At 41.5% G+C, this 60,948-nt stretch overlaps 7 protein-coding genes across 7 annotated transcripts; 4 read left to right on the top strand and 3 right to left on the bottom strand.

Moving 5' to 3' along the window:
- The first annotated feature begins 444 nt into the window (after window positions 1-444).
- On the top strand, window positions 445-4,400 carry atg4db (autophagy related 4D, cysteine peptidase b). The gene is made up of 10 exons (XM_079564956.1): window positions 445-929; window positions 1,015-1,104; window positions 1,392-1,565; window positions 1,946-2,237; window positions 2,376-2,440; window positions 2,578-2,714; window positions 3,392-3,470; window positions 3,539-3,615; window positions 3,704-3,823; window positions 4,033-4,400. The coding sequence occupies exons 1-10, from the start codon at window positions 737-739 to the stop codon at window positions 4,198-4,200; spliced, it is 1,395 nt and encodes a 464-aa protein (XP_079421082.1). The 5' UTR covers window positions 445-736; the 3' UTR covers window positions 4,201-4,400.
- A 1,135-nt stretch (window positions 4,401-5,535) lies between these two features.
- Window positions 5,536-6,687, bottom strand: LOC306969552 (galactosylceramide sulfotransferase). The gene is made up of 2 exons (XM_079565191.1): window positions 6,519-6,687; window positions 5,536-6,437 (listed from the first exon to the last, which is right to left on the bottom strand). The coding sequence occupies exons 1-2, from the start codon at window positions 6,584-6,586 to the stop codon at window positions 5,546-5,548; spliced, it is 960 nt and encodes a 319-aa protein (XP_079421317.1). The 5' UTR covers window positions 6,587-6,687; the 3' UTR covers window positions 5,536-5,545.
- Window positions 6,688-8,452: 1,765 nt separating this feature from the next.
- Window positions 8,453-23,892, top strand: smarca4a (SWI/SNF related BAF chromatin remodeling complex subunit ATPase 4a). Its single transcript, XM_079563832.1, has 34 exons — window positions 8,453-8,577; window positions 10,017-10,242; window positions 10,436-10,568; window positions 12,015-12,449; window positions 12,711-12,809; window positions 12,877-13,126; window positions 13,288-13,414; window positions 13,496-13,669; window positions 13,749-13,922; window positions 14,059-14,226; window positions 14,319-14,369; window positions 14,549-14,679; window positions 15,165-15,222; window positions 15,384-15,496; window positions 15,677-15,824; window positions 16,095-16,258; window positions 17,175-17,241; window positions 17,494-17,604; window positions 17,683-17,925; window positions 18,190-18,303; window positions 18,401-18,511; window positions 18,593-18,679; window positions 18,917-18,963; window positions 19,100-19,266; window positions 19,717-19,880; window positions 20,200-20,427; window positions 20,538-20,615; window positions 20,699-20,917; window positions 22,044-22,297; window positions 22,416-22,521; window positions 22,643-22,744; window positions 22,821-22,953; window positions 23,042-23,181; window positions 23,317-23,892. Exons 2-34 carry the CDS (start codon window positions 10,060-10,062, stop codon window positions 23,347-23,349), a joined length of 4,812 nt encoding a protein of 1,603 aa, XP_079419958.1. The 5' UTR covers window positions 8,453-8,577; window positions 10,017-10,059; the 3' UTR covers window positions 23,350-23,892.
- Window positions 23,893-26,927: 3,035 nt separating this feature from the next.
- ldlra (low density lipoprotein receptor a) lies at window positions 26,928-35,936 on the bottom strand. The gene is made up of 18 exons (XM_079563838.1): window positions 35,682-35,936; window positions 33,098-33,223; window positions 32,757-32,879; window positions 32,277-32,651; window positions 31,948-32,070; window positions 31,736-31,858; window positions 31,492-31,611; window positions 31,222-31,347; window positions 30,957-31,128; window positions 30,309-30,536; window positions 30,081-30,199; window positions 29,866-30,005; window positions 29,266-29,407; window positions 28,939-29,082; window positions 28,490-28,807; window positions 28,089-28,166; window positions 27,201-27,367; window positions 26,928-27,116 (listed from the first exon to the last, which is right to left on the bottom strand). The coding sequence occupies exons 1-18, from the start codon at window positions 35,737-35,739 to the stop codon at window positions 27,060-27,062; spliced, it is 2,739 nt and encodes a 912-aa protein (XP_079419964.1). The 5' UTR covers window positions 35,740-35,936; the 3' UTR covers window positions 26,928-27,059.
- An 8,084-nt stretch (window positions 35,937-44,020) lies between these two features.
- kri1 (KRI1 homolog) lies at window positions 44,021-49,324 on the top strand. The gene is made up of 18 exons (XM_079565159.1): window positions 44,021-44,208; window positions 44,328-44,401; window positions 44,614-44,716; window positions 44,810-44,909; window positions 44,976-45,030; window positions 45,187-45,236; window positions 45,312-45,420; window positions 45,487-45,564; window positions 45,661-45,770; window positions 45,950-46,178; window positions 46,266-46,436; window positions 46,536-46,608; window positions 46,694-46,803; window positions 46,874-47,033; window positions 47,106-47,236; window positions 47,969-48,033; window positions 48,357-48,452; window positions 48,534-49,324. Exons 1-18 carry the CDS (start codon window positions 44,124-44,126, stop codon window positions 48,991-48,993), a joined length of 2,259 nt encoding a protein of 752 aa, XP_079421285.1. The 5' UTR covers window positions 44,021-44,123; the 3' UTR covers window positions 48,994-49,324.
- A 410-nt stretch (window positions 49,325-49,734) lies between these two features.
- spc24 (SPC24 component of NDC80 kinetochore complex) lies at window positions 49,735-53,301 on the top strand. Its single transcript, XM_079565189.1, has 6 exons — window positions 49,735-49,788; window positions 50,542-50,720; window positions 51,464-51,608; window positions 52,000-52,104; window positions 52,988-53,064; window positions 53,137-53,301. The coding sequence occupies exons 2-6, from the start codon at window positions 50,555-50,557 to the stop codon at window positions 53,241-53,243; spliced, it is 600 nt and encodes a 199-aa protein (XP_079421315.1). The 5' UTR covers window positions 49,735-49,788; window positions 50,542-50,554; the 3' UTR covers window positions 53,244-53,301.
- A 1,496-nt stretch (window positions 53,302-54,797) lies between these two features.
- Window positions 54,798-57,856, bottom strand: s1pr5a (sphingosine-1-phosphate receptor 5a). Its single transcript, XM_079563956.1, has 2 exons — window positions 57,697-57,856; window positions 54,798-57,027 (listed from the first exon to the last, which is right to left on the bottom strand). Exon 2 carries the CDS (start codon window positions 56,813-56,815, stop codon window positions 55,610-55,612), a length of 1,206 nt encoding a protein of 401 aa, XP_079420082.1. The 5' UTR covers window positions 56,816-57,027; window positions 57,697-57,856; the 3' UTR covers window positions 54,798-55,609.
- Between the last annotated feature and the right edge of the window lie 3,092 nt (window positions 57,857-60,948).

Below are 60,948 nucleotides of genomic sequence, written 5' to 3'. Positions count from 1 at the left end.
AGGAAGATGAGACGACGAAGGAACCAATAACGTCCGTCCCTGAGGAAATGAGGAGCGACTATTCGGGAATACAACATGAAGGTATTAACTCTGTCACCAAGCTTTGCTTCCTTTTGTGAGCACAGGGTAACCCGTTTGACAGAAAGGATTACTTATTATATGGTGGCCTCTTGCAAAATCTCAAATATTTGTCAATTGTCATGCATTATTCATGAACTGAAGCTGGGAAAGAAAGATAAATAAAGTGCATTGTTTTTCCTCCCTGTTGATTTAGGTATCTTTCATATATACGAATACTTTTAGATTCATGGATGGTTTTTCAGTATTGGTGCTAGTTGTTGTGGTTAGACAGCTGCGTTGTGGTTTTGACCTCGTGACTATTTGGTTACAGAGGTGTTACGTGTTTTTTCAAATATTAATCTTTTCTCAAGGGGTGGTTTATGTGGTGCTGTAGTAAGCGTTCACCGTCATAAGATCAGTGTGTGTGACCCCCTTCTTTTTTCCAGAGACAGGATCAAATCAGCCATGACTGTGGTAGAACTAGACTCGCATGGTTTCTCTATTTGTCCACAGTCATGCTTACTTCACTGTGTTTAATTTCATCTGTCACTCTTTGAGCAATAGCCCTCCCCACGAGGATGTACTTCAGTCCACAAATTCAACAAAAGAAGAAGTTTCTATTTGTTTGTAGGCTCGGGCACTATGGGAACACAGATCCAGCTTTTAAGCACTAAACATGGATAAGAGTATGTCCGCTGCAGCGGAGTTTGAAGGACAGTCGCTGACAGAGGACCCTATGGAGGACTGGCTCTTCCTCTCCTCAGAGTCTGCTTCACCCCCCAGCCTGAACGAGAGCCCAGCAGAGGAGCGAGAGGACACCGGAAAACTCAAGTCCAAACTGCTCTCGGCGTGGAACAGCCTCAGATATGGTTTGCTCTATTTTGATGTCTATATTTGTGCTTCCTAGTTTCATAAGCGTTACAAAAATAATTGCCATACTGTTTTGTTCCTAAGTTTCAGCATGGTCACTGAAGCAGAAATCCAAATTCAGCAAAAGTTCACCGCTGATTATGCTCGGCAAAACATATGAGCTGACAGATCCAAGTGAGTCTGATTCTTTTTTATCAAAGCCCAAATTGGAGGACTATTGTTGTCTTGGCTCAAAAGGGTTATTTTATTTAGCTGGTTTAGTGGATTGGATTTGCTTCACATGTGAACTGTGTATATTTATTCAATATTTAACATTAAAATGAATCCTACATGCATAAGAAATGACTACTGTTTGTAAACAGTATTTTTTACAGTATAAGCTCATTGAATAAAATATAGTCCAAAGCAACTTCTTTAAAGTATTTAATAATATTGTGTTCTTGTTGATGTGTGTGTCCAAGGTGACAGAGAGCTATTTCGCCGCTCGTTCTCCTCTCTGCTGTGGCTCACCTACAGAAGGGGCTTCTCTCCTCTCTCCGGCTGCGCTCTCTCCACTGACAGTGGCTGGGGCTGTATGCTCAGGACTGGACAAATGTTACTGGCACAGGGTCTGCTGCTTCACCTCATGCCTCCAGGTCAAATATTAACAATAACAAGAGAACACACTTCATTAACATTAAGATCCGATACTAGTTAAGAGACCGTACTAGTTACAGACTATTATTAACCTGCAACCTGCTATCTTAGGGTAAAGGTTAGAGTTTGGGTTAGCAATTATGCATATCCAAGTCTCAAAGTGTATTGACAGGTGAGCTTTCATCACATTTGCTGTTCCTAACCCTAATGGTAACCGCTGACCCTAAACCTAACCCTAACCCTACACCCCGATCAGGGGGGCGGCCCTAGAATGGTCTCGAGTATAGAACAAGAACATAGAATTTAATAATTTACTAAGAATGTACAAAAAAATAACCTTGATTTGTATGATATATAAAAGATTGTTTTTAATTTGCAGACTGGTCTTGGACTCCCAACCTCCACTCTGTCAAAGACGACATTGACCTTCAGGACAGTCACACCTCTGCCAGCTCAGACCCCAGGCAGAGGAACCCTAAACTGGGTAGACATTTGAGCTTGGGGTCCCTGCTGGACAGACCCATGGGGGCCACTCACAGGAGGGTGGTATCGTGGTTTTTAGACCACCCCTCAGCTCCATTCGGGATACACAAACTAGTGGATCTGGGGAAGAGCTCGGGGAAGAGGGCAGGGGACTGGTACGGACCGTCCATAGTGGCACATATTCTCAGGTGAGAGAGTAATATAAAAGACTGAAGAAAACACAACAGTGCGTGATGTTACAAAAATCCCTTGTCACACCTTACTCATAATCTATTTTATTATATTGTAGTGGTTGATAATGTTTTTTATATTAATTTCTGTTACAGGAAAGCTGTGAATGAATCCCCTGATCTTCCCAGGCTCTCTGTGTATGTTGCACAAGATTGCACTGGTGAGTAATGTCCTGAATTGCCATGTACTCATCTTTTTTTAACCAAAGTCCTAATTTAAAAGAAGAGTGTGTACTTTCACTTCACGAGAGCTAGTTATGTGAGAGAAAATAATGTGTTTTGTCATTTTGTTGGTTAGTGTACAAAGATGACGTGAGCAGTTTGTGTAAGTGGCCTGACTGTGACAGCGCCACCTTCTGGACATCTGTCATCGTCCTCGTTCCTGTGCGACTGGGTGGACAAGAGCTCAACCCCAACTACATCCCCTATGTCAAAGTATGCACTTAACAATATATTCAGGATGTTTTTTGCGATATTGTGAGTTGCAGAGAATAAAACAGGCTACTCATAATTGACACCACCAGAGAAATGTCATGACATCAAGAGTAAATGTAAATTACAGTTAAAGATATATGATATTAAACCACACAGCATGTGGCACAGCAGAATCAGAAAATTACATAGATTTTTCTGTAGGTGGACTTTCCTATCTCTATTCCATGAGGCACATGGTTTTTACTCTCTGTAGTGTTAAACCAACCCTAAGGCAGGTTACAACCAGCCTCAGCCAATGGGCCGGTTTCAACCATTTTTTTGGGTCACATTTTTTGTCAAGTGAACTTGCGTATCAAATAATAAAAGTGCCTGTATATTAGCTCTCATAAATTGTCACCAACACGCACTAGTTTGTAAGCACAGCTGCTGCAAAATATATGCACAAATTCAAATGATGTTACAAACAACCCCAGTCTCCCCCTTATTGTGGCCCGAGGGGTAAAACATTTACCTGATTAAGCAAATGCCAATGTGATTTTTGGATTCAGCACTTTGATACTGTCCTTAATCAGTTCACAAAACAGAGAGAAATTTGTTGGTACCCAGTGTTATTTATAGACTAATTTGGGAATTGAATAAATGCTTAATAATGAGTGTATTTTTTTTTCCATGAATAGAAACTGCTTGGCTTGAATTGCTGCATTGGAATCATTGGAGGAAAACCAAAGCATTCGCTGTTTTTTGTTGGCTATCAAGGTATCATTGTCATTATTCAGTGTCACTGATATAAATTCTATACTATCTAATCTTTTGATAATTGATAGACAATAATTTGCTGTATCTGGATCCTCACTACTGCCAGCCCACTGTGAATGTGAGAAAGGGGAACTTCCCCTTGGAGGTATGAGGAAGTCACTTTATGCTTTCTAGCGAGACTGTAGTTTTACTTGTTTAGCTTTTTAAAATAATATTGTTTTCCTTGTTTTCAGTCTTTTCACTGTAAACACCCAAAGAAGATGCCGTTCTCTCGGATGGACCCCAGCTGTACAGTAGGATTCTACGCCAAAAATCCTAATGACTTTGAAACTCTTTGTACAGTTGTCACTGAGGTAAATGATTAAAGTGTTACACAATGAACCTCTGACACAAAGCAAATGAATCAAGGCTGGATCAACAGCAAATATTGTGAATCAAGAAAAACAGCGGCATTTTTGTTTATTACAAAATCACATATCTCCATAGTCGTATAAAATAAATGTACATTCAATTCAATAATAATTATTCATATGTGATCATTCTTGTTACTGTCCTTCCACAGGCTCTGTCCACGTCCACAGACAATTACCCCATGTTTATTTTTGAGGAGGGCTCCAGTCCCCTGGAGGAGCTGAGCAGCATGTCCACAAACCTCACTTACATCCAGAGGAAGAGCCAGAGGAAGAGACTGGTCACCTCCAGCAGCATGGACGAGTTCGTTCTGTTGTGACTTTTTTTGCTAAACCAAAGACACTACTATTTTTAAGCTTTTTTCTGTTTTATTTATAGTTTTATAAGGCTTATTTAATTTTAAACAGCAGAGCAACACTACAGGTAGGGCAAAGCACATGTAGCAACAGAAAACGCAATTATGGCCAATAATGTTCAGACTTGCCAAAATGCTGTAGTGCGTTTAGTTTATTTAGGTGTAATGCAGGAATCAGAAAAGTGGCATATATTTTTGCAACTGTGACATTAAATTTAAAGTGTGGTATGCACCAATAGTTCCATATAAACATTTGGACAATTTGTAAAAATAACAAGAACTAGCAAATAAGTGTGAAACAATAACTATTATTTCACTATTTTTGCCAGTTATTCTAAATTTTAACTTGTGTTTTTGGTGCAATTTGCTCTTAATTCATCCATTTTGTATATATCTAGTGCAGCCACAGTATGTTAAAGTTATTTATTGTACATTCATGTTTTAGATTCAATGTATTTTAAGGCATTTTTTCCCCCCGTCATTGCCTAGTATTATTGGCCATTATTCCATTATCAGTCGCTACGGTCCCAGATGCACACTGCAGTCATGTGACACAATGTGCTCTCACATGAGCTTAATCTGTAAATGGATTAGAAGATTGGATTTCTGTAACATGTGACTTACTCTTGGGAAAACACTGGAACACATTTTGAAACAGCTACAGCAAAAACCGTTTCATACCTCCTGGTTGTCCAATGTTTAGTTTAGTGAAACTTTAACATATCTGTTCTGCCTGGAAATCAAGTGGCTTTGGGAAATGATTTAATGTTTTAACTGAATGAAGGGTTTTCAGGGACCAGCCTGTACACAACGTTATTATTCTGTTCAAGATTTTGAATGTATTGTATCTTATTTTAATACACCAGTAAAAAGCATCAATTATAGTCATGTCATTTAAATCCAGATAGGGCTCATCAAAGCAACACCATGGTTTTGATTTTTACTCAATCCCACAAAGCCTCTGGTGGATATTTTTTTAATGTTTTTTAGAACACCCAAATACTGTTGTGAAAAATGTGTAGCATTCGGAAGAGCCTGTTACCATTGTTAAATAAATGAATACTTGCTATGTTTGGCAGAAAATAAAAAGATTCTGTCATTGTTGGCCTCGGGGTCTAGTTCTTAAATCTGTGGTTTATGTTTCAAGACCTGCATCTTCCAATACACATCTTCAAATTGAATGTTTCAATTATATTCTATAATTGAAGGGCCTATTTCATTTAAGCCATTGTTTTTTGGGACCATGGTTTCAACATTCTGTGAGTATTACGAGCCCATATTTGAATCCTCAAACCTAGTCCTGCTCTTTCTAGCCAGCTTTCATATCTCGTCCATACTGCTGGTAGTATAAATGAGTGTGATACTGATGTTCAGGCAGCACCATTCTTAAACAGAATCCCTGCTCTTGTTTTGTCAGGTTTTTGTGCAGCTCATATCCCAAAATAGTGAGTGACTTGGTTTGCCAAGGCCTCACCAAATCCTCCAGCTCTTCAGGCGGCACCCCTTTTCTGGCTAAGCATTTTTGTCTAATTCTTTCTGTAGATGCTCTTAGCAATTTCACTTCCCTCTGCAACCTCACACGCCCATACTGTTTTACTCTTTCCAAAAATATCTCTTTGAAATACTCGTACATCAAAACATCCAAGTTATTCCATGCTTTTATCTTTGCTTTGGTTGCATTGTGAAGAGGATGGACATCTTTAATTGCCCGACTATTTAAGCGGACATAGGCAAGCTCCTCCAATTCTAAGTTTAAAAGCGCCCCCAAAAGAATTAGCGATTCATCGAAATGTTCTGCTATCATGACCAAGTTAAAAGTTTCCTCAAGCAACACGAGGTCCGCGGGCCAGGAGGAGGTCCAAACATGGTTATTAAGGCCCAGGTCAAAGGTCATTGGATTCTTTGCAAAACCATTTTGAGGGATTTTGGGATCCCAAAATGTTTCGGGGGAATCCAGGAAAACAGTCAAGGCAGTTTTGTTGCTCGGTGTGATTTTGGCTGCAGTGAAGGCAGGAATGGAAGAGGAGTGATAGGCAAACACGGACTCAAAAGTTTGGACCGGATCTCTCAGGATGGTGATGAAGATGGGGTCAGCGGGCATGACCTTTTTCAGCTCAGACAGGTCAAAACGCAGGGAAGAGGAAAGAATGTCAAAATGATCAGAGCCACTGGGCATCTCATCCACCAATTCAGACTGGAATCTGAAACAAAGGTCCTTTTAATGCCTTTTCTTACACAAATTCTATTGGTGTAGAAACATGCTGTGGATCTTAATCACATACTTGCCAGGGTAGTTGAAGTTGTAACCCTGATGAGGAAAAGCAAAGGTAGCAGCATCCCTCTCTCCCATGCGGAATAGTAGATTTTGCACCGTGCTGGCCCCGGTTCTGTGGGTTTTGAGGAAAACTACTGGGGGAGAGTAGGTATGTAGCAGATCCAAGGACAGAGCTTCTGATGGAATTCTCCTCTGGTCTGACCTCTGCTTAACAGGTGTCTTCAAACTGTAAGGACTACACAACAGCAGAACTGTGTGAAGTAGAAACCCAGAATTATCAGTTGTGTTAAGTGCCAACAATAGGTTCAATACTGACTTGATCCTTGGGCCCAGGAGGATCTCTGTACCAATGGAGTAAATTGTTACTTCCACAGGAATTATCCCAATAAGTATAATAAAACCTGAAAACCCATCATGCACTTAAACTGCAAAGAGAATTTCAGAACGTTTTGAGACAGCCCTCCCTTATAGCAGTGAAAGTTTATTGGGCTATATGAGTTTTTATTATAGTCTATGCACATGATAAATGGTCTCAACTTATATAGCGCTTCAACCTACAGTGCTTTACATCAAGGAACCACTTACCCATTCACACTCATTTCATACACCAGTGTACGCAGACACTAGATGCAAGGTGGGTGAAGTGTCTTGCCCAAGGACACAATGAGAGTGTGCACTTGCAGGAGCCGGGATTCGGACTCCTGGCCTTATGACAATGAGACTACCATCTGCCCCACAAAAGCATATAAACTGAATTTGTTCTAGAGCTTTAAGACTGAAGACTTTCAGTATCTAACCTGAAACTTCTGATCTCCCATTAGAAACAACCTTAAACAGCAACAGTAGTTATTATTTAATTTATCTGAAATCATTTTTATAAGACATCCTCTGAAGTTACAGTGTACCTAGAAGAAATGCATTAAAGAAAAACTCACCCGGTCTGCTGTAACAGATGAGTTCCTATGAGAATTAGGAGAAATAAGACCCCCAAAGTAACAAGGCCTATCACACGGTATCTCCAAACACGGATGCCAAATCTGAAGGTCATACTGCTGTATCTTACTGCCTCACATTTAATGTTTTATAGCGTGCAGTGCTTGCTTGTTGAGCTCTCTGGACGTGAGACAACAGTCACACTGTGGCTTAAGACAGCTTCCCAACCTCACCTTAAGAAGATAAGCACGTCTAGCACAGGGCAATTAACTATGCCTATGTTCCTACATGAAGATAAGCTATTTAATGTGTTGGTTTCTTTTGTAAAACAGGGCTCGGTCAGGTTTGCACACATAACTGGACTCAATTCACAAAGGCTAAATTTCAAGTAGGAATTGAGGAATAGTGTTTAAATGCAGTCTGATACATTATCACATTGCAAAACATTGGAAAATGAGTGATTCTAATATTGAACCCACAGAGGAGTGAGTGCACGTGATCTCCTGAAACACATAGGCCAAATTTAACCTACAAGATACAATAATGACCCAAGCCTTCATGTGTTGTTAATTCTTATTCAAGAAATACAATTTTAAAATGCCATGAGTTTATCAGATTTCCCAGCCTGTCAGTAGGCTATAAATAACACCCCTTCATAATAACAACTCTAACCACCTCTTTTTTCCGGGGACACCCTGTGTAGCTGCAGCGTTATTAGCCTATTATGCCGGATGATATTGGAGAGAAAAAAAACAACTGTAGGTGACACAATGAAATCCGCGACGCAGGGACTGCACTACTTTATAAAGACTTCACAGGATGTAGATCTATAAACCTGCCGATGGCCCATTTCGCGACAAGTTTATTTCGCGCATGGATGTATTTAAAGGTAGTTTGTCCTCATATTCGTGTGGCCTCTTCCTGTGTTGTCCTCCCCTCCCCCACAGTCAGCCGGTGTAGGGCCTGTGTTCTCGGCCTGAGCAGCTGTAGGGGGCGCTGCAGAGCTACGGCCTGTCAGACACGGGGGGAGCAGGAAAAACCCACAGGCTCGTTTGGTCTTTGTTTCTGGCTGGGAGGAAAACCAAGAGACAGCGCGACCGGCGAGTTTTCAAACATCACATTCGGGGACTTGCGTGAGTAAACATTACTTTTACGACTTTTGTGACAGCAAACACGGGCCCATGTTTTCAAGCGTTTCTCTTTGGGAGAGTGTTTTACTGGTTTTAATCCGTTTGTGATTGTGAAAAGATGAGAGCGACATTGAGCTGCGCTGCCGTGGCGCGGCTCAGTGCAATGAATGAAAATAGTTTTTGGAAATGTGCTCAGAGCGGAGCGCTGGCCAAGTGTACGGAAGGCGCGATGGATCAATCAACTCCACTGATGAAGATGCTCAACATTTAACTCCTCTTAAAGGATATTTTTTCATCTGTCTGTCCTGCCTAATTGGCCTCTTAGAGCATGGTCGGCTAAGCTAACAGCTAGCATGCTAACAGCTTGTGTTGTTGTATTGTGAGACAGAGCTTCTGCTGATCACTCTGTCTTGTGTAACTTTTGTTTAATACACAAGTCAAGAACATCTATGTTTCAACGGAACAAGACAAAGTTGTTAAAGATCAATAAAATAAACGGTTAAAACTAAGTTGTTGCTTTAACAACATGCTAAAGATGTGGAATTGGTTCACACGGCTAGGCTAACACAACCATAGCCACTTACACCAACTGTTTTTGTTTGTTGATCATAAGTTTTCTCTACTTACTATAATGAGTCAGGCACCTGCTGTCGAATATGTAAAGTAACATTTCTGTCCTCCTGTGTGAGTGTAAAGGCCTCTGGCAGGGTCTGGTCTGGTGGTAGCAGGGTGATGACCCCAGTGGCTGAAATGGATACATTTAGGAAATACTTTATGTTTTTGTTTATTTGTTGCACATGTTTTGCCCATTTTTTTTTTTTATTGAAAGTCAGCTCAAAGTGCCGTAAAGTAATGGCTACAGACATGATGTCTGTACATGTTGCGTTGAATAGATGTGGCTTGAAATAACATGTTGACATGTAGACAGGCTTATGCGAAATAAACATCTATAATGAGTTGTAAATGCATTAAATCGTTGATCAGAGACTTTGTTCAGACACAATATAGACTTTATTTTTGATGTGCTGATAATTCTAAAGGTAATGTTTATTAGGGCTGGGACAAAATATCGAATCCGATCGCAATAACAAGTATTGATATCCAGTATTGCAGTACTTGTGTTTGGAGGCATTTTTATCATGCAGAGTTCCTTTGTTTTCCAGTAACGGTTACACAGCACTTTGTTACATTTTGTGTTAATGCAGTTTTCAATCTCATCACTTCAATAAATGTCAAATGGCATTTGGTTTAGAAACTTTGGACACATGACTTTTTACACATTTGAAGGTGTTTGATTTTTTGACCCACAATCAAATCTCAACATTTTATTTGCATACAAGCAATATTAATACACATATTCCCTCTGTCTGCACCGTCAGGCGTCGCTCACTTAGACGCTGCAGTGCTGACTTGTATTGTTCTCTTGAATCACTGTTTTCTAGTGGACCTTACTGCTGCAGCACGTTCCCAGAATTGGCCTGAGAGATGTCCACTCCTGACCCCCCCATGGGAGGGACCCCTCGGCCCGGTCCCTCCCCGGGTCCAGGGCCATCTCCAGGAGGCCCGTCTCCAGGTTCAGCCCACAACATGATGGGGCCCAGCCCAGGACCTCCTCACCCCTCTCAGGGACCAGGATACCCTCAGGAAAACATGCACCAGATGCACAAGGTATTGTTATATACTGTCCGATGTACCTGTAGTGCACGGCAGGTAAACAGTTGTTCCATGACTATTTTTTAAAAGAATATATAGTTTTGACCATTATAACTTTATGGACGTTGTTCTCTGCTTGACACAAAGCAGATTTATTCTGTTTCTTTTATGACGTATGATCCCCCTTCTCTGTTGGTGTGATGTTTAGCCCATGGAACCCTTGCATGACAAGGGGATGTCTGACGATCCTCGCTATAATCAGATGAAAGGAATGAGTATGAGGCCAGGTACACATCCTGGTATGGGACCTCCTCCAAGCCCTATGGACCAACATTCCCAAGGTATGGACCTGTATAGAGGATTTGGAGATTCATATTGAGTTGTTCAAGTCATGCACATGTATTTTATCTTCTATTATATGCTTCTTAAATTCAAGGTTATGTTCATTGTGCACATGTCCAGTAGCGTTAACAAATAAGGGCAAACTTGGAGCTTTAACTATTTTCTAAAAACGTGATACCGATTCGAGCATGTCATATATCTATGCCAGGCCTGTTTGTGACACAGTTAATGCTGTGGAAAGGCACAAAATAAACACAGAAATACACACAAATATGAATGTACAACTTTGGAGGTACAGTATAAGCTAAACACCTCAGCCTGCTTAAGAACATGCTTGTAGAGGTCAAAACATTTACAAAAGCAGGATATATGACATAACCTAAATATCTATAGTGGTTTCAGCTTTCTTGTTTATCAACATTCAATTTGCAAGTGAGATAGGATTGGAAATTTGTCCCTAAATATCCTTAAAATGTAAAGTTCGACACAATGGGCGCACTGTGGAAGTAGTGAACCAGTACAAGTACCTGGGCACAGTAATGGACAGTAAACTTTACATTCGAGGCTGACGTGGACGCTGTGTGTAGAAAGGCTCATCAGAGAATGCACTTCCTCTGCTTAGAGGCTACAATGTTGACATTGTTTTTATGATCTGAATTGTCTGCACTGCCTTGTAAAAGAATGTGGAAAAATTGTTGGATCTCATCTGAGTGGCTTACCTGACATTTTTAAGACTAGGTCAATGAATAAGGCAAAAAAAGTCCTTGCTGACCCCTCATACCCCCTGCATGGGCAGTTTGAGCTCCTGCCCTCGGGTAGGAGGTACAGTGTGCCCAAGGGTAGCACAAATAGAGTGAAGAACTCTTTTATCCCCACTGTTATTGGATTTTTAAATAAGTTATAGAGATTATATTTTTTTCCTAGGTTTTGCTTGGTTGATCTCCACACTTGTTATTGATCATTTTTAGTAGGATTTTAATTATTATAGTTTGTCTTTTTATTGTTTCCCATCTGTATGATTGTGTTTCTGCTGGCTGCGCACAAATTGCCCCTCAGGGATCGAATAAAGTATTGAATTGAAAAATCATTTTGGTAATCATATGTATTCTTGGTCATTAGAAGCTGGGAGAGTAGGTCAATATAAAGCTATTGTGTAGTTCTCAAAGCTAGAAAGATAGCTAAAAAAATGTGTTTTCAAAATAATAGTGTGCAGTGATCACTAGTGCCTTGTACTGTGTTTCTACACAAAGAAAAGCACACGCTCTTGTGTTAGCAAACTCATCAGACCAGTTTCTCTGCTTTTGCATAGTTCATTTGAAAGTGGAGTCAGGACAACACTGAGTGCTTGAATTAAATGGGTTGAGTTTTAAGGACAGCAGCACTTGTGCCTACAGCTCTCCTGGAGCTCGGTGAACATATTGACTGGAACTGTGTTCCCTTCACAGGTTACCCCTCACCACTGGGAGGCTCAGAACATGCTCCTAGCCCTGTCCCATCCAATGGACCTCCCTCTGGGCCCATGATGTCTGGTGCTCCTCCGGGCCCTGCCTCTGGGCCCATGGAGGCCAATGGTGACCCAAACCAGGCCATGGCCCAGCCCAACCGTGGTGGTCCTCCTGGGCCTGGGGGCCCTGCAGGACCTGGGACCAGCCCAGGAGGTGCTGGGGGGCCCACTCCCTTCAACCAGAACCAGCTGCACCAGCTCAGGGCTCAGATCATGGCGTACAAGATGTTAGCGCGCAGCCAGCCTCTCCCAGACCACCTGCAGATGGCAGTGCAGGGGAAGAGACCCATGCCCAACATGCCCCCTTCCACTGGGCCTGGGGGGGCACCAGTGGCCGGGCCGGTCCAGCCTCAGGGAAACTATAACAGACCACACGGTACGTCACCTGTCCTATGATAAGACGGTTATTTTAATAAAGAAGTGTTTTTAAAGTATCTCTAAAAGACCATAGAACGAGAGTTGCATTGTTCTAAACCTGCTAGATAGAATTACGGTAACCACCTGGATGACTGAGAATTTACATTGTTTTTTAAATATTATAATAAATAATACATAGTTTTTGAAGTCTTCCACATTTTAGAGCAGTTGACATCTTAATTAATTTTAATATCATAAGTTATGCCATCTTTTTCCTCAGGAATGGTTGGGCCCAACATGGCTCCCTCCGGACCTGCTGGAGTACCTCCCGGTATGCCCGGTCAGCCAACCAATGGACCTCCGAAATCATGGCCTGAAGGTGCACTTCTTAATAATAACATATATCTGTGTCTGTCCTCTTACTGACCCCCAGCTTCTGTGTGTAGGGCCCATGGTGAATGCTGCTGCCCCATCCAGCGGCCCTCAGAAGATGATTCCTCCCCAGCCCACAGGGCGACCCTCGCCTGCTCCACCGTCAGTGCCTCCAGCCGCCTCTCCAGTGATGCCTCCCCAGACCCAGTCTCCAGGACAGCCTGCCCAGCCCCCTCCCATGATGATGAAGCAGAGCCGCATCACTCCCATCCAGAAACCTCGTGGGCTGGACCCAGTTGAGATCCTTCAGGAGAGAGAGTACAGGTGAGGAAAGGTTTACGCCTACATCTACAGACTCAAGAGCTCAACATTTGCATTAAGGGCTAACACTTTAAATGTGCAAATACTTTCATAAATTTGACTTTATTTAACATTATTAGAACTAAATTGATAATGTGTTGTACATTTTTGCTTTTTTTCCTCAGGCTTCAGGCTCGTATATCTCATCGTATCCAGGAGCTGGAGAACCTGCCTGGGTCTCTCGCAGGTGATATCCGCACTAAGGCCACCATAGAACTCAAGGCCCTCAGACTGCTCAACTTCCAGAGACAGGTTTATAAAAAATTATAGATGCAATATTTATATTCCACCAAGCAAATGAGACGATGGTGTAAATGTCTTTGTCTTTCAAAGTTGAGGCAGGAAGTGGTGGTTTGCATGCGCCGGGACACCTCTTTGGAAACTGCCCTCAATGCCAAGGCTTATAAACGCAGCAAACGCCAATCTTTGCGCGAGGCTCGAATCACTGAGAAGCTGGAGAAACAGCAGAAGATCGAGCAAGAGCGCAAACGCCGACAGAAACACCAAGTGCGTAGTTTATACTAACCATAAACTGTGAACTTGACTCATAGAAAAGGTGCTAATTATTTACATCACTTGTCATCAGGAATACCTCAATAGCATCCTTCAACACGCCAAGGACTTCAAGGAGTACCATCGATCCATCACTGCCAAGCTCCAAAAGGCCACAAAAGCCGTCGCTACCTACCACGCCAACACTGAGCGCGAACAGAAGAAAGAGAATGAGCGCATTGAGAAGGAGAGAATGCGGAGGCTGATGGTAAGTCACTTCTCATCCAGAAAGTGGATGGTTTGTTGGTCTGTTTGATCATTATTAGCACTTCATGTTATTTGATCAATGCAACTCTTTTGGTCTTTATACTCCATAATGCTTCTTTGTAACTCTTCTTTCCCAGGCGGAAGATGAAGAAGGATACCGTAAACTTATCGACCAGAAGAAGGACAAGCGTCTGGCTTACCTTCTGCAGCAGACAGACGAGTACGTGGCTAACCTCACAGAGCTTGTGCGGGCCCATAAAGCTGTACAGGCACTTAAAGAAAGGAAAAAGAAGAAAAAGAAGAAGGTGGGAATATTATTCAGTGAAAAATAATGATGTTCGGTGTCATTTAGATGCAGTTAGATAGGATTAATATTATTTTTCCTTTCATTTTGCAGAAGCCTGAGCCAACAGAAGGGGGCGCTGCTGCTCTGGGACCAGATGGAGAGGTACAGTTTGCCATAATTGTATAATTTTGCACTTAACAATTGCTCCCAAAGTATTATTTCACATACAGAACAAAGCATTTATTTATTACAGTTTACACATGTTTAATCTCTATTTGTTTTTGCTGTTTTTGTTTTGTTTATGGACCACACAAACATGTTCTTCACATTTTGTTTCATAGCCACTGGATGAGACCAGTCAAATGAGTGACCTCCCAGTGAAGGTGATCCATACAGACAGTGGAAAGATCCTGACTGGAGTCGATGCTCCCAGGGCCGGTCAGCTGGAGACCTGGCTCGAGATGAACCCAGGGTGTGTAATTAAAAAACAACACTATTATCTCATTTATTTTGAACAGGCCACCGTTTTTCCAAACTAAGATATGTTCTTACCTGAGCTTAGACGAGTTGATGCGTCTGGTCTTTGTGCATGCGCTCAGTAACGCGAAACGACCTAGGATGTTGTTAGCATTTAGCCTCTTCTCCTCTCCTTTATGGGGCCAAACAGGGGTGAAGTTAGAAGTGAACAAGCTCTTCTGTGTTTTCCCTAATTAAAATACAGTTACACGATCCAAGTGTAGTTACACAAAATTAAACATGTAAATTTTCTAAGCGGATAAAAGGGGTGCTATATTGTAAGGTGTAACAATACCTTAGGATCGCTTCGACATTCGCGCATTAATATCTTTTTACATTAATATCATGATATCACTAATGTCATTTTACATTTAGGAACCCATCAAGTAAATAAAATCTATTTGCCAACTCCTGACACTTTTCAAAACCTTTTTTCCACAGATATGAAGTAGCTCCCCGATCAGACAGTGAAGAGAGTGGTTCAGAAGAGGACGATGAGGTACAGTTTAATAAATGCACATTTCCACCTTGTAGTCTCTGCTTGAGCCTTGGGACTTTGTGAAGCGATACACTTCTCTTCTTCTTCTCTTGTCTGAATGTTATGAACACACACACTCTGCTTTCTTGCTTGCTAATTGTAACGCGTATTTCCGGTGTCAGGAGGAAGATGAAGAGCCTCAGCCCTCCACTGCTCCAGCAGAGGACGAGAAGAAGAAGATCCCTGACCCTGACAGTGAAGACGTGTCTGAAGTTGATGTCCATAATATCATTGAGTAAGTAACATGTTAGGATTGTTTTCATGCCTGACAGAGACATTCTTCATCAACTCCAGTCACTTTGTGTAATAATAACGAATGAAAGTACAAAGCGAGGATCTTGGTACTGGATTAGACCAGACTCTCATGGAAGGGTCTATAATCCTTGTGACATATGATCTCTTTGTTCTTCTCCAGACACGCCAAGCAGGATGTGGATGATGAATACGGTACCCTTGCCTTCAACAGAGGACTGCAGTCATATTATGCTGTGGCCCACGCTGTTACAGAGAAGGTGGACAAACAGTCCTCTCTTATGGTCAACGGGTCACTGAAACAATACCAGGTACGCAAACAAAACCAATTGTTGATGAGCAAATGACACACATAAGCCAATGTGCATCCATCAGAAAATAATTGGTGTTTAATGTTTATTTTCATCACTGAAGACTAATGCTAACCAATGTTAATGCTAAAAGCCCTGGTGATTTTGGCCTTTTAGTTTTCCTTGTGTATTTCTGATGGCTACAGTGTTGGCTTCCCTTGATAGTAGTTCCAATAACATCGTCTTATGAGAGTAAAGTGACTTTTAACCTCCTGGCCACTGTCTACACAGATCAAAGGTCTGGAGTGGCTGGTGTCACTTTACAACAATAACCTCAATGGCATCCTTGCCGACGAGATGGGCCTTGGCAAGACCATCCAGACCATCGCACTCGTTACTTACCTCATGGAGTTGAAGCGCATCAACGGACCCTTCCTCGTCATAGTACCTCTATCGTAAGTACATACTACGTACAGTCCTCCACTAAAACAGCATTTTACTGCAGTGTGAGAAACTTCAAATTATTTGAATCTGTTAATTTGATTGAATGTAAAATGCTCATTGATGGTAAACTTGCGTATTTTTCCAATTTACTTCAAATATAATACAGAGAAAAAGAAACTTGAAAATGTATGCCAGGTGCAGGCGAAATACGTATAGCCTTGAAATGGAAAGACACAGAAAGACCTGGGGTGAAACGGCGGATTAAATGTTTATGTATAAATAATGTGCAGTAACTTGGAGAGAAATTGTCCTAAAACTGGAGGACTTTAAAGACATTTGGTTTCAGTTTTTACGCCTAGTAAAATACTTTGATTAACTTTATTGTAGCTGAGTGAAGGGTGGGTTTTAGGGTGAGGGAAGGATTTTATTTACATTTTATTTGTGGGTGTGTTTTATGTGTGTTTTGTCCTTAAAATTGAACATTTCAATTATCAACCTTTATTGCAGACATGAGGTCCAGTTAAAAAAAAAACAACAACACACAAGTTTAGAGCAGACAACTGTACCAGTGTCGCCACAGTTCAGACTGACAGCACGTGGCACTGACATTGATGTTGGTCAAGCTCATAATAATCACATTCTCACATTTGTTTAGCCAATCGATTAAATCTGTACATCAAGTTTCTCAAAACTGCATGAAAAGTTCTGATGCCAGCAGAAACATAACTGGCTGGCACTCTCCCATTGAGTTCTTTTCAGCACTTTACCAAGAGTGTAACATGAAAGGTAGCAAGAGTGATAAAGATAAGTTTTTAAAAGTCTCTACACTACTGTATGTTAACCCTTACATGGGGAAAATGCTGTGTGTGAAACCTACAGAAACATTGTGTGGAAGAGCGTACGTTAAAAACCCGCCTCTGTTTACAGAACTCTATCAAACTGGGTGTACGAGTTTGATAAGTGGGCGCCATCAGTTGTCATTGTCTCCTACAAGGTCAGTATTCATCAAAAAGATGCTGTAAAACCTTCCATTTATCCAGAAAGATTTTGCCAGTCCAACACAAACACAAAAGATATAAGTATTGAAAGATGTAAGGTGAATCAATCATCCACCGTTGCCTTCTTTCAATTACAAAACTAAGTAAAAGCATCAAGCTACTGAGTTACTCTTCAAAAGTCTTGCCACCAAAAACAAGAGAGAATAATTCTCGTTTAAATTAGACGTCCCGATTCTTTTTACTTGCAGGGGTCCCCAGCTGCTCGTCGCGCCTTTCTTCCATTGCTGCGCAGCGGCAAGTTTAATGTCCTGCTCACCACATACGAGTACATTATCAAAGACAAGCAGGTGCTCGCTAAGGTAAGGAAACCCAATTACCAGTCGTCCCATCGCGCCTGTCGGGACACGTTTGTAACCAGTGTCCTATCTGCTCCTCAGCTTCGGTGGAAGTACATGATTGTGGATGAGGGCCACAGGATGAAGAACCACCACTGTAAGCTGACCCAGGTGTTGAACACGCACTACCTGGCACCGCGTCGTCTGCTCCTGACCGGGACGCCGCTCCAGAACAAGCTGCCTGAGCTGTGGGCCTTGCTCAACTTCCTGCTGCCCACCATCTTCAAGAGCTGCACCACCTTCGAGCAGTGGTTCAACGCCCCCTTCGCCATGACCGGAGAAAAGGTCAGTCCGTGGCCTTTGTGAGCTGCGATAGGATATACTAGGGATTGTTGGAAACCTTCTGTCTGTTGAACTGGCTTTTTCTACTTTATAGTTTATCTTTATGAACTGGTGTGCTTCCATTGACTTTGCTTTTATTTAATTTTATTTGTTGTAGTTGCTTGGAAGTTTCAGCGTCAAGTTTTGCACCTTTCTTATGGGCAATATGTAGACGAGGTACATGTATAAATGCACACGATCTTACTTACGATCTTTGTGCCGCATTAGGTCGATCTGAATGAAGAGGAGACCATTCTGATTATCCGTCGTCTTCACAAAGTGCTCAGGCCTTTCCTCCTGAGGCGACTCAAGAAGGAGGTGGAGGCCCAGCTGCCTGAGAAGGTCAGTACTGACACTTTACTTTGAACCCATTTCTCACTGCTGATCACTGGCAGCGGGCTTTTGCGTGAGCGTAACTGTGTTTCTCTGTTTCCTGCAGGTCGAGTATGTGATCAAGTGCGACATGTCTGCTCTTCAGAGGGTGCTGTACAGGCATATGCAGGCCAAAGGAGTGCTGCTCACAGACGGGTCAGAGAAGGACGGCAGGAAGGTAAATGTTTCATCATGTACATTTACGCAGCAACGAAAAATGTGTTGAGAATGTGTTGTTAATGTGTTGTTTTCTTACCAGGGTAAAGGTGGTACCAAGACTCTAATGAATACGATCATGCAGCTGAGGAAGATTTGTAACCACCCCTTCATGTTCCAGCATATTGAGGTACCGCACACTTAATTTGAGTATGCAAACTAAAATGGGTTTAAAAAGTGGACACTGGAGACGATGTGGATGTCAACAATTTACTAGCCATGTACAGCCAATACTAAATTACACACTGAGCCAACTGTGCCCAACAATACTTACTGTGCTTTCGTTTTCAATTTCCATTTACTTCAATGATCATATCATCCCATTAATGTTGCGCTGAAACTAATTGATCATTCTTTTGCCTCACAGGAGTCTTTCTCTGAACATCTTGGCTTCTCCAATGGAGTTGTCACTGGGTATGTATGTTTTAAAGTCTAACTCAGCATCTCAGTGAACGAAACTTGTTAAAACCACAAAAGTTATGAACAATATTATGGCTGTATAAACAGGAAGTAGGTTGAAAATGATTTCTCTATTGTACTTGTTGCGTAGACCTGACCTGTACCGCTCCTCGGGGAAGTTCGAACTGCTGGACAGGATCCTGCCCAAACTCAGGGCCACAAACCACAAAGTGCTGCTCTTCTGTCAGATGACGTCCCTTATGAACATCATGGAGGACTACTTTGCCTACCGCAGCTTCAAGTACCTTCGCCTGGACGGTAAGAAATCACATGTTATGTACTTTTTGGATGTTGGCAACCTTAAAAACATTTCATCGCTCACCAATACGAGCGATCGCGATGTCGTCACATCCGTTGGCTGTGGTAGGCATTTTACATTTTCATATTTGATAAACATTTTATTAAAATCCTATAATCAGCAAAAACAATGTCCATAAACAGGGCATTGCTTCTCTTGCGCTGTAACAGATCTATCATTTTATAAAACCGAGTTAGAGGCCTGTATGCATCAGCTGTTGCCTACCATTCACCAAAACATCCGGTGAAAATTGCGGAAGTAAACAATAACAGCGATCGCTCGTATTGCTCTCCTCTTGTTTATCTATGTCTATATTTTTTCACAATGAGCATGCCCATAACAATGATGAACCTGTTAACACACCAGTAATGTCCAAATAACCAGAGTCCTGTGGGTGTTTTTGGCTGTAGGAACGACAAAAGCGGAGGACCGTGGCATGCTGCTGAAGACCTTCAATGACCCTGCCTCTGAGTACTTTGTGTTTTTGCTCAGTACCAGAGCAGGAGGACTGGGGCTGAACCTGCAGTCCGCTGACACTGTCATCATCTTTGACAGTGACTGGAACCCTCACCAGGTATTAAAGCACCCACATGAGTTTCATTACAACAAGTAATGGGAAATCCCATGACTGTCACATCAACAGTCATGGGATTTCCTCCATTTCCTCCTTGTTGATGTGACATTTTCGGCTTATTTTTGTTTTTTTGTTTTGGGCATGGAGCTTCTTTTTTTCCTCAGCAGTCAATGTGCAAAAGTAATAAGTATATATAAAGACTATTCGAAGTTTTTTTTAATCAAGTGAGGCATAGAAAAGTCAAAGGCGATATCTCAGTTGAACCTTTTGCATCGACATGTTCTCCACAATGATTTTCTTTCCCATCTGCGCTCCCCAGGACTTGCAGGCCCAGGACAGAGCCCATCGTATCGGGCAGCAGAACGAGGTGCGAGTGCTGCGTCTGTGCACGGTGAACAGCGTCGAGGAGAAAATCCTGGCTGCAGCTAAGTACAAGCTCAATGTGGACCAGAAGGTGATCCAGGCTGGGATGTTCGACCAGAAGTCCTCAGGGTGCGAACGGAGGGCGTTTCTACAGGCCATCCTGGAGCACGAAGAACAAGACGAGGTCAGGGCTTGTTCTCTCGCTTTTCTGTTTGATCTTTGAAATATGAGCTCAGTTGATTTTAGGATGTTGTAATATGAAACTGTAGTTTAAAAGTTTTTCCTTGCCTATAGGAGGAGGATGAAGTGCCTGATGATGAGACTGTAAATCAGATGATTGCGAGAAGTGAAGATGAGTTTGAACAATTCATGGTGGGTAAATCTTTGGTTGTTCGACTCCGCAATTGCTGAAAGACATTAACAGCTGATTTTAACTTGTACTCCTTTTGTTGCAGCGTATGGACCTGGACCGGCGGCGCGAAGATGCCCGGAACCCCAAGAGGAAACCACGTCTGATGGAGGAGGACGACATGCCCAGCTGGATCCTGAAGGACGACGCAGAGGTTGAGCGTCTGACCTGTGAGGAAGAGGAGGAGAAGATGTTCGGACGAGGCTCACGCCAACGCAAGGAAGTGGACTACAGCGACTCGCTCACAGAGAAACAGTGGCTCAAGGTACCGTGCGTATCTTCATGTTGACTGTGCACACTAGTAGAATTTGTAACTGTGGTACACATGAGAAGTTACATTTGCTTAATAATGTCCAAACTTTAATTCCTTTCATATTGAACGATCCATCCATTTTATGAACCTTTTGAATCTTGATTTTAGTGGTGCTGTTGACACACTTCAACCCCCTCCAAAAGGCTGGTTTCCCACACATACTCATTGAAATATTGATATATTTTGTACTCACATGTACTGTGAAATGTATTTATCAATTGTATTTTCCTTTCTGGGAGACGGCGAGAAATATATACAGTGGGATGAAAAAGTATGTTTGGAATTTCTCACATTCTGCCTAAATTGCACATAAAATATGGTCTGATCTTGATTTAAATCACAAGAGTAAACAATGTAGCTTAAACTGATGCCACCCAAACAATTACATGTTATCATATTTTTACTTACTTTTTCCTCCCTGTCCTGTGAATGTTTACACGTTATGCTCAATAAAGATATGATGAGAAAATAGAAGCAATGCACACCAGAAGTACTCTCAAGAGGTTGAGGAAAATCTTCATAAATCAAAAAAACAAACCGCATCGCACACTCAAGTAGCCGATGTCCAATTTTTAATCAAGGATGATAACATTTCGGCATAGCCTTCATCAGATCATTCTTTTTTCATCTTAGAATCACAGTGTGTCCTTCATCACGCACTGATGAAGGCTATGCCGGAACGTTATCATCCTTGATTAAAAATTGGACATCGGCTACTTGAGTGTGCGATGCTGTTTAAAATTAAAAATTAAAAAAATGTTGATCAATAAAAATATGATTACATGCAATTGTTTGGTTGGTATTAGTTTAAGCAGACACTGTTTGTCTATTCTCGTGATTTAAATAAAGATCAGACCACATTTTATGACCAAGGTAGGGTTCACATACTTTTTATAGGTTTTCAGAGTTATTTTCTAATATCTAGTGCCTTTATTGAGTGTAGAACCCCAAAACAAGGTGTACAAGATCAAAATTGAATCCATAAATTTAAGCCTGGGTCTATCCATTAAGACTGTCGGAAAATACCGGCTCATATTTATAGCAATAATCTACAGTACATTTCTTCTCTACTCCGCAGGCCATTGAGGAGGGCAACCTGGATGACCTAGAAGAAGAAGTCCGTCACAAAAAGACCACCCGGAAACGCAAGAGGGATCGAGACGACGGCATGTCCACTCCCAGCAGCTCTGGACGGGGGCGGGACAAGGACGAAGATGGCAAAAAGGCCAAGAAACGCGGGCGCCCGCCGGCTGAGAAACTGTCCCCCAACCCACCCACTCTCACCAAAAAGATGAAGAAGATCGTGGACGCTGTCATCAAGTATAAGGACGGGTGAGTGAATCGGTTTTAAATGGTCTTATCTACCTGCAAAACATCACCAAAACCAGTTATTGATGACAAAAGGCAGCCATAGATGTCAGATGATAATATTGGATTCTTTTTGCTGCAGTAATGGCCGGCAGCTGAGTGAAGTCTTCATCCAACTGCCCTCTCGAAAGGAGCTGCCGGAGTACTATGAGCTTATCCGCAAACCTGTGGACTTCAGGAAAATCAAGGTATTTGCACAATGGCGTATTCCATTTCATTTCTGACAAGCTTCAGACCTAAATTTGAGTTCATTGGGTAAAAACGGCAGGAGACCCCTGAGCTAAACTTCATGCTCCCCTCGTCTTTCAGGAGAGGATCCGTAGCCACAAATACCGCGGCCTCAACGATCTGGAGAAGGACGTAATGCTGCTGTGTCAAAACGCTCAAACGTTCAACCTGGAGGGCTCTCTGGTCAGTTACCTGAGCTCATCACAATGTCCTTGAATCTTGATCCAGCGAAATAAAATCTCACAACCAACCTTTTCAGATCTACGAGGACTCCATCGTGCTGCAGTCAGTGTTCACCAGTGTGAGGCAGAAGATCGAGAAGGAGGAGGAGAGCGAGGGAGAGGACAGTGAGGAGGAGGAGGAGGAGCTGGACGAAGGCTCAGAGTCTGAATGTGAGCGATGCAAAATCTCTACATTTTGGTGACTTTGAAAGCAAGTGTCGTATTTCCTGACATCGGCGAGTTTTGTTGTGTCTTTTAGCTCGATCCGTGAAGGTGAAGATTAAACTGAGCCGGAAAGACAAGGGCGACAAAGGGGGCAAAGGCCAGAAGAGGAGAAGCAGAGGGTCTCGGGCCAAACCTGTGGTGAGCGACGATGACAGCGAAGAAGAGCAGGAGGAGGTGGGTTGGCAATTTACAACTAAATACGTAACGAAGACCGTCGTATTGTACCAAAAAACAACAACAAATGGTTAAAGAAACAGGCCGCCGTTTTTCCATATGATTTATGAGTAAACGCTTTTTCTTTCGTCTCAGGATCGCTCAGGCAGTGGCAGCGAAGAGGACTGAACCCTCTCCTGATCCGATGGAAGCCCCTCGCGCCCCTTGACTGTGATTTATATATTTTACTTAGAAGCAGCAGGGCTTAGACCTAGAAGAGCTCCTTTTTAGTGAGACTGTTGTATTCTCATCTAAATATAGCATTAATTAAACCATTAAACTTAAGATATGAATCACCCATTCCCATATTTAATGCATTTTCCTGTATGAATAGTAGTGTTTCTTTTGTTTTCTCCAAGTGGAACGTGCCGGCGCCTATTATAGACTGATCATGGGTTAAAAAAAAAAAAGGAAAAAAAAGGTTGTTTTTTTTAAAAAGTGGTATTGATTTTGTTGTATTTGGGACCAGGAGTACTTTTCTGAATGCATGTTTGTCTGGAAGTGTGTCCTCACTTGTGTCTCTAATTTAAAAAGACTGTCTCAGCGGGGCTCAGCGTGTCCCACCAGCAGACCCTCCCCTTCAGGTTGGTAAATGGGGAGGTTGGGGCACAGCCGTTTTCTCGTGTCGCTGTCACTGGACTCAAATTTCACAATAAAGGCATCTCGTAAGAACAGTTTGGAGTTATTTGTTGCAATAGCCGTCATTATACACAAGATGGCGTCCTTGCGCTCTCTGTAGCCCTTTGCAGACAGTAATGCAGTCCTATGCAGTTCAAAACAGAAATATCTGACCCAAAAGCAACCAATCTTACGCCACAAACATATTAACACTTTTAAGCTTTGCACAGTGCTGACTGAAACCCCATGATAAAACAAAGATTAAATTTTGTGGTATTGCATAAATGATTGACGCCTGTTAATGAAGTCTATACTAGTTATACACTTCATAAACACACAAAATATATACTTTATTCCCTGCAGTGTAGTTGTCTCTTGTAACATTTGTAATAATATAGCTATCATCATGATGTCCTAATGAAATAAAATAAACTGATGAACATTCGGTTGTTTCCTCGTCCCTATGTACCTGCCTCTTCTTTCTTTCCCAACAACATGAGTCTCTTCCCTTCAGCTCATTGCATGCCAGTATACTTTTTTTAAACTTGGCCTGGTACAAAGGCGGGGTAGAGTAGCCAAATATATATATATTAAAAGTAGTCTACTTGGAGAAAATATTAAAGTCTGATTAATTACTGTAAGAAATAATGTAAAATCCTTATAAAAAGGATAATAGTAAGAAACCTATATATGGGATAACTCTAGAAGTAAAAAAGTACTGTATGATAAAATTACACTTAAAAGTACAGTTATTTAGAGAAGTTACTCAAGTACATGTACTTGAGTAAAAGTAGCCGAGTACTAATGGCCTCTGCACACAGTGACGGTGAGTTTCCAAGCAAGTATGTAATTATGAAACGCTTCAGTGCAGAGTGTGCCTCCAAAAACCCACTCTTCATTGAGCAATCCGCCTGTGTCTCTGTATTTGATTAAACCAAATTTGTCCTGATGACTCTAGTGTCCCATCAGGACAAGTCTGACCACCTCTTCTCCGGTTAATCATTGGCGAGAGAATTCTTTGAAAAACGGAAACTGGTTGTCACAAAAACAGACATGTGATGTCATACAATTTCAATAACAACAGTCATTACTGCCTTTATTTAAGTATAGAGTTTGTCTTTCAGCTCATTTGCCTGATCCTGGCACATGGCAGTGCACTGGCAACAGCTGGGCTGTAGGGTCACTGTAGTCTTTAAACACTATAAGAGAACTGCCTGTGGTCAACGTTAAGGCTCTTCATACAGAGGCAAGAATGACCCGTGAATGGTTCTTCTTAGAGCCCAGCAAGTGGAGATAATACAATAGATATAGAATAGATTTATGTATATATTAATTGATTGATTTTTTTCTGGGAGAACATCACATGTTTGGATTTCAGACACTGCTAGTGATGAATACAAGGAAATATATAGACTGAGAAGGCGGATGGCCCTGCTGACTGGAGTTGAAGTGAGGAGCACATAATAGCCATTGTAGGATGTGGGACAGGGGGAGGATTTGGTCCATAGTTTCTAAAGGAGTATTAAAACTTCAGAGTGAACCTCCTCACTGGTTTAGGAATTGAACCATTGACTGCCTTACAATATCACCACGACAACAGTTAGTGTATTGCATTTGAAAAGTAGTCAAAAACACTGGACAGAGCAATAGTGTAGCTGCTTGTTTTTGTTTTGAGAAGCTCTTCATTCATAGCGCTTTCCCCTTTGCCACGTGTTACAAAACAGGGGGTCTGCTGTGTCCCCCACTGTGTTGCAATGGCCTGTTCTTTGGAACCCCTAAAAGTTCGAGGAAATTTTCACAGCGGTGTTGTGTTTCGGCGCAGGGGCCGGTCCTTCTAGGAAAGTGGAAGAGGAGGGAGGGGGGGTCTCTCCTGTTCACGTTTACTTCCAGACCACATACCACAGCTGCTCGTTCCAAGATATACAACTGTGCTGGGTCCTAGGGCTCCGGCCATCTTCCACGACCCACATACTGCAGCGCTTTGGAAAATAAACAAAGAGACTCAGGCCGAATTCATGGTCTCCATCTGTGAGGCACTTTCCACTTGAAGGTTTGAATACAAAGACCATAGAGGTAGTAGACATTTGTAATTTAGTTAGCCCTTACTATAAGTTATGGTCTGTATGTATGTGGTAAGTATGTTTTTTTTAGACATATATTGAGTGACACCAGGAGTTCTATAATAAATAGACTTTATTTATTTACAACATAACTAAAACACCACAAGCAACAAATATTTACAGGTATCCACATCATATGTACACACATTTCATGGACTGAACCTATGTACAGCTTCACATAGCACTATAGGCTTCCCTTTTCAAAACATCCCTAATTGTACGACCTCACTTTGTATGTAACTGTTTCACTTCCACTGTACATCAAATGAACATTTTACACCTGATCATCAACAGAACGAGGCACACATCAGGCCAGCAGTTTGAGCCACTGTTAACATATGGCTTTTCTTACGGGGGAATGCACAGATCAGGTAGGTCCGGCCTCCACGAGTATGCAAATAATGTGCATGTGAACGGCACAGACGGCCATTACTCACACGTGGGACCATCAAAGCTCTCCTGTCTGAGCGGAATGTTATCGTCCTCCTGAGACGGACGGGGCACACGGGGAAAGGCCCGCTACAACACGAGTCCTGAGAAAGTGCAGGAGGGTGTGAGGGAAGAGTGCGGTGAGGCGAGGCACTAACAGTATGGCTCAAGCAGTGGCTTTGGTCCCTTTAAGTGAGAATACACGAGGCAAAGGCTGGTTTCAAATCACTGACATACAGTATTCTACTCTAGTGTTGAGGTCACAGTGGTGGAAGTCACTTTGTGCTGGTGTTGATTACAGCGGACATTCATTTGTGGTGATAAGAAATACCAAAAAAGAGAGTTAAGGTGTCTAGGGTTCTACATTTCCAAACATTTTAGTCCCAAGATCAATATTAACCATACGATTAAGTAGACACAGGTTTCACCCACCCCCAACCCACAAAATTTAAAAATGATTAAAAAAAATCTACCTAGGCCTTATTTAAGTGCTTTACTCTTTAAGTGCTCTGTATTTACCCTCAAGGGGCTCATATGTGAAAGTATCCTAAAAGAGGGAGTTGTAAAGATTGTCGTTCCTACACCTGCTATCATAACCCTGGCTGTCCACAGAGGGGCATGTCTTTGTGCTGCGTGAGGTAAAAGGCCCCAGGTAACTTCGCGTTGAGGTCTTCAGTTTTCAGTAAAGGCTGGATTATCTGCTTCTTCATTCAAGTCTACAATCTGTCTCTGGAAAAAAACAAAAAACAAAGGAATACAATTTAGAAAGGGTTCGCTGTTGAGTTGTTAAATTGATTTGATGCCAGTTCTTACTTTTGGATAAATGTAACCGCCGTCCAAACTGTTGCTCCTCCATATGCGCACCTGGTCCTCTGTGGTTTTCTGGTACACTGGGTTGTCAAAGTGAATGGTGTTGGTGTTCTTGAGTCGGTAGTTTCTCCACAACAGGAATCCACCAACGATTACCATACACACGATCACTACAAAAGACAGTCACGTTAGGAGGCATGAAGGGGATAAAGTGACGATAATAAAGGCAATCGTATGGTTAATAGATGAACCAAAATAATATAGTGATTAGGTTTTAAAAGTTGGGTAGCAGTTTTAAAGTAGTGCTAAATAAATAAAAGTTAACTATATTGCCACGACCTGTGAAATATTTAGGTTTAATACCTACTGCTTTTTTACCATAGGATCTGGCAACCCAAAGCATAAGGATTCTCCATTTTCTGACAAGATTATTGGCAGTGGATGGGCTTAAAGGCACTGAAGCTTTATATAAAATTACATTTGTTTTGCCCTTGAGTATATAGAGGCTTTAGTATTCAGCATTATTATTCAGCATTAGAACTACCTGAAAGTTGTACACGTGATTATACTAATTTGTAAACAAAGGTAAAGGGTCTTAAAAAAACGAACTAAAAATACACAGCTTTTACATAATCTAAAATGTGTTTTTAATGGTGAATAAATCAACACTACTGGGGTCATGCTTATGAAAGAAAAGAAAAAAACTCCAACTCCAAACATAGATTAAAATAGGACTCAGAAAGTAGTCTTCAAAATGTGAAGTGTTTAGTTCTCCACATGCGAGTAAACAGAAGATAGTTGTTCAGTAAATGATAACTAATTTCAAGTATGTGTATCAGTTATGTGTATCATGTATGTGTACTGCCAGTGGGACGTGGCAGTGCCTCTTACCTAGAGGTAGGGTGATGTACAGCGCGATGGGGGTACTTGAGGCCGTGCTGGGTATAGCTCCAACAAAATGTCTGGAGTCTGAAGGTAAACAAAACATGGAAGTTAATGTGTTACCAAACAACTATACATATTCTGAATGAGAGCAATGCACCCGGGGGCTCTGGGGTCTATTCAGCAAATACAAGTGAACTGAGATAGCACCCGTTGGCTTAAATGGAAATGGAGTTACAGAAAAATGACGTCTATTTATTTATGATGATCCATACACGCACATGACAAAGTAGAGCAAGTGATTATATTTGTGTTTTAATATTTGTGTCGTACAGAACTTTCCCATGGCTGTTCATTTGTTTCTGAACTGAATAGATCATAAGTTGAGTTAGTCAAACTAAAAGACATACCTGAGGTAGCGGCTGGGGCCTGAGAGGTAGTCTGGGCTTTGGGAGGCACGGGGGTGGATGTCTCAGCTTTAGGTGGGGGGGTGCTCGGAGCCGGGGTGGTCCTAACAGGTGGTTTAGTGGTGCGTGGAGCAGGACGGGTGACAGGCTTGGTGGGAGGCACGGTGGGAGGCATGGTGGGAGGCTTTGTCACTGGTTTATGCACAACTACTGGAGCCTGGGTGGTGGTGCGGACCAGGGGCTTGGCTGTGGTCGTGGATGGGACAGGAGGTTGCTCAGGCTCGGGAGGGAAGGTGCCAGGACGGACAGGTGTGGGTACAGCTGGAGTAGAGCAGACACTGAGCATTAGCTACTCTGAGAAATATTTCAAGATTTTAAGGATGTTTGATGTAAAAGTCGATTTAGCGAATTACAGGAATGTGAATAAAGATTACAAGTAATGTTTTTCATACCAGGCACACATCTCCTCATGTCCCTGGATAGCATCATGTTGTCGGGACACACACAGGTGTAGCGCGGCGGGTGTCTTCCCACCTGTGGGGCTGCTAGACACATGAACTCACAGCCACCATTGGACACTTGGCACCAGTCCCTGCCTGCAGAAGTACAACAAACAATATTCGATAAAAGTCCATGTTATACTACATTATGAAAACAATGATTACATATGAGCTTTTGCAGGACATTTCAGAAAATTATAACATACAATATTGCAATAAATATGAAAAGAATATTGCTTCATCCGTAAATAAAAATATGACTTGTACAGAATATAATACCTGCAGGCTGCTTGAGGTTATGGAAAAGAATAATGTCCTCGGGTGATGAGAGGTGTTCAGCCACAGGCCTGATGTCCTCTCCGGTCAGTCTGTTTGCACTGAGGATGGCATTGTTACTCACGTCTGTCCAGAAAACTTTCTCCTACAAACACAAGACAAATAAAACTTGTTATACAATTGTAAAGTGACTCAAAGTAACTGATCAGTTGCTATTTATCCAATTTATTGAACAGAAACAGAGAAAAAAGTAGGAAAGGCTTCTACCACATGAAAATCTAGATCAAGCTTTTGCAAATTCCCCCTGAATGGCCAACATTGGAGCTCTGTTAGAGGTGAAGAACTATAAATAGTGCAATATTAGTTGCTGTGTAAAGTAGAATTTGGATCACAGCATTTTTAGCATTATGTTAAGATTTAGCAAACAGCCCTACATTCAGTAGACTAGTGGTGGTTTCATATTTTATTCACATAAGAAATATTAGTGCTTGTTGTCATCACTGATTATCCAGAAGTGTGGTCAATTGCACTTTCACATAGAAGGACTTCTCATCATCATGTGCACATGTGTTGCCATCAGTCTTTATCAGGTGGCGTATCTACCTCAAACACAGTGAGTCCGAGCGGGTGAGCCAGCTGCTGCTCGTCAATAATGAGGGTGCGCCGCCCACTGCCCTGCACATCGATACTGGACAGAGTGTGGAGCTTGGAGTCCACCCAGTAGAGCCGCTGGTTCAACAGGTCTGTGGGGGTACAGTGGGTGGTCAGGCAAAACTGATAACCATAGAGAACACAGGAAACTGGAGGCCAGTGTTTACCCAGAGTGATGCCATTGGGCCACTCGATGTTGTCCGTGACCAGCGCAGCGCGGTCCACTCCATTCAGTCCGCCCTTCTCAATCTTGGCAGGGTAACCCCAATCTGTCCAGTACAGGAAGCTGGGACAAAACATACAAACTATTATTTTGTTTGCTGATCTCATGTGGGAGCGCATCTGAAGTTGTGTTTCAGGTTTTAAAGTATGTGAAATGTGCCTATTTGACTTACTTGCTGTGGGGGTCGACCACTATGGACCGGGGCTTCGAAAGTCCTTGGTGGAAAAGAGTTTTGCGGCGTGACCCGTCAGCGGTTACCACGGAAATGGTGCTGCGGATGCTGTCAGTCCAGTACAAGTTCTTGTGGATCCAGTCAAAGGCTATTCCTTCTGGAGCCTCAATGTCGTTACTGATGAGTATGTTGTGACTGGAGGCGTCTTCAGCCGAATCCATCTGAGCTCTAGTGAGACACCACAGGGTAAACATTGTGCAGTGACAAAAGGGTCTTTTGTTTTATCTATCTATTATTTATTGTTTCATAGAGTCAAAGTAGTTAGATTCTGCAGATCCATTGCTCTCAATCATCCGTATCCCATACATAGGAAAGTACAACCTCTGTATTAGTCTGAATGTAGATTGTTTTAAAGTATAAATAATTAAAGCTACATTGCGGAATATTCCATATTATATGTTGCTAGGTCACAATATTAACTATAAATGACTGTACAAACGCTAAACAATCAACAGCAATAACAAGCATGCTGCTTATGATCAGATAAATAATGCTCTTTTTGCAGTGGGTTATTAAAACTAATCATTTGGACCTGACATAACATATAAATAGAGCATTATTAACACTTCCACTGTGGTTGTGAATTACCTGTAGATCTTCTTTTGAGAGATGTCAGACCAATAGAGGTCTTTGGTGGCTATGTTCATGTCCAGAGCCACAACATTTTTCAGGCGGGGGATGACTCTGGTGTACTCGCTCTTGTCTAGGGTCATCTTCCTCACTTCATGCCGATTGGTGAAGAAAAGATAAGCTATCGTACCTATGAATTCAAAGGAAAACAATGTATTGAATGAATTTGGTTCGTACTGTACTCCATGTACTCTATGACTAAGAATTCAGCACCGGCATTTACCAATGGCTTTGCAGGCTTTGGTGGCGGGGTCCACTTGATATCCCTCCTCACACTGGCATTTGTAACTACCAATCTGATTGACGCAGATCTGACTGCAGGTGTCCGGGTTGGCACACTCGTCAATATCTGATTGAACAGAGCAAAATCATTACGTAAACAAAACAGGGCTAAGTCATGGGTACAAAGTGAATCCCTGTATCAACTCAAGATCAATAAGATCAAGGTTTGGAGCTATTACGTGTGCACAATTGTTTGATTGGACTCATTTACCTTCACATCTTTTTTTATCAACCAGGTGAAACCCGGAAGGACAAAGGCATTCATATCCAATCTTAAGGTCCTTGCATATGTGTGAGCAGCCGCCATTGTAGAAGAGACACTCGTTGGTGCCTGCAGTGAAGAGAAGAGAATGTTTTTTTTTATACTTTTAAGACACACAGAACAAAATAAGTTGAATAAAAGTTGTTGTCTATAGATATTAGCATTGGGTGAGAGAGATAGGGCCTGTACTTACCACATTCCCTGAGCGGCTCATCAGACCAGTCCCTACAGTCCCTCTTCCGGTCACAGACTTTGTCCATGTGGATGCACTCCCCACTGCGACATCTGAACCTGTCCGGGCCGTCGCACTGTGTAACTAAAGATGACAGACAAAAGATCAGGACGGGGCACAGGCAAAGGGCAGATCATGATTCAGGGTCCTTGAAAGAGAGAGAGAGATCGTACCATTGACACAGCCCAGTTCATCGCTCATGTCCCTGCAGTCGTACTGATGGTCGCACTGGCGGCTCCCATGGATGCAAGTCCCATCTCCACATTCAAACTCGTCAGGGCGGCAGGTGGTACGGGCTGCAGACAGAAAGATTGAAATCTGATACAATTATGATAACAATATGAGCAACACCAGAGCGACATGGAGCATCCAACGCCTGAGCGAAGTGTTTTCAGTTCTATGCAAATAATTATTGTCCGTTAGAAAAGGCGTGTACAGGTATGTAATTTCAGCCTGCAACATAATAAAATAGAAAAGAAACTTAAACTCATTGTTTACTTACCACAGTTTGCTTCATCTGATCGGTCCAGGCAGTCCACCCCTCCATCACACCTCCAGCTCCCGTGAATGCACTCCCCGCTGCCGCACCTGAACTCCAGGGCGGAGCAGCGCTTTGCCCCCACCGTGGTCTGGGACCCGCAGTTGGATGGCCACTCGTCGGACCCGTCGCTACAGTCCACATCCCCATCACAGGCCCAGAGCCGCGGGACACAGCTCGAGCTGTTACACCTGAAGGAGGCGGAGCTACAGGTGATGGGGGGACAGGACACCTCGTCGCTGCCGTCCTCACAGTCCGCCTCATCGTCACACACAAATGAGGTAGAGACGCACTGGCCCGTCCCACATCGGAACTCTGAGTCGGTGCACTGCTTAGGAGCTGAAGGGAAATGGACAAACGTGTCAAATTAAGAGAGTTGACAGACGGTATATCCTGCTCTGTGCTGGCATTTTGTATAGCTCCAGTTTATTGACACTAACATACCACAGCTCTCTTCATCGGCTCCGTTCTCACAGTCGGGATTTCCGTCGCACTGCCAGCTCTTTGGGATACACTGGTTCAGTCTGTCTGCGCAGGAGAACTCCGTCGGTCTGCAAGATTTTGACGCTGCAAGCAACATACGCAAAACTTATGATCACTATACAACTTCACAAAACTCAAGCAACATTCAAGGGTTGTGTTTAAAAACAATGATTACAAAAAAATACTAAAAATACAATCCATTCATGAGAATTTAACAGATAAATAACTTTTTACACTAAAAACAAGCCCATTTCGGAGTCTTCTTTGCTCATTTTGGTCAATATTAGCTGGGTGTAACTTACAGCAGGTTCCAGGGAGCTCATCTGTGCCATCTCCGCAGTCGTCTGTACCGTCACACACCCATCTGGCCGTGATGCACTTGCCATTGCCACACTGGAACTGTTTGGGCCCACAGGTTACGAATGCATCTGTCAATAAACACATGAAGCAAACATAAACCTCTATTCATACCACAAAAAATGTCCATTGGGGATGCTTACAGTATAAATGAGTCATAACCTATAAATGATCCAAGAAAAGGCTTAACCAGTCCCTCATTTCAAGTGGCTCAACCTGTCAGTAGCCATGGGTGAACACGATGTAGCTCGATGTAGTTAAATCAAAGTACACCTACGTTGTTTAAATCTAAGTTATCAGCGACATCAAGCAAAATGTAGAATAGGTTTTCCTACAGCATGTTTATCTGTGATGTGGGTTTACACAGAAAGGTCATGTTGACACTTGTTGAATCAGGGCAGAAATAGTTAAGTCAAGCACACCTCTGGGCTGCACCTATAGAGCGCCTCTTGGTTATCTCCGTATCTCCATACACATCACCACTGTTCAAACATATATTTATGTTTATGATAACAGACTACCCATCCCCCAAAGTAACCTCCATAACACAACTAACTGACTGTGCTTAAGAGGGCATGCTCCCAGGAGACATCAGCCTGGTGAGAACACCTGTTTGTGAAAGGAGCAAGACAATGCGCAGCAATAAGGATATAAGAAAGTTAATTGTCGAACAAATGCTAATTTGCAGACAATTATGATAAACAATTATGCATTGACTTTACTTTGTTATTTCCATATGTTGTATAAAACATACAAAGCTTGAAATCGAATCGTAATCCTATTAAAAAGCAGGAAGAGGTGAACATCTGTTGCTATTGGTCACACCTCCACTCTTCTGCACATATGATCCATGTGTAAAGATTCAGACTGTAGGTGGAGTGCTCTGCTGCATCGCTCCGGGGTTAAACTGACCCTACTTTTGCTTTATGGCTTCACGTGTCAGTTGGGTAGACATAAATCTTATCATAAGGTTATCATTAGTGGGAGTTGTGCCTGTAGAAAAAGACAAGCATTCAAATTCATACAGAGTAGAACCATAAATGCAAATGGTTTATTGCAAGCGTTTATGGTCGAATAGCTTCCATTTCAATAGACGTAATACATGTTGTTGTTTTTTTATATTACTTTAGAACTTCTATTTTTACCATCCCCTGCCTCTGTAAACAGTAAATGGTGAATGACAGGGCAGGTTTCCCAAAAGCAGCTGTTTTCCCGGGAATGTGGCCCGGTCACCTGGACATGGTTCACGTGGCGTGTTTACTGAATGGGCTTAAAGTTCAGCCTTGGCCAACCCCCCGATGTTAATGTTATTGACTCTATTTTATAATGTCTGGGCACATTTCACTGGATAAACAATAAGAAAAACAATAGTTAGACAACACAGAATAAAACCATGTGTCTTCTTCAACAAAGAGCTGCAAATTGTGCCTGTTCCAAGCCACAATAAATGGAACGAGCTCAATCAGACTAAATAGACTCACTATGGAATATTTTGTAGTCGGGGCAGTTCCAAATCATAGGCAACACTTTGACTTTCAGATAACATGAGACAAACGTCATCATAGGTGGTGCCATGTTTGACCATGATTTTGCAGACAATACACTGCATTTTTCAGTGTCATGGCTGATGAAAGGTGGCTTGGTTAGAGCAAGTTCAGACTAGTTTCACCAACAAACGCAAGCTCCCTCACATGTTTCTAGTAAAGAGGCCCTCCTTCCTTACTACAGCTCAAGGGACATCAGGTAGGCTGAATGGAGCAGACTGGGCCCAGGATCCGAACTGCTACTGTATCGCGCCTACTGGGGAACCACAGAGAAAGCCTTCCAGGAAATCTATTAGATATTGCGTCAGATTAAGATTCAGTGAAGTTGACCCTGACGCAATAGCCTAAATCACGCCGTTTTCCTTGCGTATGTGCCAAGTGCGTTTGGGAGGTGCCATTGACTGGTGCGCATCCTTGCATCATTCCTCATGAATAGGAGCAGCACGTAAAAATCGGCTTTTCTCTCGCGCGGCTGGAAACTGTATTCAGGCGCTCCTTGAAGCCCATTGGCTAAGAGCTGAGCGCCACAGAGTCCAAATATGCCGCTCCATTCATTCATTATCTTGTATAAAAAATGCATCAAATGTACCCCCAAGTAATGTGCGCACCAATGCCATTACAGTTGTCAGTTTTGCTATGTAAGTTGAGCTCGCGTCAAAGACAGACCATATATGGAATATTTGTATCATCGAAAGCAGAAAAGGTAGCGGAGGAACCGAGATTGACCTACATTTCGAGGAATATCCGCGCCCTCCCCCCACCACTGTATCCGGTGCTGTCACGGGAGTGGGCAATTTAAACTACACTACGCAGTAATTGGCTCTAATGGGATCTAGTTTGAACGTGAGAAAGTTTACATATGGCAAAAGCGCCACATTGAAGCTTATCGTGTGCATTGTTTACTTAACTTGGATAATGAAAAAAAAAGTTCAACAAAAACTCAACAATAACAATAACAAAAACATGTAATAAATGATTTACTTACTCGCTCGGTCAAAGGAGTAGACGAAGAGAACAACGTATGCGTAAAACAGCCCTCCCATGTCTCCAAACGCAAGATTTGTTGAACTTTACGCGTCTTTCTAATGTTTGTGAGTGTGACAGTGTCTGTGCTACAACCTGTCACCAAAATGCATTGACATAAATGACTCAACAAATTAAGGTTTGGGAATGAAATTTCTATAGGCTATTGGGTCCCGTTGGGTCCAAGAGGGTCCAGCGGACGCTCAGACTTGGGATGCTCTGCACACTGTTCTGTTTGGCAACAACATCAGACCCATTTCAATGTGGTCCATAGTGGGCGGGACCTGTGGAGACCCCTGAGCAAAGGGGCGGGGCATGTAGTGGTGTGATTTCTGAGACACACATCCCCAAAAATCCGCGGGCGGGGTCACGTGCCGTGGATTCTACTACGAGCGGGTTAACCCTTTACGCACGCCGCCTACTGTTTTGGGCTGCGTGTATAGGCAGACTGCTGCTGCCTGTATTTGTGTACATTAGCCCCTCGGCGGGGCTCTGCACAGGCCCAGTCAGGAATTTGACCTGACCACTACAGCTCTGGGGCCCCGCCGTGTGTCATGGAAGAATAAGAAGTATCATATATTATACATTTCTCGTGTCAACAGATGAAGGGAGGAAGCTCAGGCGAAGGAAATCTGCACGTGTGAGCACTGCGCAGAAACATATATGACCTATTTGTAAAGAAAAACAATGTTAGTGCATTGTAAAGGTAAATGAACGACTGCAGTCTATACATAAAGGCGACGAACCAAACAACAAGAAATGAAACTGTAAAACACTGATATTCTGATATTGATATAGCCTACACTTCTAGGTACCATGCAGTTGAAAACCAAAACAATGAATGACCGCTATTTTCTAAAGTGATAATATGTTTCTCTTGCGCTAATTGGTCTAATTGAAGTTGCAGTATTAGATAAGTGACAAATCACATAAATGAATCTGTTAATACTTTCATGGAATTCTTAACACTGAAAGAGTAGTGAAGATTAGAGAACATTCTGCAACCTTGGCCTTGATCTTGACTAGTTTCCATCAAACTAAAATCTTTATTGCATCAAAAAGTGCTTGGTCATGACTAGAGTGTGTTTATGTCCTTTTTTTTTTATTTCCAGAAAGCGACTCAGGATGGTTGCTGCCCACCTTGACCACTAGGTCTAAAAACCAATCTGTTTAAATCAACAAACTGTGCTGAAGTCCACACTGTGTCCCCAATGGAGAGAACCCAACTGTATAGGTGTGCATTGCCCATTCAAATTCATTGTATCTCGATATAAAACAAGGTACAATACGTGTGAAGCTATAAAGTCATTTCAACTGAATGTGTTATGGACAATAACTCCCTAGATGGATAGTGGCCAGCAGGCATAAAAAATAGTTGAGGTTCAAAGTCCATGGCCCTCATAGGTCCATGTAGTTTACAGCAGCGGAGGATCAGATAAAATGTGGTCTACAGAGATAAAACTTTGAAACAGCCTTGAACCAGCGCGAAGAAGACAACAGAATTCATGACGCAAATTGGATTTTCAACAAAACAAAATTATACACAAACAGAAGAGTGTGTTGGGTCAAGGGCAAATGACAATTTTCCCCACGTGACAAAGTATACTTTAGGACCTTAGGATGCATTCTCTATGGTTTAAGCATTAAAACTGCAAATACAACTGAACTTGGACTGCCTTAAGCTGCAGATGAGGAGAGGAGCTTCAGTTTCACTGTATGTGAACATAACATTCTGTATTTATTAAGCAAAGATCGTCACAATTCAGTCATTGAGCTTTAACTATTCGTTGCCGGCTCTAGCACCAATTAGGACTTGATTGGAGACCGGTGCTGGGATTGTGGCAGTAGGACAGTAGGACATACCTTTATGTTAATTTCCAAGCTGATTTTTGCCAAAAGATTTGGCAACCTTCAGAGTGGGGCTCATCTGCTTTCTGATATTCAGATATTTGATTTAAACATGTTGACCTCATACATAACTTAACTTAAGTTATATCTGGGGACCCAGAAAGTTAATTATGAAATATTTATCTTACCCAACCTTTAAATGTTAAAAGTTCAACATCTGAAATGGATCTGAATAAATATAATATTATTAATAATAATGTATGATAAAACTTCATTTTTCATCCTGTCAGTGTCTCTGCTTCTTAAGTTGATTCTTTAATCAGGTCAATAATAAGGACAAAATAATATTCATTATAAATAAGAAATTAATTAAAATAGCTACTGTTACTAGTTACTGACCTCAGGTTGTGTGACAGGTCATAGCAAGAAAACATCACAACTGGTTGGTCTAAATTAGATCTGTCATAATTGGCCAATACCAATATAATCAAATCACTAAAATAAATTAAGACGTTTCAAAAGCTTAGTTAAAGTCTAAACCTTAAAATCTATTTCAGCAAACATCCAACAGAACTTTGATCCATTTCCAAACATTATTTAATATATAACTTTGTTGTCAGAGCGATCAAGTCCAAAGTGTGAATTGCCGCAGATACACTGGTCTCACTTTAATGTATGATTTTGACTAGCTGCACTGTAATCCGATATCAGGCCACTGTCTGTGGCCCTGTCCTGTGAACCGCCTCACCTCTGTGCACTGTGGGTCCGTTTAATCCGAAATGACATGGAATTTCAAGGCCTCTGCAGAAGTGGGTGAGCGGCATTCTCCAAGCTGTGACACACACATCTCTCTACTGTAACTGTCCCAGGAGATGCCACACCATCAGCAGGCACATGTAGGTCAGTCTAGGAACAAGAGCTAAGGAATCACATTTGGCTTTGTTATCATCGTGTTTCATAGTACCAGAGGTTTTCACAAAAAGTAGTCATCTGGACAAGGTCAGTCTTATGCATTTTCAAAGGCTTCATCAAATCTGAAATTGTATATGAAGTTTTCTTCAAAATTGACAAAGCTTCTTGGGAAAAATGAATAACCTAGTCCAGATGGTGACATTTTGAAAGCCTTTGCAACCACATACCCAACAGGGACTAAAGACACCGAAATCTATAATAATAAAGATGTACCCTTTACACTGCATTATAGTTTAGCACCGTTCTTTTCACTTTCTTCTATCCATTCTAAGTTTAATGAAACTTGAACAAGACCTAGTTGGCTGGTGTCCCATATAAACAGTTGATAGAAAGATCAGCTCGGAAGAGGAAAGAAGTGCATATAAGGTTGAGTTCTGAGTAAACCACACCCCTATGCCTCCCTTTACTACAGTGCAACCCATTTCAGGTCTTTCCAGTTTGTGTCTTGCCAACCCTTTCACATTCATCCTACCACAACCTAAACAAACTCAGTGTTGGCAAAGGGACCTCATTTTTTCCCTTCCTTATATGTTTGCCTAGAAGGTCACATCAGGTTCTCCCAGAAAGAGCATATGCAGAGTAGCTCCACCCCCGAGAAGATTGCGGCTGTGTGGGCTGCAGCCCAGAGTCCCAGAGAACAAAAGAAAGATTTGTGTTGCTTGCACATAACTTTGTATATGAGAGGGAAGTGCAGGGAGATATTATTGTCTGCCTGCCTGGCTGTCTGTGTAATGTCATAATTTTCTTGGAATATGAATAAAGATGAAAATGACTGTGTTGACCCAGAATGGAAAAAAGCAAAGACTATTTCAGTTCAAAGATTTAGGTGAAATCCTGAGTTTGCCACTAACTCTTAAAGGTTCAAAATAGTGTGTTTTGATGAGGTAACAACATTTAACATAAAATATCAAATTATTAGCGTGGCAAGGTTAATTGCAATTGAACCTAAATGAACACCATGTTCGAGCACAAGAGTGTCCATAAGTGCACGTGGCACCAGGACACCTAGGTCGATGATCGACTGTAGTTGTGTCATCGTATCTCCGGCTGCGTGTCTCGGACACTCGGGTGAAGAGAGGGGCTGAGCGGTCAACCGATCACCACCTGGTGGTGAGCTGGATCTGCTGGCAGGGGAGGAAGCCGGTCAGACCTGGCAGACCCAAACGTGTAGTACGGGTTGGTTGGGAACTTCTTCAGAGGAGCTTCTCCCAGATCCCGAAGACATGGAGTCCGAGTGAACCATGTTCTCCTCCGTGTTCAATGTGGCCACTCGCAGCTGTGGCTGTCTCTAGTGCTTGTGGTGGTGGCAACTCCCGAACCCGATGGTGGCGCCTGCAAGAAAGGGATGCCGTCAAGCTGAAGAAGGAGTCCTACCTGGCCTTGTTGGCTTGTGGGACTCCAGAGGCAGCAGTGAGATTTATCGGCGCCTCAGGATCTCATCTTGTTGTTATGTTATTCTGTTTGCTTCATCAAATCAGGACCTTCTGCGTCCACTGGGGCGGTTTGCAGCCGAGTGTGAAGCAGCAGGGATAAGGATCAGCACCTCCAAAACTGATGGCTCTCCACGGGGTCGTGTTCACGAGTGAGGGATGGATGGAGCGTGAGATCAATAGATGGATCGGTGCGGCGTCGGCAGTGATGCGGTCACTGTATCGGACTGTTGTGGTGAAGAGGGAGCTGAGTCAGGGGGCAAAGCTCTCGATTTAACCAATCGATTTATGTTCCCACCCTCACCTATGGTCATGAGATTTGAGCAAAGACCTAAAGGACAAGATTAATGATACAAGCAGAACATAACTTGAAATAAAAATCTAATCACAACCGCAACACATGGAATAAAAATTAAAATTACATAATCTTGCAGTCCTAAAAACTGATTCTGATTTTTTTTTAAAGTGCATTGCTGTTGCGATCTAAGCAAACCTAAAATACTCTCATACTCTATTACTCATGTCTCTGTTAGTGAAGAGAGAGACTAACATGGGTATTTTACTTGCTCTTTTACTCTTTTCACTAACACATCATCATCGGGTTGCACACCAACATCACTGACCCTCATCCAAAAAGAGCTGTAAGTTCCATAAGTAGCAATTAACTGTAGCAAGTTGTCAAAAACACAAGGGACAATGGAAGGCGCTTTCACAACCTGCACAAACACAGGAGCAAGTTGGAAAAAATGTGTCAAATGGCTGGACTTTGATAAGACAGTACATTGTACAGCTCTTCTTGTGTAGCTATTTAGTGCTTTAAACTAATTGGTTAAATTAGTATGCATCAATAAGCTATTAAAAATAATAATAGTACCTCACCTCACGACAGTGCATCCGGTTTGAAGTGCAATCAACAGTGTGTGATTTTAGAAATAAAGATGTACATGTGTTAACTGTTGTCTTACCCTGCAGCTCTACTGCCCCACGCCCTTGTTTACTCCGGTGATAATACAGTGGCCCAGAAATGTTAAGAGGCCTTCACATGAAAGTCACGGTCAGAAATCTGTGAGATATGAGTGGAAATGATTAGAGGACACGCAGAGATTAGAATACTGGAAATACACTGCATTACAAATTATTATGCAAATTGTATTCAGTGTCATAAAGGTAAAAAAAAATAAGATTTTTTTAATGAAACTGAAGACACAATACCATCCATGGTATTGTATCTCAGGGCTCTTTGAATCACTGGCATCAATCTTAGACGCCTGTGATGATTAGTTGTCAGGTAAGCCCAGTAAAGGGAAAAACTACTGAAAAAGGACGTTCCACATTATTAAGCAGACCACCATTTTCAAGCAATAAGGGAAAGAAAAAGGATCTGATAAAAAGCGTGAAATTGTTGTATGAAAACCTTTGATATTTCATGAAAGATTAAGCGTGATCATCGCACTGTTAAGAGATTTGTGACTGATTCAGAGCACACACGGGTTTGAGCAGATAAAGGCACAATGAGGACGGTTTCTGCCAGATAAATACATCAGATTAAGAGAACAGCTGCTACAAAGCAGCAAACAGGTATTTGAAGCTGCTGGTGCCTCTGGAGTCTCCCGAACATCAAGGTGTAGGACCCTCCAGAGGCTGCAGTTGTCCGTCTATCCGGCCTCCACTAAACTGTTAATTGAATGCTCACAAGCAGAAATGGCTGCAGTGGCTCAAAAATACATGAAGTTTCATTTTCATGTTTACAGTTGTTCACTGATGAGTGCCATGCAACCCTGGGTGGTCAGATGGGTGAAGTAGTGGGCGGTTGGTGAACGGCCACAATGTTCCAACAAGGCTGTGACGTCAGCAAGGAGGTGGCAGAGACATGTTTTGACCTGAAATCATGGGGAGAGAGCTGGTCGGTCCCTTTAGGATCCCTGAAGGTGTGAAAATGAGTTTCTGACTGACCACTTTCTTCTATTGGTGTATTCATGTGGACTGGGGTTCTCGTTTTCCCGAGATGTGACAAACAGTCTTTTATCATTGATTAGCGCTTAGCTCAGCGAATATATATATAAAATATCACATAAATTCACGTTTTGCTAACATTGATGTCAGGCATTTCACTTGCAATTTTGGATAACGAGGATAACAACAGCTAATACTAAACTCAAAAAAAGTAGCAGTGTTTAACTTAAAAGCTCACATTAGACGATAAAAAAACAAATCAGCTATTTTCCACTGTCAGGTGCGGAAGTTGGGAAGCTCGTCTTGACCCTAGTTCCCCAGTCGTTTTCCCCAGTTGTGCGAGCGTTCACGTGAATTCCCCAACTGGTGATGTCGTTCGCCCGAGTTACCGATGACCACATGAACGCGCCATATGGTACAAAAAGCAGAGCTGTGGTTTCTCTAACAAAATTATCATGACATCGCACCATGTCATGCTTTAAAGAATACCTCTGCATCACTGGCTGCTGTGGGCATAAAAGGAGAGAAACTCATGATGTGGACCCCCTCCTCCCCTGACCTCAGCCCTATTGAGAACCTTTGGAACCACAAGCAAAACATCTATGAGGGTGGGAGGCAGTTTTCATCCAAACAGAAGCTCTGGGAGGCTATTCTGACATCCTGCAAAGAAATCGAAGCAGAAACTCTCCAAAAACTCACAAGTTTAATCCTATGTTAAGTCCTATGTTAAAATGTAACTTGACCTGTTAAGATGTTTTTATGTTTTTTCTATAGCTTTTGATTTCAGTAAATATGACCTTCTAATGCTGCAAATTCAACAAATGACCATTTTCATTTGTTGAAAATGGTCATTTGTTGACCATTTTCAACAAATGGTCAACAAATGTTCTCTACAACCTATAAAATGTATTGAAACTTTGCTGTGCATAATCAATTGGAACAGTACATTTTGAGTTGTTTACTTATTTACTTATTTTTGGGGAAAAAATACTGTTATCATTGGGAAGTTTTTTCAATCACATTCAAATGATCCTCTAATAGTTAAAGATTTGCATGCTGGGGTTGTTTTGCTTTGGGACTGGTGCACTTCACAAAATAGATGACATCATGAAGAAAGAACACTATGTGAAAAATATTGGAGCAACATCTAAAGACATCAGCCAGGAAGTCAAAGGTTGGGCACAGATGGGTCTTCCAAATGGACAATGGCCCAAAGCATGACGCCAAACTGGTTACAAAATGCCTTAAGGAAAACAACGTCACTGTTTTGAAGTGGTCATCACAAAGTCCTGATTTTAATCCAGTTGAAAATGTATGGGCAGAACTGAAGAGGCATGTGTACGCAAGGTGGCCAATGCGGCTCAGCTACACCAGTTCTGATTGGAGGAATGGACCAAAACTCCTGCCAACTATTGTGAGACGCTTGTGGAAGGAAATCCAAAACGTGTTGTACAGTTTAAAGGCAATGCTACAAAACAGTAATGAAATGTATCTAAACTTTTGGTTTTGTGAAAAGTAATAAAATATTGTGTAGAAAATTCTATCTCTCATTCTTCTAGCTTTTGACAAATAGAAATATTTTTTTAAATTCTAATTGACCTATAAAAAAAGAGAGAAAAGTTTATTCTGGTTATGAAGTGTATGTAAACATCTGGTTCTCACTGTATTTTCTTTGCCACAGACTCTCACCCTTGTTTTTCTTTTTAACACACTGAATTTGTGTGCTTCCTCACTGAGATATCATAAGCCTATGCATCCAAGTAGATAATTAAAAACTTTATTTTAACATTTCATCATTCATCTTAACAGATACCCTTATTATGCTCCAATATAATTATCATTATTTTTGTTTTGCCTTGCCAATTCCAGATCCTGTTTTCATTCATTTAGGCACATAAATGCCAACAAGAATGTTTGACCTCTTCTAGGGGGGCGGGGAGGTGGTGCAAAACGTGGATTTGAGTGATTATATGGAAAACACGTGGCACTGACCATGATAACACTTTCTAACCTTGACCCTTTCAACAACAAAAAAAGACATTTGTGTGAGCGCGCCCTCTCCTGGAGGATCTTTGCAGCGCAGTCCGTGAAACCGGAAACCACGTGGTACAGACTTCTACACGCTGAAGCTACAGCTGGCATGAAAACACAGAACTACACATCATAATACAACACAGCGCAAACACACGTTCAAGATAAACATGCCCGAGGATACAGCATTTAAAATTAACTCTCAGTTCGCACAAAAATATGAAAAGTATCGTCAAAAGGAAGAGCTACAGAAGCGTAAGTTTGCCAGCTGCTAGCTTACCACGGCTAACAACACAACGTGGGACAGTTCAGGACAGGTTTAGCATAATGTAAATGTAAATACTGTAATGTTCATGTGTTTTTGTTACTCATAGTAAAGGACCGTTTTGGAAACAGAGATGACGACACCGAATCCTCGTCCGAATCCAGCTCTGACGACAGTGAAGTGGTAAGAAATGAGCATCAGGTTATCATTTTACAGCATAATTAAATTGTCTTAGAATGTTTAATGAGCAGATGCATAGTTTACTGATTTAGATGGGTGGCCTAATATTAGAATAAAAATACATCACACGCACACGAGTATAAATGGGTAAATCCAAACAAAATCCATAAACCTCATCCATCTAAGAAATAATTGTTAATTCTGTCTGCTCCCAGGAACTGGACCCAGAGCTGGAGAGGGACTTCTATAGAACATTATCTCTGCTGAAGAAGAAAGACCCAAAGATCTATGAAAAAGATGCAACGTTTTACTCTGAAGGTAAGTTTGGTGTGGCACCTTAATTTGTCCTTGTTCTGTTTTTTAAGGATGTAATGCCAGGAAATGTGTATCTCAATTTCCTTGTTGTTTTAGTCCCATCCACCAGTGATGACAAGCCTTCAACTTCCAAGAAAGCAGTTAAACCCATGTATCTCAAGGACTATGAGAGAAAAGTCATTCTGGAGAGAGAGGGGTGAGTGGCCTAATGTAACTACGTACTTCATTTATGACCAATTTAACGGTTTTAACATTTTTACAGCAAATATGAAGATGATGATGAAAGTGACGATCAGGAAGTTGCTAAGAGGAATGAGGTGTGTTAAAATCCCAACAAACAAGTGTCTGTATATTTGAACACGATATATTGCAATTAATATGTTGTGCATTGTATTTAGCTTATGTAAACTCCAAAATGCTAAAAAGAAAATGTGCGCAGTATATAATTGTTTTTGCCTTTTCTGGATCCACAGAGGGCATCTTCCCCAAGCTACATTCAAGAACAAAAGGACCTGAGGGAAAGGTTAGTCTGTAAACCGGTGACATTATAAGTGATGTAATACCAGTGCTGGTTTTAATAACTACAAATTGTCCTCAGTTTTCGCAAGTTCATTCAGGACAGTGATGAGGAGGAGGAGGAGGCGGCGGCAGATGAAGATGGAGTGTCCAAACTGCTGACGAGGAGGATCAAAACACAAGAGGAAAAGGTATGAATGTTTCTATCATAAAAACATCTGTCTTTCAAACGGTTTCTTAAAGTCACCTGTTTGTAGGACAAAGAAGAGGCAGACTATGTGGAGTGGCTGAAGGGTCAAGCTGAGCTCGAGGACCCGGAGCAGGTGACGGACATGGTGAGCAGCTCATACGTTTGCTGTTGATAAGGACGTTTTTAGGCAGTCAGGGGCATATGTAATGACAGCAATTAACAATGTTTTGAATCGTGACAGAAATATTTGCGAGACTACTGGAACGACCCTGAGCTTGATGAGAAGGAACGTTTTCTCCGAGACTACGTCCTGAACAAGGGTTATCTAGATGAAGACGAGGATGATGACCGGTAAGTGCATAGGCAGGACTGTCATGCCAAATTCTTAGCTCCATGTCTACTGGGTTTCATAAAACGATAGTTATCTTGTAAACCTTTCATTTATGCTTTTTAGAAGTTTGTACCCGAATACTATTATTTCATTCATACATTAAAAACTAACACAACTGTAATTATTTTGTCATGTTGAGGATCCCCACATATGATGAGGTGATTCAGGACGGGGTGGAGGACTCTGAGGAGGAAGGTGAGAGTTTTCTGGAGCGACAGGAAGACTTTGAGAGGAGTTACAACTTCCGATTCGAAGAACCTGATTCTCAGGAGATCAAAACCTATCCACGCAACATTGCCACATCAGTGCGCTCCAAAGATGACCGCAGGAAACTCAAAAGAGAGGAGGTGAAGGAGCGCAAGACGAAGGTATGCATAATAAAGTAGTCTTCTCATAATTCTCAAATATTGTTCAATCGATTGTAAGTTTAAGATTTTACTGAATATAAATGATAGGAAAAAGAGCAGAAGCAAGAGCAGCTGAAGCAGTTGAAGAACCTGAAGCGTGGTGAGATCATGGAGAAACTGAAGAGGCTTAAGGAGCTGACGGGAAATGACCAATTGGCCTTCAGTTTGGACGACCTGGAGGGAGACTTCAACCCCCAGCAACATGACCAGCTCATGCAGGTTTGGGACACATGACATCTGAAACTACTATGCATTGCCGTGCAGGTAAAATTACTTCCATGCAATAAATATTATGTGTCTTGTGTTTTTTGTTTGCAGAAAGTGTTTGGAGATGATTATTATGGAGGAGAGGACGATGAAAAACCTCAGTTTGATGATGATGAGATTGAAGGTGAGTCTGTCGCTTCCATTTGTCTTGAGAACCTTTTAATGCTGATAAAGTGAAATAATACTTTGATATCTCCTGGATAAAACAGAACACTGGAACTGGGATACATGGACTGGAGAGGACAGAGAAGATGAGACCTATGAAGATTTTGGTGAAGAGGGACAGTATGAGCCACACTGTGATGATGAGGGCTTTGTTGTGAGTCACATTCTCTGAGAATCCAAAACACGTTCTAGCCTTTGTTATTTATATAAGTTTGGTCTCGTAGATGGATGCTGACTATGACCCAAGCCAACACATCTCCAAAAAGCAGCTGAAGAAGGAGAGGCAGAAGCTGAAGAGGGAGGACATGCCCCAGATGGGCAAGAAGAAAAAGAAGTCCCACTTTGCAGAAGTAATCACCAAAAGCAAGCCGGTGTTTGACCCCAGTACGTTCCCTCTGCAATGGAAACCACACGGAGTAAAGACCGGTATTAATAATGTGTATATGTCTGTTTTAGAGGAGAAGAGTTTCGAGCAGTACCTGGATGAGTACTATAAACTGGACTTTGAAGATATTATTGATGACCTCCCATGCAGGTTCCGATACAGGAATGTGGTGGCAAATGACTTCGGTCTGACGACAGACGAGGTGAGAAGGGCTCTGAAACAAGTATCAAAACATGACTTAAAGCGGTGGTTCTTCGGCAGGGGGAGTTATTATTATGTGCTAAATTAGGCTTTTTTCTTCTCAGAACAGTGTTTAACTCACATTTGGCTAAATAAAGTATGAAAGTGTATGAGGCTGCAGTATGATGTCAGCTGGGACTGATCCTACAACCTTTGACTTATAAAGCTAACGCCCTACGAGCCACAACTCCATGGGCATGTGGGCCGGTCTAAATCATTAAAGTCCTGGGCCGAAATGAGATCCTCACTCCCCTGGATGTTCCCATTAATGACATGTAACACAATTGCTCATTTCTAGGCTGCACTGATTCTATCAATAACCTAAAACTCAAGATTAAATGTAAAGTGCGTGTGCTCAGTTCAGATCGGGGTTTTTGCACTCATGCAAGTCTGAAATGGAAGAATAAGAGTCAAATCAGAACTTAAAATTTCAAACTACTAAACCTCCTCGAAGACCACCAAAACACTGCCAACAATCAGCAGTGTACATAAAAAAAGGTTTTCCATACTCCTTGTGCAGTGGCAATGATGAATGTACAGAGACTGACCTGGTATTGCTGCCCTCTGGGGCTGCTCTGACCAGGACATGATCCGATATGTTTAATCTTCTCTCTGAGCTCCACACACGTCTAACAGTCCGATCTAGATGTGACACAGATACAGATCATTATGTGCAATATTTCTCTTCTTTCAGATTTTAAAGGCTAATGACACTGAACTGAACCAGTGGTCTTCTCTGAAGAAGACATGCATGTTCAGGTATGACAATCCCATTACAGTAGAGCATGTGTAAATAACAATAACTACATTTCATATTACAAATATGTAGATACATACGATTAATCTTTACGTTCTTTTGACTAGTTTACTCATTGGACGTACATTTAGTTGGCTGGTTTCAAGATTTTTGTCACAGCAAAACTTATCAGTTGCCTTTGCTGTAAAATTGATTTGTTGTCGGCCTCATGAGTAAAAATATTAAAATCACATATTTAGAATTCATGTCAATGTCACATTTGCATCATTTTCACTGTGATCTCGCTGGTCTGACCGTTAGACCTAACTGTCAATGTCTTTCCTAGAACTGAAAAAGAAGAATTGAGTGATTTGAAGAACTATAAAATTAAAGCACGTAATGAGAAGAAGAAAAAGGAGATTCTCAGTTCAGTATATCTAGAGTAAGTATTCTTCCTAACTTGAATTGGGATTATATGGTAATAAACCAATGCTTGAATGTACTGTACCTTAAATGTTCACAGAGAGGACCCGGAAATGGCTGAAACAAAAGGTAAAATGGGTAAGAAACGAAGAGATCGTGTTAAGAATGCTGAGAAACGAGGCCGAGCTGAGGAGGAAGAAACTTCAGAACCAGGCCCCGCTCCTGATCACACCTTACACACGACCACAGAGGAACAGGAGCAAGAGCACTTCCTGACACCGAAAAAGAAGATGCACATCGAGGCAGAAGGGAAAGCTCCAGAGGAGGCAGTGGAGGAGGTGAAACCCAGAACTGGCAAACCGACATGGGCCAAGAAGAAGTCCAAACGCCCAGGGCTCTTGTCTGCAGCTGGACTTAAGATCGGAGGGAGAGAGTTCAGCCGGCAGAGGCTGAAAGCGTATGGGCTCAATCCCAAAAGACTGTACTTCAAACAACTGGGCCGCCAAAGACGTAAGGAGCAACAGAAAAAGGAGAAACGACAAAAGAAGGAGGAGTCATGAGTGTTTTTATGAACCAGACAAAATTGTCAAAAGACAAAAGACATTTTGTCCCTCGTCTGGGATTAACTTTAAATTGTGTACAATAAGATTTTTATATGAAATAGAAGCCCCTGTTAATCTGATTTTTTTGTAACTATATTAAATATAAAATGTACATCAATGATTGGCCTTAATGTACATGCATGGCAGGCTAAGGCTGCCTTCACGTGCTCTGGTAAAGATGATCCTTTCCGGTTGTGAAGTGGAAAGTACGAGTGCATTGTTTAAGTGCTTTTGTGTTGTAGCAAAGTGAAACATTAAAAGCAACACACATCTAACACACACTATAAACCAATAAATTCATGCGAGAAAGTCGTCTACAAACTGCTGTAGTACTGCTACTTTGAAGCTGCTTTGATCGGAAAAAAACATGCAATTTTCAAGTTTTTTTTTTTTTTTAAAGACCAGTGTGGAAAAAGAGACAATATTATATATAGCTAAATGCATAGGGCTAAAAGACATGCACATGTATTATCCATGTATCATCTCATCTCGAGAACTCATCATGATCTCCTAGTTTCCAGTGGATCCAGTGGAAAATACAACATGAGCTGGCGTTCATGTGCAATTTTCCTCTCAGTAAACTGCCAAGCCAACTCTGTTTAGGTGGTTATAAAGAGTAACAACTAAATCGGTTCATAAACAAAGTTGCTCTAGTCCAGTAGGTGGCGCTATGAGCTTTTGTGTCTGTTTTCCGCCGCAGAAGAAGAGAACGGGCGCGATTAGGAAGTATTTTTGAATCGAGAGTCCAGCGGAGTAAGTACTTATTTTCTCTTATTTTACCTTGTCTGTTATGGCTTTAAAGAAGTGGTTTCTAATTTGTGGATGTAAAATCAACAAATCGTCGATTCCAGTATGTTCGGAGCTTTCTTTTTCTTTTTTTAAGCCATCTGTATTGTCTGATAGCCCTAAATGAACAAGCTCTCAAGGTAAACAATGCACGATAGAAGCATTGGACGCGTTGTATTTGGCGATAAAAAGTTACACACAAATGTTGACGCAAAATGAGTTTACTTATGTTCACTCATGACTGTACCTTACCTCTCGTTTTACACCTTTTGGATGATCTGTGAAGCCAGTATAAAACGCTAAAAATACCAGTGAACCTCAAACCAAGTTCTACCAGAAATGTGTGATGTCATATTGCCAAACTGGAGATTTTAAAAGTAAAAAAATACTGGAGTTATTGTTCACATTAAAACACTTGGTCACCACAATGAGTTAGATGTATTTACCAGCAGTAACTCAGCAGCTAATGGAGTTGTTCCACAGCTATTTTCTCCACTTTTTATACTGTTTTTAGCTAATGTTAGTCAATGGAAATGTATGCTAACAGCTTCAAAGATCTCCATGGTAACTGTGGAATTTCCCGAACTCTGCCGGATCTAAACAAGACCGTGTCAGGATTAAACAATGACGTAGTGTTGTTGACTCTGCTTTTCATCTGACTTCAGTACTGCTTTAAGAGTTGTTTTCAAACCCGTGTTGTGATGTTTTTTTCTTTTGTAGTTGCAGAAGCAGAATGTCACAGGGACATAAGTTCCAGGATCTGGAGGAGACCGGAGAAGCTCTGGTGGAGTTTATCAAAAGCAGTCAACTCCACAAACTCCGCAGTGTCAAAGATGCTCACCACATGCTCCATGACCAGCATTCAGACACAAAGAAGACCGTCACTCAGATTCTTACGGGCAAGTGACCGTGCACATACATGTCTAACTTTTACTGACAGTCTATGGAAGTAGATATGCAGATTTTCCATTAAATCGGATACGTTTTCTATCATCACCCTTTATTGCAGACTCGAGGTCCAGTTAAAAACAAAACAAAAACAAACACACAACAACATTTAGAACAGACAACTGTACCAGTGTCGCCACAGTTAAGACTGGTAGCGCGTGGCACTGACTTTGATGTTTGTCAAGCTCATAATAATCATATTGGCACAGTTGTTGAGCCGACAAATAAATCTGTACATTAAATTTCTCAAAACAGCATGAAAAGTTCTGATGCCATGTTCTATGTTGGGGTTTGCTTCATTATAGTGCCAACTACATCTAGTCAAGTGTATGTAATGTGCCAAAATATATGCACAAATGCAAATTATGTTACAACCAACCCCAGTCTCTAATTGTATACAGACCAGGACCACCTGATTGGAAGACGTTAAGACAGGACGAGGGGTAAAATATTTATCTGACTGAGCAAAAACAATGTTATTATTATCAACATGGTCCTAAATCATCTCACAAAATTTAGACCCCAGATTTGTTTGTGTTGAGCTAAACCTGAACTCTGTAAGAATAAGAATAATTCCTGTTCTATTATTACATTACATGTTCTATTATTACATATTCATATTCTTAATATGAATGAATGGATGTGTTAACGTTGACAAAAATGCCCTACATTAAGCAGGTTTTTTTGTCTGTAGAAGTGGCTCAGATTGAGGAGAATGCCGGACAGAGGTTACTGGACATGCAGGAGGAACAGAAGAGACGGGAGCAGGAATATAACGTTTTAGAGGAGCAGCTCAGGCAGTGCACAGCGAAGAGCCAGATCACAGACTCTGAGCTACAGTATCCTTCAAATATCTGTTTACTATGAGATGCACAAACGGAAAATAAAACAAAGTAAAAAAAAGTATAATAATAATTAAAGTCACATGACCTACAGTTAAAACAAGAATCCATCCATCCATCCATCCATTTTCTTCCGCTTTATCCGGGGCCGGGTCGCGGACAAAAAGAAAAAAACAAGAACCATTTACAATATTGTTTCAGGTGCAGAAGGTTCTATGTTTATAGTGCTGAGGTTAATGATTTACACCCCTTTGGATTCACCATTAAACAGTAGCTGTACTAACATATTAACCATTAAATGTGTTCACGCAGGGATCTTTGAAGATGGCCTTCTTAGAAAATGATTACTCTGTATGGTTGCTCTGTTGTTTCTTTAACATACACACAGATTTCTGCAAAAGGAGTTTGAGACCTTATTGAGCAATGAACATGACTTGGAGACTCTCCAGAATGAGGTGGATGAAGACACCACAGAAGTCATACCTTCATCTGTGTAAGAATTTTTTTTTATTCACCATAGACAGACTCACAGACACACAGTAGACATTGAAAAACGAACACAAAAACGACATAAAAAAACAAACATTTCACAGACCTGTAACCCAAGACTAAAAATAGGACAAGAACATACAAGACATAAATAAATTCCAACATTACATAATTCCTGAAATAAACACAAATTAAACTAAACACCCAAAAAACATCTATTATTTACCTGCCCTAGTGCATAAAATAAATAAAGGATAAGAATTTAAATATTTTCTAACAGAACAAAGGAAGACAATGGATAAATTCACTTGTTACATTCGCCTCTCAAGAAAAACACTCAGGGATGTACAAAATAGACAGGAAATAGAGGTCTCTTATGAGTAAAAACAAAAGCTCAAAGAGGCAAATATATAAACGATAAGAAAATTAAATTCTAACAGACTATAAAAAGTAGAACATGAAAGTCAGCATTTGATAAACCTATTGAATAAATTGCATAATAATATAATATGCATATATATTCAAATGTTTAAAAATGAATGACATCTAATTGAATTAACACACTTCTGCCGTCATCAGAATCAGATACAACTATTATTTCCTTGTACTATTCAATTTCGATATTCAGTTCAGTTTGAGCTTTGCATTATGCATTAAATGCGGCTTTTACAACTATTTGCTCATGATCCACAGAGCAACACATGTTACACAAAATAGTTTCCAACAATGAGCTGTTATTGCCACAGACTGGAATCATGTTGATTAAAAAGCAGCATGCCAATAATTGTGATGAACTATAGATTTAATCATCATGACTTGATTAATTATGATAATTAAGGGTCCTAAATTTAACATACAATAAATACTGTCTTCTCCATAATCTGCAGTTATGTTGCAAAGCTGTACTATCATATCACCAAGATTAAGTGGGAGTACGACACGGAACCCCACATCCTCAAAGGAGGTACTGTTCATCTAAAGCTAAAATAAATAAAGCTGTGTGACTTTAAATAATGTTCCTAATGTGTTTTCACAGTGCACTATGGGGCAGAACTGGCCACTCCCATCAATGTAGACAAGTCGAGCCAGTCTCCAGGAGAAGTGAGCGACCATCTGTGGGGCTTTGTCAACTCGGAGTGGTAGTGTAGTAGTGGCTGCTTAGTGTTTTATTTTTGAGAGTTAAATGCTATTGTTTAAGTTGTATAAACATATATATTCTGTTTATAATAAAAGTCTTTCTCCAAAATTATTATTCTTTGTAATGTCTGTTTTAGCAGTGTTTTGACTGTACACACCTGTATCCAGTTTAAACCTATTGAATAATATGCAGAATTGTAAACCATAATAACTCAAATGTACTGCAATGTTTCCGCCACTTGGGGTCACCAGATGGTTGTGTTCAAATTGCCTCTTTTTGTCTGAAAAATAACAATTTAATAATGGGATTTTTGTCTATTGTGGTCCTTTTTGCTCATGACTGAGTTAAAACAAAAGTTGCACACTTGGCTGCTTGTGTTTATGACGTGATGTGTGAATTGCAGTGGGCACATTGACATTCTGACTGGTAGCATCACTTCTGAGAACACTGCATTGCGCTGTTTCTGCTGGTTAGGAGAAACACTGGTGCTGTGGTTCCCTCATCTCCGCTCTGCCTTACACCCAGTGGTTAACAAGTGGTTTTGTGTCAAGGTTGGGCTTGCACCGTGTTTCTCACCAACCATTTAAGCATCACGCTCTATATTGACCTATATATATTATATTTATGTGTTTGTCATTGTGATTGGCTTTGGCTTATCCTGATAGAGCTTTCTTACTGTTATATGCTTTTAAGTTCTTATTTACAGGACTCCCAAAATAATCAGTAAAAGGAACCTTCTAAGTTGGTTAAAATTTTGAATCAAGCATTTCCCTTTAAATACAATGCTTAGTCAACAAAAATGCACCACTAGTATATTTGGCAATTATAAGATTCTCGATTGAAATAAAAGTATATAAAACTTTGGGAAATGGAATTTTAAAAAAAGTCATTTTAACATCTTTCCTACAACTTCAGTTAATAATTTTTATAATGTTTAATTAAGCTCTTAAATGTTTTGTAATAACGAACATTTTTTATTGTGGGGAAAATGTTTAAATGTTTGGTGTCAAATGTAAGAAAAATGATTTTATAATTTACCCCAGTGATCTTCCCGTGGGGTTGAGTGCCACCACCTCATTATTAACCACTTTTATTGGTTCTATTTAAGCTTCAATAATATGTTTAGTTAACACGGAGATGCATAGCAGGCCAACACAGAAGGAAAACAAGCTTATAAATATTCAGTTTGACTTTGAAATTTGGAAACCAGTCTATGCTGTTATATGCTATAATGTCCTTGCTATTTTACTACAAATAAAAGTATCTTTGTCTTGTTTATATTTTACCCAAATTGTATGCTTAAAGAATGCACAAACATACATGTTCACATATCTATTGTTTATTCAGTGCAAATATACAATTTAAATCATAACTTAAGTGAGTATTTTACAATACAAAATGCCATGTTGAAGAGCACACAAAGATTACACATATACAGTACAAAGAATATGAGACAGGAAATATGTATAATTTTACATTTACAGAGGACACAATGTCACTACTGTCACAATAAAACACCTACTGGATCTGAGCTTCAGAGTCAAAAGTTGCCGCATTCTTGATGGAACTTCCATCTGTGAAACTGCACTCCTTTAGGCGTCACAGCTCTGGCTGTCATCTCCAATACTCGCTCTCATTTATCACGTGTTGCTACATATGTTCTGTGGACCTCCAGGGTAGCACCACCACCACTGCAGGCTGAGGCACTACCCGGCCCACCGCGGACCAACACTCACATGTGCCTGATTACAGATCTGGCAGCACATTCTGGGTGTGGAGTCTCTGTGATGGCTAAGAACATGTGATTATGTGCTACAAAAGGAAAGGCAGGGAGGATAAACGTCAGTGTGACCTTCACTCCCAGTCTGTCAGACCTGCAGACACACTGCTCCTTAATGCGTTTAAGTGATGTACTGTGCCTGCAACCAGGCAATTATCTCATCATCTGGTTGGATTGAAATACTGGCTTCACAATCACATGATCATCTTTTTGCTATATGTTGTTTGCCACATTGTTCTTTCATTAAAACAAAGAAAAATCTACACTTTACTGAAATGTATTATTCATCCATTCAGTAGATGTTATATTAGCAAAACAGACCCTAGAATTGAGCTAGTATGTCCTGATGTCCTAAATGTTGTCAAACTTTTAGTTTTCTTCTTGGTGCAAACTGGGGCATCTGAACAATATCTAGCTTAATCGACCCAACTCAACAAAAACAAATATTGTTCACTTACACAGACCGGCAGCATTTTTGCCTTAACTTCATGTAAACACACAGGTGACTTTCATTTTCATTTCAGATCATGCAAACTAGAAGCAACCTGTTCATACAAGTGGTTTTGTCCTTTCTAACTTTTCAGGATGGTGTCACGTCCTGGATATCCTGGGGTACATGGCTTTAATGGTTGATGGTGTGAAGTTTCCAGACGACACTGTAGTCTCCAACCCCTCTAACCTGTGAGATGCTGCGTCGGTTTTGCTAGTGCTACACTCCAGGAAGGGAATGCCGATCTTCTTCATATGTCCGTCCTTGGTGAGGAGGCAGGGTCTACAGAGCAGCCTCAGAATGGCCCGTCTCATGTCCTTGCTAGTCAGCGTGTAGATGATCGGATTCAGGAGCGAGTTGAACATGGCGATTCCCAAGAAATAGTCAGCTTTAAAGAGCACCTGGCAACTTTTAGCTTGGCAGAAAAAGTCCAAAAGTAGCAGGATGAAGAGGGGCAACCAGCATGCAATGAAAACTCCTAAAACGATTGTAACTGTCTTGAGTAGAGCCAAGTACTTTTGTGATTTGCGATAAAGTCCTTTGCGCTGGGGCCCCGAACCAAGGCGTTGTGTGTTGGACTTGACGATACGGAAGATTCTCACATACAGAACTACTATTGCCATCAATATAGCTGTGAAAACCGTCACATTGAACAGTATGTAGCTTTTGGCATAAAGGGGCAGAACCGTGGAGCAATGGTCTAGTTTTCCAATACAGTTCCATCCTAGAATCGGAAGTACTCCAAGGAAAATGGACAGCACCCAGCTTGCTCCAATCAAGGCGAACATCCGGCCTTGCTTGTCCCCTTGATAAGGCTTCATCCTCACCATGGTAACGTGGCGCTCTATTGCGATGGCCAGAAGGCTAATAACAGACGCAGCGAGCATTATGAAGACGCCACCTTCTCTTAAAAACCAAAGGACTGGGGTCATGTTCAGAGTGTTGGCGCCAGATGTGATGATGTTAACCATGTATGTAAACCCTGCAAGCAGGTCGGACAGAGTCAAGTTTCCCAGTAAGTAGTACATGGGAACATGGAATTTCTTGTTTCTCCAGAGTGCAATCAGCACAATGGCGTTCTCAAGCACAATAAGCAAACACACCAACAAAAATGCTATGGCTTCTGGTTTCAAGCCCTCTTTGTATTTATTCTCCTTGAGTTTGCCGGTGAAGTTATAGTGCTCGATGATAACGCTGTTGCTCTGATATGCACCAAACATTTTAAGAAGATTCCCACTGGAAGGAGTCATGGGTTTCACAGAGGGAGGCACAGCAGCATATGCAGAATGGAACGCTTCAGTTGCCATCACTTAGAAAAAGAAGTTCCAAAAAATGTGCCCTTGTTTCAATGAACAGGACAAATCCAAATGCCATTAACTCTCGGTGTGGTGAAAAGTCTTCATTGTGAAGACACAAAATCAGCCGGGTGTTGCTGTCAAACGGGAGTCCTTTTTGAGGATGAAGAAAATCAGATCTCTCCAATACCAGAGCTTTGCAGCAGGGGGCGGTAAGAGCAGGTCTGTGGGGAAACAAGTGAGACGGTAAAGTATCACACTTAACATTATAGAACAGTTTACAATACAACAGCAGTGGTTTTAACTGAGGAATTTAAAATATATCAATCTTTACCCTAAGCAAAAGATGCATTTTATAGGCCTATATCTTACATCATGCGTTCCTATTGAGCAGCCTATCAGTACCTATTTTCAATGAGAAAATATTGAAACCTCAACCACTTTAGATAGACGTGGAAAAACGGTGCGTTTTATTCAGATCTGTCGTGAAAGTTGTGATTATAAAGTTTTGTCAGCCCTTAAGTGCGTTTGGACAAGCATAAAATTAAATGATATAGCAGCAGAAGCATAAGAAACCATAGCTTACAAACAGTAGGAAGAGTTGTGAGGAAAGGTTTTCTCACCAGGGCTATTTGTAATATTCCAACGACCTCCCCAGAATTAAGCAGCTAATACACTAACTCCAATTTGCATTTCTATTACGCACGAGAGACTAGACAATTAAAGCTGATTTTGAATGAGCGCGCTCCTGTTTCGACTCAATTATCTAGCATCTCTTGCTTCTTAAAGGGTAGTTTAGACAAGCAGACAACCATAACTTTCAATATGCCAATACACTGAAGGTTACGGTCTATGAAAGTGCAAAAATATTACAGAATAATAAAGTTACGCACCTTTTGTTATGTTTTGCGTGGAGTAGTATCCGCTCGGAGCGTGTCACCTCAGAGGGATCAGAATCACATGTGAGTGAGAGAGAGGAGAGTGATGTGGGAACGGCGCAGGGCAGGACTCGACACGCACATGTGGGTTGGTCTACGGCGCTGTTGGCCTTCAAACACCCCCGCTTTTCACCCCTCCCATGATGTCCCGACTCCCGCGACCCCCCTCGGGCTGATCTGCGCTCCCGTTGGCTTCAGCGGGAACTATACTGGATGTGCGCCGCTGAAGTTTGCGTTGCGCGCAGGAGGAGAGGTGAGATTTCAGCGGTTAGCCCTCGGGTTAAACAGTGCCAAGAAAGAGTAAACTTTTGGCTCATGGCTGGAAGTTCAGGTTTGGTCCCTGTTTTCGATGTGCCGCTGACGAATCAGAGTTAAATATTCTTCTGTTATTTACGGCCGTTTATTTTTAAGTCACTTCTCTCAATTCTGTCTCACAAGATTTCTGATAAACGCAGATGCGATAAATTCACCACTGCTATTCATGTGTGTGGGCTTCAAACAGACACGCCACATTACTTGAACGAATGCAGTGTAAAACTGTCCTTTTGGCATATTCGCTTATTAATATAATTTATTTATTTAATATTCTATGTATTTCTTTGTGCATTTTACAGTCCTTCAACATGTATTAGATCGCTGATGGTAGTATAGCAGGCCTAATCTTTCTAAAATAATAATAATACAAATCTTTATATATTGTAATATATTTTTTTCAATTAGGGGGGAAGATTTTGTCCCTGGGCCAGACGTTACCTACCCCTGTTGTAGAGCATCATGAGCCTGTTCCCAAAACAGACTCACAGCTGGTATTCAGCCCATTCTCTGCAGCAGCTGGCCACAACTTGATGAAGTCCGCCTAAAGCTCAGCCTCTCCCGAGTGACATCTTTAACTCACTCTGTTACCTCTTATTTTTATCTTATTTAATTATATATTCTTATGCATGCCCCTAAAGCCTTATAGATTAAAGTTTATAGCTTATTTTTATCTACACTCTGTGTTATATGTTTTTTATGTTTAATGTTGCACGTCTCACCAAGAAAAAATCCTAGTTTGTGAACCTGTTTACAAACAATGGCAATAAAACTATTCTGATTCGGATTCTGACACGACATGTCCAGACACCACCATATGTGGCTTGTAAAATGTATATAAAGGCTTGGCTCAATAAAGGCTTAGGCCTGTTTAAATTCTCACTTATGTCAATAGTCAAACGTCACTTATGTTGACGTGTTTGTTTCACCTGACTTAGTCATATACTAAATAATGAGGGTGCTGTTGTAGACAGGTGTTTGTAGGTGCACATCTGCTGGTCTAGAATAGTTAGACTATATGTTCAGTATAATAAGGGGTGTAGTGTACAAACAGTTCTATTTTGGGCATATAAAATGGTAAAACTAGTGGCACCATCAATAACATCAAACCAAATAGTCAGAGGCTAAGCTCATTTGTTGGTGAAGATGTTGTTAGTTGTGGATTACTGCGGCCTGTGTTCAACCCAGAAACCCTAGATTTCAGAAAATAACTCCTTCAACCTTCATCTGTAATTATCCCTCTTTCACCATCAAAACGCACTCGCTCAGCTAGTGTGTGCCAAGAGTTTTTACTACAACAGACAACACATGGCAGCTCAAAATCTGCCCTTTTACTAAACTGCTGCTTTTCTGCACATCATGTTGTTGCATCAGCTGAATTAAGTCACTATATTTCAAAGTAGTACGTTTGGTAGAATTTTCCTTTGGTAATGATTACATGTTGGTCATACACATGTCAAATTAAGTATTCAAACTACACTTAATGAATTACTACTAGAACTTCAGATCGCTGAAGCACTGACGCGGTGACAATAGCAAGTGGCAGGATGAGGGGAAATTACGTAAATCCAAATGCCGGGTCAGTCCTGCTCCAAACAGGAAGCAGCTCATTGTGCCTCGAAAGGAGAGGGATATCCTTGAGAAACAGATGAAGTCACGGGTGCTGCTCAGTCTGACACATGAAGAGGGTGAGTAACAGTGACGTTCTGACTGAGCAGGAGCACTTAGTCATGCCCCACTGGGTGTGATATAAAAGGATACTGTATACAGCTATTTAAGCTGCGTCATCAGACTTAATTAATTAATTACTCCAACAGACCCCCTTTAGCTCCAGTGAAAATCGTGAGACCAAGGACCAAGTAGAGCTTTAAAATCCAAAAAGAAGAAATAGGAGAAAGAAACAGCCCTATTTTTTGGAGTTGCCATTGTAGCTAACAAGTTTCATTCCACCTGCTGCTTTGGTCTAAACTCTTGCTTCCAGTTTGTCCCTCCTAGTCCTCTCCCTCTAGACCATGCCCCCCTTGCTCTGTGCAGTCAGCCCAGTGGCAGTTAGCCCCCTGCCAGGCCACTGTGACAGCTCCCTGCGGGACACCTCTCATTAGTTAGCACACAAAGCCCATGGGACAGCAGGACACTCTGCTGGATCTTCTTCCCACAGCGGGTCACTGCTCCGTCACTGGTCGCCTCCATCTCTCTCACCCTTAAAGGCCTGATTCAGAACACCAAGACAGGACCCACCCAGTCGCTTCACTGGCCACAGGGGCTTTCTGTATTCTCATTTTTCCTATGACGTTAGCACATGAGCAGAAAGGAAGTCACTCAAGATGCTTTTGTCATGACTGCCCAATTTAGATGTTCTCTCTCCGTTAGGACACAACACTCTGGAGTCTGGCTACAGTTTGTCACTGACTGATGACATTCAGAAGTAAATAACAAACAATAGAGGGCAGGGCTAGTATTGCAAGAGCTACACACAACACAAATCTTGCACATAAATAGATTTATTATGTGAAAGAAAAACACACAAATCCCACTTACACTTATATTCCTGAGATATGCAAAATAGAAACACCCTCACCCTTTGCACATAGTGAAGTAAACAGTTGCAGGGTGAAAACACCAGCACCAGCTTCATTTTTAGTGGACCTAGATTAGGATTATAAATATTGAGTGAATTGAATGCATTTTTGAAGAGCAGTGTCAATTTGCCTGCCCACATACAGAAGCGTAGTTTTGACTTTACTGTTTCTTCTCATCCTGCGCTGAAGTGTGACCACTGACATTTGATTCAGGTCACACCTCACACTCTCGCCTCGGCTGCATGTAATGTTATTTCACTGGAACAATGCAGCGCGTTCACACCTTCTCTGCTCAGACAATCGGCTGAATGAAGAG

Source organism: Gobius niger (assembly GCF_951799975.1).
Source record: "Gobius niger genome assembly, chromosome: 10".
In the NCBI taxonomy this organism is placed as follows: domain Eukaryota; kingdom Metazoa; phylum Chordata; class Actinopteri; order Gobiiformes; family Gobiidae; genus Gobius; species Gobius niger.
Note: the sequence above shows the minus strand (reverse complement) of the source record. Positions and strands in the feature narration are given on the sequence as shown.

Bases quoted from the DNA above. Each gene is read 5' to 3' on its own strand.
- smarca4a (XM_079563832.1), top strand. From the start codon at position 10,060: ATGTCCACTCCTGACCCCCCCATGGGAGGGACCCCTCGGCCCGGTCCC. The intron at 12,450-12,710 runs GTACGTCACCTG...CTTTTTCCTCAG, and splicing joins AAACTATAACAGACCACACG to GAATGGTTGGGCCCAACATG. The intron at 22,745-22,820 runs GTCAGTTACCTG...CAACCTTTTCAG, and splicing joins TCAACCTGGAGGGCTCTCTG to ATCTACGAGGACTCCATCGT.
- LOC306969552 (XM_079565191.1), bottom strand. From the start codon at position 6,586: ATGGGAGAGAGGGATGCTGCTACCTTTGCTTTTCCTCATCAGGGTTAC. The intron at 6,438-6,518 runs GTATGTGATTAA...CCTTTGTTTCAG, and splicing joins AACTTCAACTACCCTGGCAA to ATTCCAGTCTGAATTGGTGG.
- kri1 (XM_079565159.1), top strand. From the start codon at position 44,124: ATGCCCGAGGATACAGCATTTAAAATTAACTCTCAGTTCGCACAAAAA. The intron at 47,237-47,968 runs GTGAGAAGGGCT...CTCTTCTTTCAG, and splicing joins TCGGTCTGACGACAGACGAG to ATTTTAAAGGCTAATGACAC. The intron at 48,034-48,356 runs GTATGACAATCC...TGTCTTTCCTAG, and splicing joins AAGAAGACATGCATGTTCAG to AACTGAAAAAGAAGAATTGA.
- atg4db (XM_079564956.1), top strand. From the start codon at position 737: ATGGATAAGAGTATGTCCGCTGCAGCGGAGTTTGAAGGACAGTCGCTG. The intron at 2,238-2,375 runs GTGAGAGAGTAA...TTTCTGTTACAG, and splicing joins ATAGTGGCACATATTCTCAG to GAAAGCTGTGAATGAATCCC. The intron at 3,471-3,538 runs GTATCATTGTCA...GATAATTGATAG, and splicing joins GTTTTTTGTTGGCTATCAAG to ACAATAATTTGCTGTATCTG.
- s1pr5a (XM_079563956.1), bottom strand. From the start codon at position 56,815: ATGGCAACTGAAGCGTTCCATTCTGCATATGCTGCTGTGCCTCCCTCT.
- ldlra (XM_079563838.1), bottom strand. From the start codon at position 35,739: ATGGGAGGGCTGTTTTACGCATACGTTGTTCTCTTCGTCTACTCCTTT. The intron at 32,880-33,097 runs GTAAGTTACACC...TGTTGCTTGCAG, and splicing joins TGAGCTCCCTGGAACCTGCT to CGTCAAAATCTTGCAGACCG. The intron at 30,006-30,080 runs GTAAACACTGGC...GTACCCCCACAG, and splicing joins GCCCAATGGCATCACTCTGG to ACCTGTTGAACCAGCGGCTC.
- spc24 (XM_079565189.1), top strand. From the start codon at position 50,555: ATGTCACAGGGACATAAGTTCCAGGATCTGGAGGAGACCGGAGAAGCT. The intron at 50,721-51,463 runs GCAAGTGACCGT...TTTTGTCTGTAG, and splicing joins CGTCACTCAGATTCTTACGG to AAGTGGCTCAGATTGAGGAG. The intron at 52,105-52,987 runs GTAAGAATTTTT...CATAATCTGCAG, and splicing joins GAAGTCATACCTTCATCTGT to TTATGTTGCAAAGCTGTACT.